This window comes from Pyrus communis, chromosome 15 (genome assembly GCF_041283825.1).
Source record: "Pyrus communis isolate YQ-2024b chromosome 15, ASM4128382v1, whole genome shotgun sequence".
Lineage (NCBI taxonomy): Eukaryota > Viridiplantae > Streptophyta > Magnoliopsida > Rosales > Rosaceae > Pyrus > Pyrus communis.
Genome location: NC_142579.1, coordinates 17,421,098 through 17,482,045, shown reverse-complemented (window position 1 = coordinate 17,482,045; position 60,948 = coordinate 17,421,098). Strand labels below are relative to the sequence as shown.

The following is a 60,948-nucleotide window of genomic DNA, read 5'->3' as shown; positions in this document are numbered from 1 at the left end:
ATACTTTAGTCCTCTAATGTCTTTCATCTGAAACTCCGAAACCAAGTATCCCTAGAATCTCTTGATTTCTTCTGTATCATCACTTGTAATAGCCATATTATCTACATATATAATTAGCAAGGTATGATCAGAGTTACCTTGATGATAGCCATACTTCTTCATGGCTTGAGAAAACCTCCTAAATCCATGCTCTTGGAGAGTCATTCAGATAATAAAGTTATTCACAAAATCAACACACCTTAATTTCCATGCAAAAAAGTATTTTCAGCATCAAACTGTTTCAACGACCAATCGAAATTAGCTTCCAAAGAAAACAAACTCTGATAGTACTTATTTTTGTAACCAGTCCGAACATTTCCTACTAATCAACACCACATGTTTGTGCATACCCCTTAGCAACAAACCTCTCTTTGTATCAATCAATGGTCTTACTTGCGCTGTGTTTGATAGTACACAACCACTTGCATCCTATTGGCTTTTTTTTTTTTTTTTTTTTTTTCCGGTAGTGGTGCAACGTTCCAAAGTCCCTTTTTTTCTACAGTGCTTCCATCTCTATCTGTATAGCCTCTGTCCACTTCGGATCCTTTAAAGCTTCTTCAACTTTTGTCGGCATTTTTTATTCTTTCCATAGGTTGGTACTTTGGCGAAAGTCTATGGGTAGATACATTTTGAGCAATGGCATACCTTGTCTTTCCTTCTGAGGAGCAGGAGGCTTCCCACAATTTTTTCATTGAGGGAGACGATAAAACTGTTCAACACCAACATGATTAGATAAAGTACTAGTTTCCGAATTACTTGCCTCAAGGATATATCCACAAGAGAGAGAGTGGTACTAGTGAATTGAGAGGGGAGGTTCATCTTGATCATGATCTTTGTTTACAACCGGAGTGGCAGCTTCAGGGAATTGTTCCTCCTCGGCGGCAGATGGCTCGGGAGTGTGTGACTCGATGGCAGGGAGATCACTGGCAGACTCGGTAGCAGGCAAATTGCTAGCAGGTGACTCGGTGTCCTCACAAGTTTTACTGGCAACCATCCCACCACCAACTGTATTCGGCACCAACTGTATTCAGAATTACAAACCAATTAAGACCATCATTACTACTCACCCCTGAGGGGCATAATTGCGTTTTTAGTAGAGAGAAAATTTTCGGACTCAGAGAAAGTGACATCCATAGTGCCATAAAGACGGTGAGTTAACAGAGGATTACATCAATATCCTTTATGTTGGGAAGCAAAGCCCAGAAACACACATCTGACTGCACGGGGATCAGGCTTATTTTGTTGGTTCTTATGGAGATGCACACTGACTAACAAAAATATGCGGAGTAAGATTGAGTGAAGAAAGCAATGACACATGATTTGCTAATACCGCCAGAGGAGTACGGGAGTCGAGGACCCTTGTAGGCATTCGGCTGATCATATAAATGATATATGTGACTGCATCAGCCCAATAAGTTTGAAGAGCTGATGCACAAATAAGAAAAGCTCGTGCAGCTTCTAAAATGTGTATATTTTTTTGCTCAACTACTACATTCTGATGTAGGCTCTGAGGACAGGTAGTCCATGGTGAATGCCATTTTCTTGAAAAAATTGTGAAAGCTTTGAGTTCACATATACACCATCGTTATCTAATCGGAGAACCTTGATAGGATGAGAAAATTGAGTGCGGATAATATAACCGATCCAACATCACTTTTATTTTTCGTTGTGTTCAACCAGGTCATCCTGGTACAGTCATCCATAAAAGTAATAAACCACAATATGCCATGTTGAGTAGAGACAAGGGAAGGATCACATACATTTGGATGAACTAAATCAAATGAAATTGTTCTTCTAGTAAAACTCACGGGTATGAGACAAACCCATAGTTTTTTAATCTTTGCATTGCCACAACTGCGAACTTGATTCACTCAACTGGATGCTACGTCATCATTATAATATAACCGCCTTCTTTAAGTACTATGCCCATTTATTTCCCGAGTCTTGATATCCTAAAGTAAACAAAAAATTGAAAACATTTGTACAATGCGGTCCAATAGTTCGGTAACTTGACCAACTATAAAAGATGGTTCGGTAATGTGGGAATAAGCAAGGTATTATGTGGGGATAAAGATGAGGCAATATTCAATTAGATTTGTGGTGGGACCCAATTATGCATCACATTAGCACACAACATAATTTTTGATAGATTTGTGATGGAAGGACCACATTAATTTGTGACATTAATTTTTAGGGACTACGATCGATTTTCAATTTGAGGGACCATCTTGATGGAGTGGGTCTAGGAGTGAATTTTTTTTGCGAAATTACCGTGCTAACCGAATTACCAACCGTACTGTACTGATTTTGTGCCAATCAGTAATGGCACGCTATTGTACCAAACTGAAATTTTTTTTAATAGAGTATTGGTGTTCGATACTATTGCTACAATATTTCTGTACCACTCCAAGGCCATCTTCACAATCCCACATTTCTGATCATAGACTGGGAGAGTAGTACATGAACCCAAAAAAGTGAAAAAAAGAAGGAAACTTTCATAAAAAAGGCTTGAGGTAAGTTTATTTCAACAAAAAACCATACTATAACTTTATTTACTGAAAAAAAATTAAATTTTAATGAAAACCCCTTATATTTTAATAAAAAGGACAATTTTTTTATATTTTTATAATGAAAACCCCTTATATTTTAATAAAAAGAAAAAAAAAACTTAAATTTTAATGAAAAGGACACAATTAAAAAAAAAAAAACCCCTAAAGCGCAAGGTCATTACATTGTCTATGAAATTGAACATTATTTATGAAACTAAACACTATTTTTGAAACTGAACGGTACTATACTATTTATTGGTTCAATTTCATAAATAGAGCCTTGTTTTTTGTCCACTTTCATAAATAGTCTCTAGTTATTGGTCGTGTTTCATAAATAGTGCATAGTTATTAGATTTAGTTTCATAAATAATGTATAGTAATTGATACAGTTTTATAAATAGTGTCTTTTCTTGGCCCGATTTCATAAATAGTGTCTAGTTATTGGTTCAGTTTCATAAATAATGTCTATTTATTGGTCCACTTTCATAAATAGTGTCTAATTTTTTGTTATGTTATAAATATTGTCTAGTTCTTACTCCAGTTTCATAAATAGTTTGCACCTATTGATTTAGTTTTAGAAATAATACCTAATTCTTGTTTTTGTTTCATAAATAGTGTTTACTTATTGGTCTAATGTCATAAATAGTGTCTACTTATTGGTCCAATGCCATAAATAGTGTCTACTTATTGGTTTAGTTTCATGAATAATGTTTACTTTTGGTGAAGTTTTATAAATAGTGTTTAATTTTTGGTTTAGTTTCATAAGGTTTGAAACGTATACCCTTTTTGGTCTTGTAAAAGCACCCAATGCGCTGAAAACGATAAACTCAGAAGTGACTATTTAGACCAAAACCTTCTCAGTAATACCAAAATTCGATATACCAAAAATTTAGCATGGTAATGGTTATTAATTTTGCCATACCAAAAGTTTGGTATGATAATTGGTACGGTAACCGTACATAAACCACCCTTAAATGGGTCAATTTCAGAGATAATTTGTGATGAAAATTTGTTTTACTTTGAAACCCACACCAAAGAAAAATATCTAACCCACTCTTTACACACCAGCCACCCTTTGCAAGTGGGTGAGATACTTTCTTGCAATTACATAAAGTTTTGACACTTTTGTGTATTTGCACTTCGACTCAAAAATTTATGTTTTTACATAAATGTCCAAAATAAGCAAGGACAAATTATTTTGTTCTTTTAATGAAGTTTTTGTAATTGTTGAAATTTTTGGGTTGTAATTCTAATAAGATGAATTTGTGGACTTTTGTGTATTAACAAAGTGAGCGCAAAAATTTGTGTTTTATGCATAATGACCCAAAGGTTGAGGTTATTGCATTTTGACTCAAATTAGCTTGAACACAAGATAGTTTTGTCCCTTTAAATGAGAATGTGATTTTCATTTTGTTTAGCTCCAAGAAAATCAATTATATGGATCCAAAAACCAATTGTTTGTTCAATTCTAGTTTAATTAGTGTTGTTATTAGTTAAGTTATAAGAACTCGGCTGGGCTATTGTTGTTTTGGATTGGAGCACCTTGAACATACGTAAACTGATGTTGCTCTTGGCCCAAATATTGCACTTTCGCCTTTGAGCAGCCGAACCTTTGTGGCGTGACCAGCCAAACCTTCATGTCCATGCCATGTTTAGACAGTTGCAATGGCTTTTCCAATTTGGCCGCTCACGCATCCCAATTTTCCGGACAAATTGATCATTACACGTTCATGTGGAGAAATTTTTAGTTGTGACGGAAATACGGATGATACATCACTTGTTTTTATGTAAGTGGTAGGAAATTTTATTTTTTAAGTTATTAACATTTTAACACTCATATCTAACTATTTATTTAATAACATGTGATATTGTTGACCCTAATAATTACAAGACCTACGTGGCGCGCAGGCCGAGCAACTAGTAAGCTAACTACGTCCTTCGGTTGAATGCGGGGCGTGCCAACTCGTCGGCCGAGCTCGGCCGAGGAGTACAATTTGTTGATGTCGCTTGGAGCGCGTCGTTGACTTCTGTATCTTGCGATTGCGACCGAGGAAGGAACGCTCTCGGTCTCTGAGTTCTACAGCCTGAAGACAAGGCTGCCAATTCTGCGGAGTTCAATAATCGTCGGAGCCCGATTCGGTCACCGTGATTATATTCGTGAGAGTATAAGCACGTCGAATCGAGACCAAGGTGTATGGGCACAGGTACTCGAACGTGATGTATGTCTTGATGGTAAACGTAGTTCGGCCGTCGGAATGCCGAACCCTGAAACCTACTTGCGAGTATCCAATCATAAAACCACTCGGCGTCCTGTACGCCGAGCAATGCGATTCGTAACACCTAACTATGCCGAGAAAGCTTAGCAAGGTGACCTCTGCCAACAAAGGTTCGAAAACCTTTCTCGACCGAGACTTGGATAGATAATCGGTCGACCTCGACGCAGTGCTGTTTATCCAAACTGAAGGTGCTTCTCGGTCGGCTGATTCTGCGGCAGCAGTGCTGTTTATCCAAACTGAAGGTGCTCGCCGGGCGCTTCCACAGTGCTGTTTATCCAAACTGAAGGTGTGTCGGCAGGAAAAGAAAAGGAAAAAAAACTAAAGGTGTTTGAGAGGTTTTGCGCAGGGCAATTGTATGCTGATCCTGAAGCTCCTTTTCTGTTGCATGATTTCTTGTATTTATAGTCCCCCATTCCTTGAATCTGACTCCGATTTGGATCGGGAGTCCTTTTCCCAATTCGCCTCTTCCTCGAACAATCCTACTCCTACTGGGATTCTGAATTTTCCTTCTTTTCGGGACTTCATTCCTTGCTGGTCGAGAATCCTAAATGCATCAGGATTTCCTCGACCTTTCTATTTATCCGGATTACCTCTGATGGGATTTGGCCGACCCTGCCAGCTGGCCCGGGCCTTATTATTCGGCCCATAGTATTTATCATCTCCTTGGGCCGAGCCCATCCTGCTGCTCGGCCCAGCAATAATATTTCGGGCCCAAACATTGCCCCCTCGCTTCTGAGGTCGCCGACTGTTAGCTCTTGGTCGGGCCTCGACCTTGAAGAAGCGAAAACGTTTATTGCTTTTTTGAACTTAATGACCGTTATTCCTGCGCATTTATGAAGCATGATTGCACTTTTCTTGCTGCCCCCAAAGCGTGGCCACGTGTCGATTCTCCGCCGCTCTTAAAACTTTCAATCGTGGGCCTCGAAACCGTGCGCTAACTGAAACGTCTCATCCTTATTAATGCCTTAAAACTGGCGTCGCACGCAATCGTGCGTCCTGGATTTTCGACTCCTCGATCCCCTCTTCGCAGTTTCCCAAAATATCCGAAATGATTGAGCCTTTCCCGGTTAAATTTCCCCCCAATTTGAACCAGTGCCTTTTGAATCCCAGACGTTTGATATTCATCCTGAAAGGCCTATAAATACCCATATTTCTGCCATTTGCCTTTTACGCTTTCAGAAATTCTAAAATCTCAAATTCCTCATCCTTGTTCGTTCAAATCAAACCTTCCAGTTCTTCTGCAATACCTTCTTTTTCCAGAAACATCACTTCTCCACAAATGGCCTCCTTCATTTCAAAGTTCTCTGATGAGATCAACAAGTGCAAGGATTTCGTCGACCGGAACGCCGTCAAGACGCTACGATTTGAAGAAGACATGGCCACGACCCACCAAATTCTGGGTCCCCTTTTCAGAGACACAGTGCCGTCGTCTGTCACTAACCTGCTCAAGGAACAGTGCCTAACACCCCTGCTGCAGGGGTTCGACTGGTCGAAATGGACTCTGGCGCGGCCTCAGGGAGCCTGGCCGTCGACTACTGCGGCTTGGGCTGCCTGGGTCGACCGGATGAGCACATTCTTCTCCAAGGAATGGAAGGCTTTGGGTATTTATGATGCCATCATCCTGTCGACCATGGAGGTCGCCATGGATAAGGAGCTGCTTATGGCGGCCCTGAGTCTATGGTGTTCGGCCACCAACACCATGATCCTGCCTTTCGGCCCACTCGGCCCCACAATCCTTGACGTCTCGGCCATCCTTGGGACTTCCCCGACCGGCCTTCCTATTGACGCTGCCCTTTCCGGATACCCTTCTCCTCTCGACCTGAAGGCACTATTCGACGAAAGGGCCGTCGAGACGCTAAGCCGGGACGACCGGGAGCCCTCAAGGGAAGAAGTTCAGAAGCTGCACAAGAATTTCTTCAACTATAACACGCTCATTCTTCACTTCGCCGGCCGAGGCGAAGAAGGTCTTAGGAAGGGAGAGCACGAGGCCTTCCTCTTCTACTGGTACAACAAATTCATCTGTTGTACCAGGTCAAATAAATGCCTGGTGGAGAATATGCCGGTGGCCCAGGCACCGGCTAATGGTCGCTTGCTGGCGCTCAGTCCAGCCATCCTTGCCAACCTCTACCGCTGCCTGGCCGAGGCGACCATTGGCAAGATCGACCCGCACCAGAACGGACCCCTCTGGGTGTTCCAACTCTGGTTGCAGGTCTACTTCTCCACCCTTCGACCGGAGGTTCCTGCCTTCCAGCGAACGGCCGCCCTCGGCCTTCAACTGGCCTCTCGACCAGCGCCACCTCACCGGGCAGCCGAGGTTTTCAAACACTTCCTCAGCCTCGACGTCCTCTCGGATGACGAGTTCTTGGTGTGTCGGCGCCAGGAGTACCCATCCTCGCTTAGACTCCCTACGGCAGCATGGGCCGAATCTGAGGATGCGGGCATCCGCCAGCGCTGGGGGTCGTTTGTCTTGGCTCGCGACCTTCCTCTTGGTTGCGATGCTCGCCGAGCCAGCTGGGAGGTTTATCACCCTCATTTTCTCGCCCGGCAGCTCGGCTATCTTCAAGGCTGTCCAGTCCCCCTGCTCGCCTCTCGGTCGCTCCTAAGTCGGGGACGTCTTACTGGTTCCTCTGAAAGGGAATGCAAGACGTCAGACCAGGAGTTCCAGGAGAAGTGCAAGAAATTTCGGCTTCGGCCGACGGTTCCTGAGTCTTTGGGAACTGACACCTTCGGGGATTGGTGGGAGGAATATACCGGAGACTTCTTCGGCGCCCCGGCCGAAGATCTGGTAAAGAAAATCTTCGGCGATCGGCCCAGATCAGCATCCTCGACTCACCCTAAGGAGTCGGCCCAAGGTAGTATTTCCGTTTCTTTCCTCCTTTTGTTTTATTTCTCGTCCCTGTTATTAATTACTTTGCTCCAGGGGGTCGTGGGTCGAAGGCGGTCGAAGTAGTCGCTGCGGTGCCAAAGGCGAAGAAGCTAGTGCCCAAGAAGGCAATCCTTGTCACCGAGCGATCGGTGCCTTCCAAGCGCCCCCACCGAGAGGCCGAGCCTGCGGAGGAGACCCCTCGCCCTTCTAAACGTGTCAAGAAATTGGCGAAGAAGGGCGACCGGGAAATTCATGTCGTTCCCAGTGATACTACTGGGACGCCTGCTCCCGCCGGCTCTCCATCTGTGCCGGCAGCCGCGGCCTCCCCAACCTCGAATCCTCCAGCCGTTTCCCCGGCAGATCCAAACGCCGCACCCGCTCTAGCTTCGGAGTCGGTCGCGGCACCTGAGGCACCCTTGTCTCCACCGGTCGTTTTGGAGGTATAATTCTGTTTTCACTTGCTTCCTTAGGTTTCTGATCGTAATGCTAACTGTTCTCTTTTTGTTCAGGATGTCGAGAGCGAGAGTGACGAAGTCCCGCTGCAACGCCGCCGTCGACCAGTCAACTCTCCTCCCGTCCATCCTTCTCCTGTAGTCGAGGTGACCGCTCGACCACGTCCTACTGCGGCGGAACGTGGCAAGAGACCCATGGTCGATCCTGAGGCCACGGCTGAGTCACCGATCCACCCGCAGGACGAAGACCCTCCCATTCCTCCACAGGAAGTCTCTTCGGCCTTTGTAAGTATTGTTTCTTTTGTGTTTTGAGTTTTTTGTGACATTGTTTTTGAAACGATATTAAATGTCAGGTGCCTGAACATTCATTTCACCGGCAATTTTACGCGCCGAGGGGCGTTGTCTATATTTCCTGGCCGCCGTCGTGGCCATCAAATGTAGATAAACTCCATCGGCCGCGTGAATTGCGTAGCGGTCTAAGGCACTGGGCTCGGCCATTAAGCTCCCTGGGTTCGAGCAATGACCCAGAGGGCATGGCCGAAGTCTCCTCTCAGCAGGTCTAAAACAATCCCCTTTTTCTTTATGCACCATATCACGCCTTACTTTCCCTCACATTTTCCTTTTATGCGCACAGCCATCGTGGGAAGTGGAACTTGACGCTCTGCTTCAAAGCACGACCGGGGAGGTCGGCTCCTCTGCAGCTCCGGCCGAATCGGCAGAAGACACGCCCGCCGAAGTCTTCGTGAAGCTGCACGAAGTCCTATCTCTGACTGCTTCCCAAGCTCTCCGGAGCAAGGGCCTTGACTCTGTTGGGGAGTGTCTTAATGACCTTGCCAGCGGTGGTCACCTGAGCCCGGAGGGCATCTCTTTCCTGACCGACCTCCTGGAGCGGACTCGGCAACACTTTCTTATCTTTGAGCGTGCCCTACAGGCCGAGGACGATTTGAAGGTGGCCAAGGTTGCGCATGAGGCTGGCCGAGTAGAGATGGAGGCTTTCAAAGCAAAGAAAGCAAAGCTGACCGAGTTTGATCTCCAGATCTCTGACCTCCAGCGTCAGATTTCTGACCTTCAACGTCAAAGGTCGGCTGCTGCTTCCGAGCTTGAGAAGGATTTCGAGGCTAACAAGTCTCGGCTGACGGCCTTCGCTGCCGGCGCACGGCGTATCCAGCAACTGCAGTGCAACAAGAAAACGCGGCAGGCTGAGATAATTTTGAGCGAGGCGAAGTGGCTGGAGCTGAAAGCTGCCCTTGAGACTTACCTCCCCTCGACCCCTTAGGAGTTCATCATTGTATTTGTACTTGTAATGATTTTCTGTTATCAATACAATGGTCGTTTTGCTATACAATGGTCGTCTTGCTCTCAATACAATGGTCTTACTCTTGCATTTCCCATGTAATTGGATAGTACTTCTTTAAAAACTTTCCATTAATCGGTAATTTGTGAACTGAACCCGTCCGATCTCTTAGATGATATGCCCCCTTGCCGAGGACTTTGTGAACGATGAATGGCCCTTCCCAATTTGGCGACCACTTGCCAAATCTGGGGTCTTTTATTCCAACAGGCAACACAGTTTGCCAAACCAGTTCTCCCTCGCCGAACGTTTTTTGTCTTACACGCTGATTATATGCTCGCTCGGCAATTTTCTTTTGTGCTATCAACAAGTTACCCGCGTCGATTCGACTTTCTTCCAAGTCTTCTAACTCTTGTCGCATCGCTTGACTATATTCAATACTGCACAAATCATTCTGCTCAATTACTCGCAACGAGCTTATACTCAATTCGACTGGTAACATAGCGTCGTGTCCATAAGTCAACGCGTAGGGAGTGGTTCCAGTAGCCGACCGGGGTGAAGTTCGGTATGCCCATAATGCTTCATTTAACTTCAAATGCCACAACCCTGGTTTCTCTTTTACCATTTTTTCAAGGATACCGATCAACACTTTATTGCTTGCCTCGGCCTGCCCGTTTGCCTGTGGGTAATACGGCGTAGATTGCTCCAGTCGGATATTCAAACTTGCCGCGTATTCCCTAAACCTATCGGCCGTAAATATAGTGCCATTATCAGTTATGATCGTTTCTGGCACGCCGAATCTGGTCACAATATTCTCTTCTACGAAGTTGCATACTTCTTTAGCAGTTAATTCGGCGTATGACCTTGCCTCGACCCACTTGGTGAAATAGTCAGTTGCTACCATTATCCACGCGTGTTTCGCTGCCCCTGATGATGGCGTGATTTTGCCAATTACGTCCATTGCCCAACCCCTGAACGGCCAAGGTTTAGTGACCGAGTGTAGTAATTCGGCCGGGGCTCTCTGTACAGGTCCATGAATTTGGCATGGGACGCATCTCCGTGCATATTCGATACAATCTTTTAATATATTGGGCCAGAAATAACCGTGTCGTCGGAGCAACCAACGCATCTTTCGTCCGGACTGATGTGCCCCACAAATTCCTTCATGTACCTCGGCCATTACTTGGGTGGCCTCTTGTGGGCCGAGGCACAATAGTAGTAACCCGTCCTCGCCCTTGCGGTATAACTCATTTTGGTACGACACGTAATTCGTGGCGTGGACCTTCGTTCTTCGGTCATGTTTCCCATTGGGGTTATCGAGGTATCGTAACATCGTCCTTCTCCAATCATCTGGTTCTACTTCGACAGCACATATTTCCACGGGATCTCCTCGTTCTAGTAAGGATGGGAGAGACATTACCCTTGTGCGTATTACGTGTGCGCGCTGGAGAGTTTGCCGATTAATCAAGGCTGGGTATGAGCGCAGACTTGTGACTGCAATTCGGCCTAGCTTGCCCCCCTTGAGTTGTGCTCCGGAGGCGATCTGGGCGAGTTCGTCGGCGTCTGTGTTGTGGATGCGTGAAATGTGTTCAAATGTGATCCGTTCGAACGACTCGGCCAGGTAGGTGGCGACCATGTGATAGGGCGCTAAAGTACAACTCATGCAACGAAACAGGCCGTTTATCTGGTTAATCACCAGTTCGGAATCACCGAGGACGAGAACGCGGGAGGCCCGTAGATCGTGTAAAACGTGGAGGCCGATAATGAGGGCTTCATATTCGGCCTGATTATTGGTGCAGCTGAAATCCAACTTGAGGGAAAAATACCATCGGCAGTGGTCAGGCGATTGAATTGCAATTCCCACACCCGCCGAGGTCGAAGTGCTGGAACCATCAAAATGCATAGTCCAATGACTATCGCGCGTGGTGATGAAACCGATATCGACGTTGTCTCCCTCAGAACCATAAGGAGAAGGGTGTTGGGCCAAGAAATCGGCGAGAGCTTGCCCCTTGACGGCCTTTTGGGGTACATACTGAAGACTGAACTCGGATAACGCGAGCGTCCATTTCCCGATTCGGCCTTTGACAATAGGCCGAGTGAGCATGTATCGAATTACGTCTGTTTGGGCGATGACCTGCGTTACTGATGGGAGCATGTAATGCCGAAGCTTGGACGCAGCAAAAAACAAAGCTAAGCACAGTTTTTCGACAGGGGAGTAATTGAGCTCTGGTGAATTCAGATTTCGGCTAAGATAAAAGATCGCTTGTTCACGCCCTCCATTGTTGTCTTGAGCGAGGAGACAACCAATGGATTCAGTAGCTGCCGAAATGTATAATTTCAAGGGTTTGTTGCGACATGGTGGAACGAGCACGGGTGGGGTTGAAAGAGCCACCTTGATTTGTGTAAATGCCATTTGATGTTCTTCGCGCCATTCAAATTTGTCGGTATCCTTAAGTTTCAAGAGCGTAGAGAATGCCTTCATCTTACCCGCCGAATTGGCGATGAAGCGACGGAGGAAATTTATCTGCCCGAGTAACGACTGGAGCTGCTTCTTTGTCGTTGGTGGTGGGGCGCTAATGATGGCGCGAGCTTTATTTTCGTCGACTTCGATACCGCGGTGGTGCACTAAAAATCCTAGGAAATTACCGGCCGAAACACCGAAAGCACACTTGGCCGGGTTCATCTTGAGCTTGTTCTTGCGCATGCGAAGGAACGCTTGCCTCAGGTCGTCCAGATGTGTTTGACGACGTTTGGATTTCACGACCACATCATCGATATAAACTTCGACGATTGTACCGATTAAGTCGTGGAAGATCATATTCATGGCTCGTTGGTATGTGGCGCCGGCATTCTTGAGGCCGAAAGGCATGACGACCCATTCATAAGTACCAAGTGCCCCCGGGCATCGGAAAGCCGTCTTGTGGACGTCAGCTTCGGCGATGAAAATCTGGTTATAACCCGCATGACCGTCCATAAAAGAGAGCAGTTCATGATTAGCTGCGGCATCAATTAATAAATCTGAAATCGGCATTGTATACTCGTCCTTGGGAGTAGCCAGATTTAGATTACGGAAATCGATGCAAATGCGAAGGGCACCGCTTTTCTTTAACACGGGGACGATATTGGCCAACCATTCGACATACCGTGCGGTCCTAATAAATCCGGCTTTCAGAAGCCGAACTAATTCTTCCTTAATGCCGAGCTGTACTTCGTTCGAAAATCGTCGAGGAGGCTGTCGAAAAGGTTTACACCCCTCCTTGATGCGTAGCTCATGCTCTACAAGGTTTCGGTCGAGGCCGGGCATTTCATGATAGCTCCACGCAAAGCAATCTTTAAATTCGTGGAGTAACTTCCGTAGTTCGACCTTCATGGACGGTGGGAGTAACGCGCTAATAAACAATGTTCGAGGATCCTCGGCCGTGCCTACGTTAACTTCCTCCAACGGGTCCTTGACTTGAGGCCGATGGTCTTCGAGTTCGGCCGGCGCAGCCTGAACTTTATCGAAAGAAAGAACGGGGCCGTTATCTGCTTCGGCCAGAAATTCGATTAAATTGACGCCCGAGTGCGGTTGCTTGGTAATGGCGTACCAATGGGCCAGCAGACGTTCCATTGTAGATGAAACCGCGGCCTGACGCCTTTCTTGCGTGGTGTGCTCAATCATCGGCGTTGGTGACTAAATCTGCCAAGCCAAGTCTCGCGGAATCCTGTTGGACAGTCTCGGCGCCGACCTCAATTACTTTCTGTACCGAAATTCTCGTCGGCCGCCCATCCTCGTTAAGGCCTTGGAGGGTGATGTAGCCGACGTGATCATCGTAATAGCGAGCCTGAATCATGTTGGTTTCAAATGGCTGGTTATCGGCTGGGTGGACCACGACCGATTTGCCATCCCAAAAGATGAGGACTTGGTAGAGTGATGACGGAATGCAACTGGTTTGGTGGATCCAGTCGCGACCAAGTAATGCGTTATAATCGGTCTTGGAATCAATGACAAAGAAAGCTGTCATATGTTGACGACCGGCAATGCTAACTTCCAACGGAAGTACGCCTTTGGTCTGAGACTTGTCACCGACGAAGCTGCTCATAGTAATCCCTGACGGAATGAGTTCACTATCAGAACGGCGTAAAGCCTTCATGACGGAGATTGGCATAATGTTGACTGTGGCGCCGCAGTCGACGAACACCTTAGAAATGGGGAATCCTTCGATATGAGCCGTGACATACAACGGCTTCAGGTGTTGGAGATTAACCGAAGGGGAGCGGGGAAATAGCTCGGCCAAAGCTGCCGTAAGGTTGTCCCCGCTTTGGTTTTCTCTATCGTCGTCGTTTGCGACGAAGTCTACTTGCGTTGCTTCCTCGGTAACTACGTCCCCGTCCAAGAAATTCGACTGGTGGGTACCTGGCTGGAATTCGGCTGGTAGGACGTGGACCATACTGATCTCCATATGTTCGAGGACCGAGGGACCCATTGGCTCGTGGTCATCGTCGTCTGCAGAACTAGCCTCAGTAGTAGTTGGCGGAACATCCTGAATTAAACTTTTGAGTTCCTCGGTAAGAGCCGGTATCTGAGAAGTAGGAACCAAATCGAATGTGGGTGGGCGATTTCCTTCGACAATGTTGACTGCCGAAGATTCATGTTGATCCTTGGTTACACGGGCTCGTTCTTCATAGGCAATACGGGCGTTCCTCGTGTCTAGATACGTATCCAACCGTGCTATCCGTTGTTCCTCGTCGGCCGTGAGGCCGAAAAGCGATACAGCCGAGAAAACTTCGAAATGATAACGTAAATGCTGGAGGTCTTCAAGCGAGAAGGGTAATTCGGCGGTGTCGATATCTGTATAAGGATCGACCTCAAAACCCAGGACCCGAGCCTCCCGTATATGTTGAAACCGAGCTTTAATGGCTGGATCAGAAGTTTTCTGGATAATTTGCTCGGCATCGGGACAAGTCAGCGCTAAGTCGAGGGCTTCCTGACATGCCTTGGGGAGTCCGTACAAATCATTTGCGGAGTATTTCTTATGAAATTCTCGCATGTATTCCATGGATGCACCGAGGAATGGAGGGTGTAAGTTGCGCCGTATTTTGATAAACGGCTCGCGCGGTGGTAACGGAGACAGTTTCCTTTCGGCCTCTTGTGTAAAGTACTCTAGACGAGCTCTCGTTTCCCCAGGCCGGAGAAGGATCTTAATACGTTTCTCAGCCTCCTCAATGGTGGTTTCGAAATTAGCATCCGCTACTTTCTTGCCTTCGGCTAACTCGGTCATGATAGTCGGGGTTGGCCGTTCGCTACTATCTTCCACGGCCTTTTTTGGTTGCCATTTGTTGGCCGGGCTGGCCTGCGCTTCTCGTCGCCGAGCCATGCAATCTATCCGTTGACGACGACGTTTTTGGGATTTGGACAGCGCCGTATACAAACCTGTCGGAGAATTGTAACTGTACCAGCGTTGATCCGATGTCCTTGGTGGTTTGAAAGTTTTGCGATCAACTGGCGAGCCCGAACTGTTGGCATTGCGCGAATAATAATTCTCATTGTAGAAGGGTGCGGCGAAGTCAAGACGCCGCCTGACCGAGGTCTGTTCTTTCGGCTTTACTTGTGGGCCGAGTCGGTCGAACACTTGACGTCGTGGACCTAATCCCTTTAATGACGCCGTAGGGGCCGTTGGTGGGGTTGAAGATTTCTTCCCAGGTTCAACTGTTGTTTTACAATGGTCACATAAAACCTTCGATCCACAAGTTTCGTCGGAATTTGACCTCGTCATCGGCTCATCGGCGGGTCGCACCGATTGTTCCGTTGGTGGTGCATTTGAAAATATATCAAGCTTTAGTCTTGTTTGACCATTCCTTTTACGGATATGCTGCACCGGGACATATTCGGCCTTCCCTTTGTTTCTGGGAAGGTGAGCATCCACCATACCAATCGTTGTGGAAGGGAAAGGATTAACATCGACCGCCATCTTTTCCGGAAATTTCAACTTTCCTTTTTCGATCCAACTTTGAATTGTGTCCCGGAACACAACACAATTATTGGTTGCATGCTTATTAGAATTATGATATTTGCAGTATATCTTTCCTTTTAATTCATCGGCCTTAGGGATAGTATGTCCCGGCCGAAGCTTGATGATTTTTGCTGCCAATAATTGATCGAAAATTGCATCAGCCTTGGTGATATCAAAAGTGTATACTTTTGATGACTTACTCGTTTCCTCGGTGGCCAAACGGGTTTTGGCGTCTTTGGTATTTACTTGCGCCAAGGCCTTGCAAACATAGGGTTTGTCTATTATTATCTCGGCCGCATCCACACTAACATACTGAGGGTCTTCACTTTCGGCCGATGCATAGCTCACCGTGGGGTTCTTATACAACGTCCCCCGGGATGGTGACTTGGATATCTTTTCTTCTCGGAGCAGATACTCATATTGTTCGACGTGTTGAGCAAGTTCGTACATATCTCGAATATTTGCCCCCAGAAACTTCTTTTTGTACTCCACGTCTAATCCGTTAAGGGCGATCCTGACGAACTCCACCTCCGGGAGTGGTACTCGGCACCAATTCCTGGCCGACTTAAACCTTGTTAGGTATTCCATTGGAGATTCGTCAGATGCTTGAGCCATCCTGGCCAACGACGATACGGACATCTCCATCCCTGGCCGATAAAATTGTTCATGGAACTTTTCGACCAACTCTTCCCAACTTTGCACGGAGTTGGGTGGAAGATTAATGTACCAGGCGAAAGCTGAGCCTGTCAGTGAAAAGTTAAACAACCGTAGTTTGTAGAAATCGCTATTGACGTCCCCACACTGCGCTGTGAACCGAGCCACATGTTCTAGTGAGGATAAAGATGATTCTCCGGCGAAGAGGCTGAAATCGGGGATCTTAAATCCTCGTGGGTATTCAAACCTTTCTACATAAGCTGGGTATGGATGGATAAATTTTGGAAACTTCGGCCCTTTCTTCAGGGCCGAGTCAATCATTCTCTGGACTTCGGTGATGTTTACGGAAGCGGCTTCTTCTCCCTGGCTTGGTCCCTCGGCTCTATTTCCTGGTCCTCTTCTTTCCAAGAGGACTGGTTGTGGCCGAGCGGACCCTCTCTCGGCTGGGATGGGCAAATTCGTCGGGAGCTGCCGAGGCTGGCCGACCTGGCCATCTTCGAAGGCTTTACTAACCAGTAGTTCAAGCATTCTGGTCTGTGTATCGCTGTTACTACGTATTGCGTCTAGCAAATCATTCATCTTCTGACCAATCGACTGCTCGACCTGACGATATTGTTCATCTAGTCGTCTCCGAAGGAATGTCCTAGTTGGTGGATCGGAACCTTCCCCACCATCGTCATCACAATCCTCCACAATCCCTTCCATGAACATCCCAGCTGTTTGATTCGGGACTGCGGGGTTGTAAGGTTGCCCGCCGAGACAGACCTCATTCTCTCGGCGTGTTACACTTGTGGCCTCGGGCGGCGCAATTATGATCGGATTTTTTGTAGAGTGCAAATCCTGCCCAAGGCCTTGCACTGGCAAGTCAGTCGTTGACTTTCCCATGGTTGTTTTCTGCTTCGTAGACCGTGTCTCAATGGTCATAAACTCCGAAGGTTTAGCACAAATGGTCCCACCGGGCGTGCCAAAATGTTGACCCTAATAATTACAAGACCTACGTGGCGCGCAGGCCGAGCAACTAGTAAGCTAACTACGTCCTTCGGTTGAATGCGGGGCGTGCCAACTCGTCGGCCGAGCTCGGCCGAGGAGTACAATTTGTTGATGTCGCTTGGAGCGCGTCGTTGACTTCTGTATCTTGCGATTGCGACCGAGGAAGGAACGCTCTCGGTCTCTGAGTTCTACAGCCTGAAGACAAGGCTGCCAATTCTGCGGAGTTCAATAATCGTCGGAGCCCGATTCGGTCACCGTGATTATATTCGTGAGAGTATAAGCACGTCGAATCGAGACCAAGGTGTATGGGCACAGGTACTCGAACGTGATGTATGTCTTGATGGTAAACGTAGTTCGGCCGTCGGAATGCCGAACCCTGAAACCTACTTGCGAGTATCCAATCATAAAACCACTCGGCGTCCTGTACGCCGAGCAATGCGATTCGTAACACCTAACTATGCCGAGAAAGCTTAGCAAGGTGACCTCTGCCAACAAAGGTTCGAAAACCTTTCTCGACCGAGACTTGGATAGATAATCGGTCGACCTCGACGCAGTGCTGTTTATCCAAACTGAAGGTGCTTCTCGGTCGGCTGATTCTGCGGCAGCAGTGCTGTTTATCCAAACTGAAGGTGCTCGCCGGGCGCTTCCACAGTGCTGTTTATCCAAACTGAAGGTGTGTCGGCAGGAAAAGAAAAGGAAAAAAAACTAAAGGTGTTTGAGAGGTTTTGCGCAGGGCAATTGTATGCTGATCCTGAAGCTCCTTTTCTGTTGCATGATTTCTTGTATTTATAGTCCCCCATTCCTTGAATCTGACTCCGATTTGGATCGGGAGTCCTTTTCCCAATTCGCCTCTTCCTCGAACAATCCTACTCCTACTGGGATTCTGAATTTTCCTTCTTTTCGGGACTTCATTCCTTGCTGGTCGAGAATCCTAAATGCATCAGGATTTCCTCGACCTTTCTATTTATCCGGATTACCTCTGATGGGATTTGGCCGACCCTGCCAGCTGGCCCGGGCCTTATTATTCGGCCCATAGTATTTATCATCTCCTTGGGCCGAGCCCATCCTGCTGCTCGGCCCAGCAATAATATTTCGGGTCCAAACAGATATATCATTTCATGTGACAATCATACTGAAAAATCTTTCGTTCATGTAAATTCTCTATTCGAATCGAGCTGCGTGAAAGTGTAACACACTTGTTGCGTAGATTTCAATCACAGTTTTATGATGATGTTTCGAATGTATTCGTTATTCTCGTTCCAATTATTTCCCAATCATAGATCGATAGACAACTAGCACAACATGTTCCACGAGCCAACCTTTTTCTTAAAAACATATTCTTTCTTCTTCCCCATCTTTCACCTTCTTTTTTATTTGGACGAACTATATAGTTGTCGTCATCTGTGTGTACCATGAGTAACTCCTCTCACAAGATGAGGACACGTACATTCATGTATGTGTCAAAGTGTCCCTTTCTCTTTTGTCTCATTCAAGTTGGTGAGCTATATAATTCCTGGGAATAGACACTTTCTTTGCCACGGATTATTTTAAATTTTTTATATTGTCATAGGACAAAACTGCCCTTTGCATTTTGAAATTTAAAAATTTAAAAGGGAGAAGTAATGACATACAAAATTAGAAATAAAATACAGGAAAGTCTTTCAAACTAAAAAAATAATTTTTATTTTTATTTTTTAAATTACTCAATCGATATAATATTATTTGAGCAACTAAAACAGTACAAAAAATGAGCAACAGAAAACTGATAAAAATGAAGAAGCTGAAGAATTAAGCGAGTCAAACTTCTGATAGGGTTTGAGCCATCGGGCTACTAAGTAGCACCTTACTCTCTAGCACACCTAAGGGGTTTACAAAGAACAGTCATCAATTACACAATTAGGCTCTCGTGTCGCTTCGGTCTTTGCCATTAAGCTAGACTCATAAAGCACGCCGCCTTTGCCACAAAGCCTGCAAAATCTCATGCCACCCATCCAAAACCACCTTGTCTTGACTCCTTGATCCAAGCTCCATCACAATGGTTTGTATTGATAAGGACTTTGAGGTTGTTCAGGTTGAGTCAGACTCCAAATGTCTCCTGGACATGCTCAATGGGAAAATGCACCTAATGTTGTGATTGAAGGGATCCTCTTCGGTATTCAACTTTTGAAGCAACAATTGAGGTCAGTAAAATTTATCTTCGCTCCTTGGGCTTGTAACAAGGCAGCACATTAGTGGCTTCATTTGTGGTAAGAGAAGGGGGCTTTCATAGTTGGAATGGTCATGAGCCTGAATGATTGTTTAATAAGTTGGCTTTTGATGTAAGTATCTCTATTCGAATTTAATAGAATTCTTACCTTTGGAAAAAAAAAAAAATACACAATTGGGCTACTTCCTTCTCACTTAAAACGATTAAAAATGACTAACTACCTGATAGAACGACCCCTGACACCTCAAATCCTTTTCTAATTTAAGCTAAATACATCATTCTTCCAACAATAATTCATAAATCTTAAAAAGATTTGTTTTGGCAATTCCTCGATTATGACATTATATGATACTAGGATAGTACATGCATTATTCTTTTGGGGATGAACTCATTCCCACTTTACGAATCACATATCTTGACGATATAAATTTTACATTCGGAACTGTTTAATTTCTTAATCTTCAATTCAAGATCAATCTTACAAAAAAAAAAAAAAAAAATTTCCAATGTAGGTACCAAATAATATAATCATGATGAACCGTCAATTTATTTAATACTTTTGGATAATTAAACGATCTCAAATTCAAGTGATTTTTTATTCATCTTCAAATGAAGATTAATAAATTGAACGACTAATCGATAATTTATTCGATCAAAATACATTATTCACAAATAAAAAAATATATGCATCCCTGCAAGCAAGTATTATCGCAACAACATATGATCTTCAATGCTGCCAAGAAATGGGGTGTAAGCAACAAATTATATGTTTGTCACTAGTATTTGGCCTCTGACAATAATAGAGAAGCTATCTTCACTGTCGGTCTTCCCCACTTGACGTTTGTTAATATCCTGACAATAATAGAGAAGCTAATTTCACTGTTGGTCTTCCCCCACATGAAGTTTGTTAATTTCGTGATAAATTTCTTGCCATAGTTGCTGACTACTTTTTGCCACATTGTGGCCATGCATTAAGCCAATCACACTGCTTTGAATGCTTCCTTCTTTTCTTTTCCTCTTGGGGGAGAGAGAGACTCAGAGAGCAGCAAATAAAAACAAGTCTTCTCCTTCACTGCTGCTCCAATTCGCATCACCATTAACCCAACTCTCTCTCTCTCTCTCTCTCTCTCTCTCTCTCTCTCTCCCTCTCTCTCTAACATTAATTCCCTTGTTCTTGCCCTCCATGTTTTCTAGAAAGCAAAGTCCTCCGAGTCCTCCATGGACTGATGACGAGAAAGAGAAACACTACTATTACTCCAAAAACAAAGACACCCACTTTAACAATCCCCACCTCCGATTTGGTGCCTTGGTTTTTGTCTTTCTCTCCCTTTGGTTTCTTGTCCTCCTCCTTTGGTTCCCTCCCAAAACCACACCCATTGTTGAGGTTGAGGTTGATCTTGTCCAAAAATCACAGCAGCAACAAAATGTCCACCACCACCTCATCCGCACAACCCAAAATCCCAACAACATCAATACTAATACTACTGGCTCCGCCGACACCACCACCACCTCAAAATCCCCATTCAAAGTTCCTACGTGCGACCCAAGCCTGTCCGTTTACGTACACCCTTTGCCGGCCAAGTTCAACCTTGGATTGCTGGACCATTGTCACGCTCTAAACGTGTACACCAACATGTGTCCTCATGTGGCGAACCGCGGCCTTGGCCAGCCGCATCCCAAATTAGGCTCCGCCGCCTCGTGGTTCGCCACCCATCAGTTCATTGCCGAGATGATCTTCCACGCACGAGTGGAGAACCACCCCTGCCGCACTCTTGATCCAACACGTGCCTCTCTCTTCTATGTCCCTTTCTACGGCGGCCTCCACGCCTCCAGCAAGTTTAAGGAAGCCAACCTCACCGCTCGCGACGAGCTCGCCGTTGACTTGGTCGACTACGTTCAGTCCCAGCCTTGGTGGAAGAAGCACAACGGTAGGGACCACTTTATCGCACTGGGGAGGACCGCGTGGGATTTCATGAGGGTCACCAATGGTCCTGATTTCGGAGCCAACTCCCTCCTCAACCTACCAGCCATTAAAAACATGTCGGTGCTGACAGTGGAGAGGCATCCTTGGCAAGGGTCAAACCAACACGGCTTACCCTACCCTTCCTATTTCCACCCGTCCGCTTGGCAGGAGATGGTGGCCTGGCAGAACAGAGTGAGGGGAATGGACCGACCCCACTTGTTTTCTTTCATCGGTGGGCCCAGAAAGGGGTTAGAAAAAGCGGCCGTCCGGGACGATTTCATAAGGCAATGCGGTGAGTCGACCCGGTGCATGCTTTTAAAATGTGGGTCTCGGGCCGGCAAGTGCCACGAGCCCAGCGAGGTGCTAAAGGTGATGTCCAAGTCGCACTTCTGCTTGCAAGCGCCCGGTGACTCGTTCACCCGGCGGTCGACATTTGACTCGGTGCTCGCCGGCTGCATACCGGTTTTCTCGTCGCCGCACACGGCGTACACACAGTACAAGTGGTTTTTACCTGGTGACGTGAGCACGTACTCGGTTTACATTGACGAGAAGAGCGACGTGAGTAAAAGGATCGAAGAGGAGCTGCTGAAGTTTCCGAACGAAAAGGTAACGGCGATGCGGGAAAAGCTCATAGAATTGATCCCAAGTCTGACTTACGCGCATCCGAATGCGACTAATCTTGGGTTTGGGGACGCCGTGGACGTTGCACTTGCATCGTTGGCCAAGCACATGCAGAAAATGACATGATAAATAAATAAATTGATTGATTAATTAGATATTGGATGATGAGAGGTGGATTTTATGTGTATTACCATTGAGAGAAAACTAACTAAGGTGCGTAGAAGGTGGAGTTGGACAAACACCACAGCTTTCTCAAACAAACCCTGCCGACAGTCGTAGGTGTCTATTGAGTGCTTTTTTATTATTATTATTATTTATTATTATTATTATTATTATGATTATTATTATTATTTTTTGTTATTGTAAAGAAATATTTTATTTAATTCTTCAATAAAAGGGAAAAAAATACAATATTTGGTCAGCTATGTAGTAGAAAAGTGGCATGTTATGTTGACTGATGAAGGTAATGCTTTCTTGTCTTAATACTTACGTTGAGCTGTTTTAAATTTACCAGTTTGAGTCTTCGTTAATGAATTCGAACTTCATTTTTTTTAATGAAGTAAAATCGGAGACTAGTTACGGCATATGCATTTGCTTAACATTTATTATTTAACGGCGAAATATAATCATATATGATATTTTATCTTTTTAATTAACAGTTAGAAGGTGAACGTTGAGGTAAATAAATATACATTAACTAAGTCTGTACATTCGAAATTTTATTTTGTAGAATAAACTTGTATATCGATGTATTATAGTAAGAGCATTACTGATCGGTATTGATGTGTAAGACATAGAAGCTCTTTAGCGGACATTTTAAATGGATGTAAACATGCAATTTTCTTTTAGGGTTAACGGACGTCAAACATACATGTTTAACTGAAAAATTGTAATAAACTTATGTACATTTACATTTTTTGTACATATTTAAAATTTACATCTCTTTCACTAAAAAAAAAAACATATTTATATTTGTTAGAAATATAATTAGAATCCAAATGTTATCTGTGCAGCTGAAATATTTGGAGATGCTCAATATCATGTGAAATAATGCGTTGATTACCATTTTGTTTCGTGCTGCTATAGAAAATTTTGACTTTCTGGACATTGTTGAACAATGATTTGAGTTTTCATAAGGGGATCTATTGATATGGCTGTCTTAGTTTTGAATTTTTTATATCAAACATCCATGCCTTTTAGTAATTTGATTAAACTTTTTTTTTTATATCATAATTTTGGTGCTACATGCACATTATATTGTAACAAATTTCCTATATAAAAAAAAAGTTGGTTAGATTCAATTTATTTTCACAATAATGCTACAATTTAGCAATAATTATCTACGATTGAGATATTTTCTTTTCAAAATAGTTTAAAATATTTTTAAATACCCAAAATCAAACGTACTGAAATAAGTTTTTATTTTTATTTTTTAGTACATTAAGTAAAAATAGGATTGAGAATAATATAAACGTACTAATACACAATGTGTAGAAAATAAAACATACCAAAATAAAAATAATGTACCAATATTAACAATATGTATCAAATCAAACGTACCAAAATTGCAAATAAGCATACCAATTAATGATTTTTGTAAATTCAAACATACCCGCAGATAATATATACGTAATATATTGTACCTATTAAATGTTTACATAAAAAAAAAAAAAGACTATGATCAAAACAATATATTTGGAAGAGAAAATATAGTTTAATTACTAATATCTCTACTAAATAAGGAAAAGTGCATCATGTAGATAAAATGATAAATTCGAATATTATTTTAATTTTAGAAAATAAAGATGATTATTGGTCAAACCACTTTAATCAAATTTTAAAAAAGCACAAATGCTTAATTTAAATAATATAAAAAAACTGTACGAGATTTTAATTTTCTCTTTCATAAGAGCAAGTCCACCCCAATGGGGTAGGCCGGCTCACTGCACCAAAAATGGCCCGGCACAGTTCCAATGTCCTCCAGCCCAGCCTAATAGGCTGGCACTCATCCCAAGCTGTCTCCTAATCCGGCCCAGAAAATAGCATGCCCAACGTGTTGGACAACTGGTATGGGGAGTTAAAATATCAGTGCAGTATTCAAATTAAAGTGTATTTTGCAGACGACAAATTAATTAAGGTGTTATAATATAACAAAAATTCTACAACAAGAAGAATTGGGCAGCTGCTAGTGTCTCTATTTTATTACAAGGTATTGGGACGTGGTCTTTCGTCGTATAATAAAAAAAAAAAAAAAAATACTATTTTTATTATCTATTTATCCTGTAATTTGTATCATCTCTTTAAAACAGATGAGATCCACACGTATTAGAGGGGCTTATTTCTATTGAAGAAATAATACAAAAAGTGGTACAAATAGATAGTAAGTGTAACATTACTCAAAATAAAAACGTGTATAAAATAGGGGTATACAAATGAATAAAGAGAATATAAGATGATCGAGCTGGATTCAATTATTCAAGAAGGGTTTTTATCACCAATGATCCTTAAGATTGATCAAATTCATCATTTTGGTCATTCACTTTCAAAATCAATCAATGTCATCTCTAACATTCACTATTGTATATCAATTTGGTCATTCTGTTTAGATTCCGTCAATTATTCTGTTAATTTGTATGTGAGACCTACAAAAATGGTGACACGTGGATTACACAAAAGAAGAGTTTTTATCACAAATGGTCACTGACATGATTAAATTTCTCATTTCGGTCTCTGAGTTTCAAAAATCAATAAATTTAGTTCTTGACTTTCACTATTGCACATCAATTTAGTCATTTCAAATTTTGTCGATATTTTTTTGCTAGTGTGATAATATGATCCCACTAATCCACTCATATAGCGCCACATGGATTAACTATAAAAAAACTATTTTTTAAGATTTAAAACTAAAAGTAAAATAAGAAATTAAAAGCCAAAACTAAGAGGAAAAAAAAAAAAGAAGACATCATTGTCTTCATCTTGGTATGCTCAAAAAGAAAAGGAAGGCACCATGACACCACTGAAGCTCTTGGTCCTCTTGAATTCACTCCTCATTCTCTCTAGTTAGTTATAATCCTATCAAATTTGAATTGAACGGACTTTGATTTTATCGAATTTAGATTGAATTTTTTTTTTCCCAATTGGGATTGTGGGATGTGAGAGAAATGCCAACGTGGAATACTCGTCAGTTGGTTTACCCTAAAAAAAATGTTTCTTATAGTTGAACCACTTGGTGCCATATGATTGAACTAGTGGGACTACATTAACACACTAACAAAAAATATTGACGAAATTTTAATGGGATGACTCAATTGATGTGCGATAGTGAAAGTCAAGGACCAAATTTATTGATTTTTTAAAGTCATGGACCAAAATGAGGAGTTTGGTCAATGTGAGGAACCATTTGCGATAAAAACCTTTCTTTTGTGTAATTCACGTGCCACCATTTTATTGGATTTGTGGGTTCCACATACAAACTAACAGAATAATTGACGAATTTAAACTGAAGGACCAAATTGATATGTGGTAGTGAATGTCAGAGAGGATATTGATTGATTTTGAAAGTGAAGAACCAAAATAATGAGTTTGGTCAATCTCAGAGATCATTTGTGATAAAAACCTATTCAAGAATATAGAATCTCCTGGATGATGTATACATATAGATCATATATGTGACTTCAGAAACAAACATCCAAGAGGCAAGAGCAACACAAGGCAGCACAGCATCCCTTCCAGAAGTCATCACCCCTTGGACTTGGTTTCTACAGGTCCCTGATAATCGTGAGCATACGAAGGTCCTTCTCTTAGGGGATAACCGGCAGGCGGCGGTGCCTGCACATAATAAGGACCCGGTGCAGTTGAATAAGCTGGGGGAGGGCTTGCCATTGCCACGGCGGAATTACTACTTGAACTAGACGAATATTTGCTAACAAAAATCGACGGAGCTAGAATAAATTAGTACTTGGCTAAGTTTGGGATATTGGTTTATTGATGATAGAAGAAGCGCAATTTATAGATGAAGAAATGAATTGTTGTTAGAACTGGTTGTTTCTTAGAAGGTCGATAACTCATAATTGTAGTACTTCTTTTAAATTACGAGGGAGCCTGCAACCACACTGCGTACATTTCTTTTATGCGGCGAAGAAAAATCACTGGACAATTGCTACAAGGCAAAGTCCTACGAAGGCTACCATAACTTGTTCTCATAACTTTTGGATGTATGTAGGAAAGAGGAATCACATTACAGCCAACCTACCAACTCCTCGAATCAATTAAGAACAAAAGATAGGGAACAAAAGTATTCTTGTTAAATATTGATACTTGTAGAAATGAAATGCTCATCATGTGTATTCATATGCAACGAAACAAATTTTTTTAATGTGAAATGTATATAAGTTAAGGGGTCATTTGATAAATTTTTAGTTTTCAGTTTTAGTTTTCATCTTTTTAAATAGGGGTCATTTGCTGGCAGAGTTCTTCTGTTAGTTTCGACACAATAATTCACATTACTTGAATGGGAAACATTATGTGTAACATATATAGCACTAACAGGGACTCTTACACTATGTTTAAATAAGGAAAATAAACTTAGGATTTGAACAAATGTGAGAATTTATAAATTGATGTGCACTAATTAATCGTTTGGAGTTACAAACATAGGAGTTAAAATTCTCATGCGGGAAAAAAAAAATTGAAATTTGGGACCCTCCAATTCCCAAGTTTAAATTTCATGTAAATAGTTGTCATTTTCAAATTTAAATTAGTGAGTTTAAAAGAAAAAAAAATTTCAAAAAACTGAAACATAAGTGGTCACTGACACCGATATGCCACATGTCACCACCATATACCCTTGTCACCGTCACCACCATCACCATCACCACCAACACCAACACCAACACTATCATCACGCTCACCACATACCGTTGTCGCCGCCATTGTTACTACCACCACAACCCATTGTCATCACCGCTACCACCACAACCCATTGCCTTGATTAACTTAGGCATTCTACTTAATCGTATTACTTAATTAATCTAATTAATTAATTCCATCATCTTTTAATTTAATAATCTAATTAATTAATTCTGTCATCCTTTACTTATCTCACCACACGAGTGCATCGGTGTCCAATCGTTTTACGATTGGCATCAATCCAATTGATTAGTTCTTATACAATCACATAGGGAATTAAAACTTACCTTTAGATCTCCCTCTACTTTGATGATTACTTATTTTATCAAGGACCCACAATTCATAAGTGACATCTAACCATATATATCGTGGCTACCCAAGCTAATGTAGAATTTGGTTGGAGAACCTATCCAGTTGGAATTACATTTTACTTCAATCCTTTACTAATTCAATACTCTTAATCACAACATCAAGGTATGGATACTTTACGTTAAACTTCTAATGTGATTATACTAACTTATATGATTCAATTGTGTCGTATAGAAATGTGTTTTAGTATAATGTTTGATACTTCGGCTGAAGATTCCTGAATAGTATAGAGTATTCTTCCTCTCATACTAAAGATAATAAATTCCTTGTTATACATTCACATGTCTCTAAGAATAAATTAATGACCCCATCAATGCATAGAACACATCCAAAATGAGATGTGGTCATGTCTCATTGTCAAATGATTAGCAATGTATTTCTAAGACAACTATGATGTCTCAAGTCAAGGGACTAGTTATATTATTCCTATCGGTTGGGTTACTTGCTTGGCACGTATGTAAAACTCCATGAAAGTACTCTCGTTTGATTGTGTTCAGTAGACCCATTCTCTTAACGAGCACCTAAATACTTGTCTTAGTGTCCCTACACGAATGGTTTGAGACTTTCCATCCTTCCCATTGAAGCAGACATAGTATGTATTAGTCTATTCGGATTAATTGTCAGCGTCCCTTTAACAATCCGATGAACATAAACCTTTTTGGATAGTGTGGTTGAAGAAGAACCTTTTTGGAAATTACAGTTATGTAAAGAAAGTCTCAATTGTCTAATTTATTTATATTACTTCTACCATCAATCCATTTCCCATGGATTCCCTATTTGTACATATATCGTTTAATTGAGATATCTGAGTGACTTTGCCCATTTGTTGTATTAGACATAACTGTACATTCAAACATTATCTTGAAGATTTCTTCTCAAGATTGACTTTCAGGGCATATCTCCAACAATCTCCAAAGTCAATTGCTTCTGCATCTTGAAGATGTTAAACAAGTGAACTTCAGCTAGTAGATTAACTAGGTTATGTATTAATCCTTTTAGCTTAGAAAAAGATTTACTATTAAATGTTTCCGAAGCATATAATGTTGTCTCTTTTTGTGTCAAATGCTTTGATGAGACCTTGATTCCATGACTTGAACTATCACCTCATTACATTGCAGTATACTACTAACGACCTTACACTACTAAATTAAATAGCTTGCGCGACGAGGAAGATTTTGTTGCACAAATCATTATTAGGTCGCACAAAAACTATGGTGACCAGAAAAATCGTTGCGCGTATTTTGTCACGCAAAGGTTGTGAAAAAAGACATTGCGCGATGAACAATTTCAAACTTGTCGCGCAAAAAAAAAAAATGGCGCGACGCTTTACTACTCGTCGCGCTAAAGTTATATGGACGAAGGTTTTCATCGTATGATATAAAAGGGTACAAGTGCACTTTGTGACTAGTTCGTCTTGAAAAGTTTGCATGAGGAAGTTATAAGACGCGCTTAATTTTGCAGTCGTCGCGCAAGTGTAATTTTTATTAAAAAAAATAAATAGAGTAAAAGGAAAATTAAAAAATAAAATTCATTCTAATGACAAAAAAAAAAAAGAAAGCAAATTAATGAATAAAAAAACAATTTTTATTTATAATATAAGTAAAAATGTACGTACAATTATAAAGTTTTAAAAGAAAGTAGGAACAAAACTATGAAAAAAAAGGGAAAAATCTATAGGAATGTTGTTCAAAGGATCTTGCTGCTGGTTGGGGACAGGGTCGGAGGTCGGCGGGCCTGATTGTTGTGCTTGCTCGGTGTGGAAGGGCTGTGAGGGCGATGATGCAGAAAAACTGGGGGAGATGTATTCCGGAGGAATTGAGGGCTTGTACAAGTATCAACATTTGAGACTTGTACGATGCCAGCTCACTCTTTAGGCCAGCGACTTCTTGCGTCAAAGAAGTAACCTGGCCATTTGACTGTGAGGATGACGAAGCTCTACGCTCCTGCTGCCTGGCATTTCCCATCCCCCGACGATAAGTCCCTCGCCTCCGATCGAAAGTTTGGTCCAACGTCTCTGTTATGATGTGAAACCCTGCATCCTCAGGGGGATCCATAGACTCAATCGGCGTGTCCGAGGGAAGCTGGGAGGCGGACTCTTGAAGCACCGACTGACTCTTATCCACCATAGTCGCCTGTGAAAAAAAAAAACATGGATTATTAATAGAAAACAATTTGATATAATTAGTATAAATGTTGAATGCATAAGAAATTACTTACATGAAGGGACTCAGTCAACTCATCCCTAGGCTGAACATAAACGTCAGCAAAGACGTCAATCTCCGGAAATTTTGAAAAGATAAGGAAACCGTTAGTAAGAAAACAAAAATTATTAGAGACATATTAAAATTGGAAATGAAAGATGTAATATATACCTTCCGCCATGCCTCCATCCTATAGCAGAAAGGCCTCGAACCCGAATGGTGGAGAAGAGTCTTCTTCTTTCGATTGATCTTGTTCGCCTTCGCCTTCTTCTCTTATAAAAAAAATAAACGTATTAATTGTAATACTCAAAGAAAATTAAAAATAATAATAATAAACATTAGTAAAAATTAAAAAAAGTAAATTGAAATAGTCGTAATTAAAAACGCACCATATAACCCGTCTCTTGAAAATGACCGCAAAGACAAATCCAACTATCTTGTCGGTCCTCCAACTCCTTCAGACAACCTTCCTCAAGAGCGACCTACGGATCATCAAATTGCTGGAAACATTGGTGCAGGTCACTATTCCACTGCTTGTAGCATTTGGAGAAGAGCCGATTGAGGTACGCGAACATGTCCTTGTCCATGTCCTCCAAATTGTAGTTTGTCTGCAGTGTAACAAATATTTTGAAAGTATTAGTAATAAAAACAGTAATAAATATAAATATATAAATTTTACATGAAAAGCATTAAAAAGGTAACACTACTTACGGACAATTGATTGCGCATCGAGTTCTTCGTCTCCTCTGGCATTGCTTTCCAAGACTTCCACAGCATAGGGCAAAAGATCTGCACGACATGCCCAATGTCGTGGGCCAATGCACTATGCTGCTCTGCTGTTTGTGCTGCCCGATGTCGCTCATCGTATTTGATTGGGATACGACTGTTGGTCACCCGGGTGACCTTCGCCGTCTTCAATTGCCAACAAGGTCCCCAGGTGTTTTTCTTCGCTACAAAGAGATGAAAAAAAAATCATTAACCTAAAACTAATAACAAATCCTACTAAAATTTCGGCATAACCTCCCCTATAATTAAAACATTTCCCAAAACCCTGAAAATAACATAAACAATATATGCATCTAACATAATGATCACAACAGTTTAATAAAAGGTTTGGAACGACGACAACTTTTTAATCCTTACATGACATAACTTAACAAATTGAACCTAAAATAACAAAATTGATCAGTTAACATTAGCATACATTTTCTTCCTTTATTTTTCCTGAAAGTTACTTATTGAGCATCACAAGTACTTCTCTGTTTGAGGCCATTATTTCCTTTCTCCTAATTAGAACATATTTCCAATTCTAGCGTTTTCAAATACCACAACAAACTTCTAAAAATGGCGACAACTGCCATCCAAGAAAGCCAATTTTCGAGCTTGTATACATAGGCTCTCGACATTGCTGGCAACAGGCTTGGCAAAGAATTCTAAGCTGCTGTAGCAAACAATTCCATATAACGTCATCCACATTGACATTTGTAGGACTTTGACAGTCATAACTGAAACTTCTACGACTCTAAATACTTTCCTTCATGATAATTACCAAGGTTTTCATTTCCCAGTTAAACATTTTTGCCATTCCCTCATCATCAAATCTCTTCCATAGCACTATCGTTTCAATTCCATGAGAAACCCATTTCAGTAACTAAGAAATGACACAATTTCGATTTCATGACATACAATTTCGATTTCATGACAAAACCCATTTCTGAAAGTGAAGAAATTACGAACAAAAAAAGAGAAAACAATGGAATTTTTTTAATCCTTACATGACATGACATAACAAATTGAACTTAAAATAACAAAATTAAGTTAACATGGGAATGAGGGAGTGAACTAGGATTGTATACCTGGCCGTGTACCCGAGGCATCGATTGTGGATCCTGATGATGACATATGGTCCGTAATGCGGGGCATCGGTGAGTACGTCGGGCGCTAACAGGCAACGCCACCAAAGAAGTCGACGATGCCTACGCTTGTGAGACTGGATGACCAACTGGGTTAACCGGATTGACCGGCCTATGGTCCTTCTCTGCCGGAGCAGTGGCAACAGTAATAGGTGTAGTCGTCGGACTAGATGTAGCCATCGGACTAGGTGTAGAAGTCATCGCCTTTCGGGTTCTAATGAGGTGTGACATCTACAAAATTGGAAATCAATTTGTTTCGTACACAAAGATTTAACTTACCGTATACATGCTAATAATTTCAACTTAAATTTAAAACCAAATTTAAAAACCTAAATTTAAAAACCCTAATTCTAAACCCAATGCAAGTTTGGCAGAAAGAAAACTTAAAACTAATATACTATACACAAATGAATCAATTCAGATAGGATATAGACCTAGCAATTATAACTTATAAGAAGAAACTAGCATAAAGGAGTAGTTGGAGGCAAAATCTGTATGTACGTGCTCTGTCTGTGTCAGGGAATTCAAGTGACAAATAAGCCACAAGCTAGCAATTTGGCTCCTTGAGGGTAGGCAGAAACCAAGAACATGCACCCAAGTTAATGGATGGAAAGAAAAAAGTATGGCACATATTCAACAATAACTAGGGATACAAGCATCATAGCTAGAAAAACAAAGTATTAGACATCTTAGGAGTTACAAAGTCCAATATATCACACCAATAAACACAACAGGTGCTATAACACAATTAAAACAAAGGGAAGCAGAGGATAACTGATAACCTTCTTTGCATCTCCCTAGAAGCAGAGATGATAACCTTCTATTTTCAAAAATCGAAGCACAGTATTGGTCAATGAATACAATCAGAAAACCAATGAAAAGAGAGTAACCAAAACATCTAATTCTGATATGTAAGCTCTCATCAAATGAACCTTAAAAAAGCAAGTCAACCACAACAATATCAAAATCCATGGGACTACTTTCGAGCAGACCACTTGAACTTGAAGTTAAGCAACAATACTAGAAAGCAATGGAAGGTAACAAAATTATGGAAATAGTAATTAAAATTACCATAAAGTAATGCAAGTGACCAAAGTGTACGTCCAAATGCTATTGGATTTTTCTCTTGAAAATTGATAAAAATCAAGAATGACAATCTTATCATATGAAAGTATTTTCGTTAAAGAATGACAGTATTAGCAATGAAAGTATTTGTTGACAAAAAACCTCACCCGGTATGCAAAAAAATTAAACAAATTTCTTCAAGAGAGCAAATAAATAGTCATCTAGAATATAAGAACTTATAACACAATATCATTCTCCATGAAGCACAAATTTGGATGAAAAAAAAAATCCCAAATTGTTGAACCCTTTCTCCAGAAAATGAAATTTTGAAATATGAAAAATGCCAACTCACTCATCCCATGTTCTAGATGTGTTTATGTCTGCATATTTTATGAAGAGAGCAACGTGCAATCAGTGAGAAAACAAAAACAAAGGGAAGCACATGGAAGTTTACAGAACTAATCTTCGCATGTGCACTTTCCATTCTCAAACCTATGAAACCTATTGTTATCCCTCACTATGATAACCCTTCCTGAGCATTTGGACATAAACTTGATTGCAGTTTGACAATCGCCACCAATTTAAGAACCCCTAATTTAAGAACCCTAAATCTAACCCCCAATTTAAGAAAACCTAATCTAACCTCACTGCCCAAAATCGTTCCCCTAATCTAAGACCTAAATCTAACCCCAATTAAGAACACTAAAAACTCTAATTTAAGAACCTAAATGTAACCCCTAATTTACGAACCCTAATCTAACCCGACTGCCCTAATTCTAACCCCCAATTTGAAAAAGAAAAAAAGCCAAAAAAGCCCTAATTCTAATCCCCAATTTGTAAATAAAGAAAACTGAAAATAAAAACTAAAGAGGAAATTACCTCTTGGAGACGAAGTCGTGACGGCCAGAGTGAGGGATAGAGAGAAAGATGAAGATACAGAGGAATGAGAAGGAGAGTATCACGCAGGGAAAAAGGAAGAAGAGGGAAGTGAGGGGAAGAAGGAGAGAGGGGGTTAAAATATAGAATCTTGCGCGACAAAGTCTTTATCTCGCAAGGCTAAACAATCATTGCGGAAGGTTAAAATATAGAATCTTGTGCGACAAAGTCGTTGTCTCGCAAGGCTAAACAATCGTTGTGGAAGTTTTTTAAATTTTCGCGAAAAAAAAAAACACCTTAATTGAAATTTCAGATACTTGCACGACGAATACATATATTTCGTCGTGCAAATACACTTTGTGCGACGAAATATATGTATTCGTCGTGCAATATTCCCACACAAATTTAAAATAATCGTTAAATCGTGATTTTTTGTTTATAACCGTCGAAAAGTTTTGTCCTGTTACTTGATCTCTGAATGTTTGTTTTCTGCGATTTTTGGCTTATACGATCTTGACCCATATACAAACAAATTTGACGGTTGGATCATTGAAATTAGTTTCGTACAATGCATATCCCATCAAAAAGATAGATTCACTAACACTTAGAGTTTTTTTACACTTTCATTAAGTATAACATAAGATTTTGTGCTATCCACTAATGTAAATAGTTTAAATTGAAGATTGAATTCATTCATTGTATTCTTATAGGGTCAAGGAGTGTAGCTGTAAAAAATAATCAAAATCAGAGTTAAAATAACCGTTAAATCGTGATTTTTCGTTTCTAACCGTCGAAAAGTTTTGTACCGTTACTTGATTTCTGAATGTTTGTTTTCTGTGATTTTTGGTGTATGCGATCTCGAGCCATATACAAATAAGTTTGACAGTTGGATCTTTGAAATTAGTTTCGTGCAATGCGTATCCCATAAAAAAGATAGATTCACTAACTCTTCAGAGTTTTATTATACTTTCATTAAGTATAACATAAGATTTTGTGGTATCCACTCGTGTAAATAGTTTAAATTGAAGATCAAATTCATTCATTGTATTCATATAGGGTCAAAGAGTGTAGCTGTAAAAAAAATCATCAAAATCGGAGTTAAAATAACCGTTAAATCATGATTTTTCGTTTCTAACCATTGAAAAGTTTTGTACCGTTACTTGATCTCTGAATGTTTGTTTGCGATTTTTGGCGTATGTGATCTCGAACCATATACTTACAAGTTTGACGGTTGGATCGTTGAAATTAGTTTAGTAGATTTAAATTTATTTATTTTGTGCGTATAACACTTAAGAAGTTGAATGGTATATATATTTAAGCCGATACAATGGTCACCAATTTTTTAAATTTAATATATATATATATATATATATATATATATAATTTTTATGGTTTTTAGGGGTATAAAATTGTTAAATTAATATATATATATATAATTATTATAGTAATTTCTTTTAGGGTTATAAAGTTATAAAATTAATATTTGACTTGTCGTGTCAGGAATTGCCAGGCCTAGCTTGCGCGACCAAAAATTGTTATGCTTCACGCAATTATGTTTCAAAATGGTTTTTTAATTTTTTTTATTTATTTTGTTTACAATTTATTATAAAATACAAACATACCAAATTTATTTACAAAGTAATTCACATATAAAATGGGAATCATTCATACCATTTTTTCCATCACTTTATATAATGCATTAACCATTTCATGTGTTTTACAAATAAATTTCCTTACTCTTCATCTGAACTATAATAACTTTCACTTTCGTCGCTATCATCATTTTTAGTGTCCTATTCCTCATCATCGATTGGTATGTCACCATCGTCGTTTGTGCACACTGGACCATCGTATCGTGGAATATTACCGAGGTCAATTGTGATCGACTGAATCAGTATTTCGATTGAAGATAGTCCTTCTATCTGAAATGGTTTTTGGATAAGATTAGTATCTCGAAGTGTTTTCGCACCACTTTCCATCAAAGATTCAAGACGTTGGTCAACAACATTGTCGATGTCGTCGTCAGTATGGTCTTGTTCTGGTATAGCATACACATTTCTATGATCCATCATCTGAACAACTTTCCAACCCTCCCAAGTTTAGGGTCATCTATATACAAAATTTGTTTTGCCATGGTTGCTAAGATGTAAGGGTTGTCATCGTACCAAGTTTTGGTAGTGTTCACTAATAGTAATCCATGATCTCTTTTCACACTTCCATGCCTATTTGGGTTTGTATCAAACCATCGACACTTAAATAGGATCACTTGGCACCGGTCTTTGTAAAGCAATTGCATGACACTTGTTAGTTTACTATAGAATTCAATGTTTGTACTTTCGCCTCCCCCAAGGACATGAACACCGCTGTTTTACATACACAACTTGTCATCTCATGCACCCACTAAGAACTTGACACTGTTGACATGGCAACCCGAGTACAATTCAACGCGAATTGGTCCGAACGGCAAGTTATATAACTCTTCATTATACACAGGGGAATTCGATGCTTTCAGTTGATTCACCTAATATTAGACAAAAATTTAAATTTTTTAGTTCGAGCAAATTAATTGGTACAATATATATGTCCAATACAAAATACTTCAAACTTACATATTCGACAAACCACTACGGAAATAATTCACGGTGTTTCTTGGCATACAAATGTGAAGGATGTGCCTGCTTCATCATATTTTCATGCATGTCTAGGTATGACAGTGTCTTGTCACAATTGTTGAGTACGAACCAATGTGCTACCTCCATGTCCTTCTTGGAAAAGTACTAGCCACAAATCCGATCTCCGAATAGTCGAGCGATTTGGGCAAAAACTAAAAGTTTCTCCTTTCTCACACCCCCGTCATTATTGCGAGGAGGACGATTGAAAGTTGTCTCAACATCCTTTAAATACATTCCAAAAAATGAAAGAGTCTCATATGCCACCCAAGTTTGTATAATGGATCATTCGGGCTTCACTTTGTTTTTGTACACTTTTCTTCAAGTCTCCGAGAAGCCTGCCAAAAGAAAACGATATGATACACATATTACTAATCGTAATATATTTAATATTGATTAATAACAATGACGAGGAATATATACCTTTTTATTGGATACATTTATGGTCCAGCAAGCAATGCCTCATCTGGTAAGTGAACCATCATGTGTATTATACTTGGGAAGAAAGCTGGAGGAAATATCATCTCAAACATGCATAAAACTTTCACAATGTCATGGTGTAACTGATTAACGTTCGTTTTTCGCTACGTTCTTGACGTCAATTGCAAAAAAAAAACTGGACAACAACATGATTGGTTTCACTACATCGGCTGGCAAGAGATGTCGAATACCCACATGAAGTAGGCATTGTAGAACCACATGCTATTCATGACTCTTTAGGCTAGCTAATTTACCCCTGTCAATGCTCACGCAACCTGCGATATTTGAGGCATACCTAACGGGAAACTTTACAGACGATAAAAACTTTAAAAATTCTTTCTTGTCATTCGGTTTCATTGAAAAAAAATGCAAGATCCCTTATGGCTTTATCATTGTCCTTATTCATCCATAAACCCTGTCGTATTCCTATTCGTTACAAATCAAGATGAGCTTTGATCGTGTCCTTTGTCTTGCCCTCAATATCTAGAATTGTGCCGACCAATGTGTCAAATACATTTTTCTTAACGCGCATAACATCGAGGTTGTGTCTCAATTTTAGTTTGGACCAATACGAGAGCTAAAAAACATAGACTTGTGTGTCCAATTCATATGTGTAAAAGGTCTTGTCCTACTGACATTGGTCCCAAAAGGAGCAAAATCCAAATGGTTAAGCTGTTCCAAAATTTGAGCACCTGACCATTCTATGAGTTTGAGGCGATGCTCTTTCTCCTCATCAAACTCTTTATCTTTCTCTCGCCACTCGTGGTCCCAAGGTAACCATCTTCGATGACCAAGGTAACAAACCTTTCTGGCGTGCCAAATAGATGTTACGTCTTCCTTGCATACAGGGCATGCCATATAACCCCTAGTGCTTCACCAGTAAACCATTGCATATGCAGGGAAATCGTTCACAATCCACATCACTGCAGCCTGCAAAGTGAACACCATGCCAGTACATTTATTGTACGTGCGCACATTGTGTGTCCATAAATCTTTTAGCTCATCAACCAACGGCCATAAATATACATCGATTGACCTACCAGGATCCTCAATTATCAATAGAGTTATCATCATGTATTATTTTTTCATACATTTCCATGGTGGTAAATTATACGGAAATACGAAAATCGGCCAAGTACTGTGGTGTTGGTTTAAAACCCCAAACAGATTAAATCTGTCAGTGGAAAGTCCCAATCTAACTTTACAAGAATCAGTAGCAAACTCGGGGAACAGTCAATCGAACTCTTTCCATGCCTCCCCATCTGTAAGATGCCGCATTACATCGTCGTCTACCTGTTTTTCCCTATGCCATCTCATGTCTGTGGCAGTATACGTCAACATATACAATCGCTGCAACCTAGGTTTCAAGGGCAGATAACGCATAACTTTTTGTGGGATCTTAGTCGTTCTATTCTGAGATGTCATTTTGAACCTCGACTCATTGCATACAGGGCATTTATCCAATGCTTTATTCTCTTTGTAGAATAAAATACAATTGTTTTTGCAAGCGTGAATTTTTTCATAACCCAATCCAAGACCATTCAACACCTTTTGCGCATGTCTATGGTCTTTTGGCAAACAATTGTCTTTCAGAAGCATTCTCTTGAAAACCCCCAAAAAGTAACCGAAACACTAGTTCGACATACGATAATATATTTTTCCATGTATTAGTTCCATAATGGCCGTGAGAGCGGAAAAGCTCTCGCACCCCGGGTATAACTCTTGGTTGGCATTTTTTAATAGTTTTTCACATTGTTCGAACTTTGCACTGTCCATTGGTGTAGGCACTTCATCTTCCCCTTCCTGATTTGTGTTTGTCGATGCAAATGGAAAAACATTATTTATAATATCCATGACTTGTTCATTAGGATCCACAATAGGTTTAAGATTATCCACTCTTGTGGCGTTTGAAGACAAAGCATTGTCCAATTGTTCCCTATGATGGTTCCAAGTATTATATGTCTCAATCATTCCATTCCTTACCAAATGAAATCGAACATTTTCAATTGTCTCTCTTAATGTGTTGTTACACCTCCTATAAGGACACCGGATTCTAATTGCACTCGGTTTGTGTGTACGTGCAAAGTCAATAAAATCCTTGATTCCATCCAAGTATTCGACCGCGCATCTATTCGAGTTTTGTATCCACGTCCTGTCCATAATTTCTGGAACCACAATAATAATACAACAATCACAACAACTTCATACAAAATGATAATGTCACCTTATGCCTCCAGTAAGGGCCCTATCCCATTCGGGAATGCATATTCATGTCACGTAATTTACGACTACATCAGATTAGATTTCTACGTGGATAAATTTTGGCAGCATCTCGATATAGTTCTTCAGGTGTACAACCCGAAGAATGTATAGATATGACATTGAAATCTCCACAATCAAAACCTAATCCTTCAACCATAAACTACGTGTCATAACTGTGCATTCACAAACTGTCCAAATAATGGGACAATTTAAGAATTAATTGGACCGCAATCATGCTTTCGCATCCATGTGCGAAATCCAACTAATCCTCAAACGGGAAACTAAGTTTTACTAAAAATAAAAAACAAGTACGAAGTTAATTTCAATTAACTCCGTACATCACAACACATATTTGTACGTCACGTATAAATTTAACAACATAATATAAATATAATTTCACAACACAATATTAACAGAACAAACTAAGTTCAACATAATTTAATTAGTTTTATATGTTTAAAAAATAAAACGAAGAAAATACCTTCTCAATCGTTCTCCACCAATTGATGGCGTTAGTATGAATGTACATTAATACTTTTACCGTAACGACAAAAAATGTTTACCAGACACACTGAGATAGCTCGATCAACCTATAGAGAAGATGAAGGGAGTATTAGATGATGAAATTGAGAGAAAATGGAAATGATAGATGACGGATTGAGCAAAATTGAAGGGATGAGTGCAGAGGCACAAATTGCAATTTTTTTTTTTTTTTTTTTTTTTTTTGCAGTTTGCCTCTGCACATGGTTGAATCTAGATTAAAAAGTTCACTTTTGGATAAACGATTTTGCGTACAAAAAATGTCTTTGTCGTACAAACACCCATTGAGTGACGAATATGGTATTTGTCGTGCAAATGTCATTTGCGTGACGAAAAAAGAAGCATTCATCACACAAGTTTACCATTTTTTTTATTTTATGTCTTTTGCTTTACAATTTATTCTTTTCAACGCATGAATGTATCATTGCGCAATGCATATTTTTTTAATTTTTTTTCTATTTTTGTTATTTATTTGTATGTATTGTAAATTTTTATCTCAAACCTAATTAAACATTAAATTAATTAACAAAACTAATTTACTATCCCAAATAGAAATTATAATTAATGCAAATATTAATACTCATCCACATAACATATATTTATTCATTAAATTAAATATAAAGTCCACAAAAAAACAACCCTCATCAACTTTAATCCTCCGCCCGCAAGACATCAAACTTCCACTACCGAAAACTTTGCTTGAAAAGCCCATCCACATAAATCCATTGCTTCTCATCGATTTCATCAACATCCCAATGAACCTACATTAATGCTAGTAACAACAAATTAGTAATTTAAAAAAATGTTACGTTTTAACAAAAATAATTGTTCATTATTTACCACAAACTTACTGATAACTCTCCCAATATGGACTTCTTCAACTCCTCAGGGACCTTTTTCCAAGACTCAAACTCGGTAGAACAATCCCTCCGCACCAAACTCCCAATGTCATACTTAAATTCGGCATATGCCTCAGCCAAATTTTTGCCTTCAAAGTACGGCACTTGCTTCTATCGATACCTCTCTATTTGCACTACAAGTTTTTTTTTTGCTAGAACCTTATCTAGAATCGGCCATTCTTTTTGAAACAAATTTTTTTTGAAAACTAGGGCTCTGAAATTGTGTTTATGTAGCATTAGGACACCTTTGTGCGATGAACATATTCGTCGCGAAAAATGCGTCATCAATGAGCAATTAATTGGAAGGTTTGAACGCATGCTGACCCTGCTTTACGTGACAAACACATGTATTCATCGTGCAAAGATTCCTTACGCCACAAATTTATTGTCGCTCAATATATTGTGTAACGAATAAAATATTAATTATTTATTCTATAAATAATTAATACCTGAAATATTATTCTATAAATAATTAATGCATTAAATATTAGCCCATATATAATTAATTACTTACTCCATACAATTATTTTCAGCATAAGTACGATATTCATTGAAGATTGTAAACACATATAAACTGAGGATAGGGTGCTTACATTAGTTTCAATAAAAAAACCAACACGAATTGAAACCTAATTAAGTTTAAATACATAATTGAAACATAATTAAGTCCGAATACATAACATATTAAAAAACACCTTAAATTTAAATATTGTCATACAAAACATCAATTTAAAACTACTATTTGGATGATCCTGGTCCATTCCGTAAGACTTCTTAACGCCATCGATTGTAACCTCCCTCCAACGCATTATCCATGTGACATCCCACATCGCCCAGGGGAGTGATCCTTAAATGTATATTCCCATCCCTACCTAGCACGATGCCTTTTGGGAGCTCACTGGCTTCGGGTTCCGTAGGAACTCCGAAGTTAAGCGAGAAGGGGGCTAGAGCAATCCCATGATGGGTGACCCACTGGGAAGTTGCTCGTGAGTTCCCAAAAACAAAACCGTGAGGGAATGGTAAGCCCAAAGCGGACAATATCGTGCTACGGTGGTGGAGCGGGCCCGGGAAGTGGTCCCGCCCGGGCTGGGATGCGACAATCCATCAACTTCATCAACTGTTCGTCGTCAAGAGTATACTTACACTGTTACACATATATGCAAATAATTAATTTCAACATATAACTAAAAATTTCACAACCTTAATTATTAATCCATCAAGAATAATATACTTACTAATACTTCATCTATCATAGCCTTCTTCACATTCGTCGTGCAAAATTTGTTTTCTCCTCTCTTTTCTATTTTGCGGGAGGAAGTGTATTTTTTGTCGCGCAAGTATGTCTTGCGTGGCGAAATATTATTCGTCGTGCAAGCTGTTTTTTCTACTAGTGTTATGAGTTGGATTCAATCATTGGTTCAAGATGAACCCTTTCTATTTGTAACACCTTCTGAAGCAATTTCCAAAACCTTAATGCAAATATCAATATCTATTTCATTTGTATACTTTATACAAACTTTGTTTCAACCTTGAGACCATTGTAATACCATACTAACAATAAATTCATATGATTAATACTTCATCTAACATGAAGTTCCATTTGTAAATAGGTTATTGTCACTTTGGTTTAGGACCTAAGTGAATGCATGCTTCTAGAGTCTCACTCCGACATTCCTTTCTCGAAGGTAATACTGTATTAGTTACTGTGGTTTTGATCCTGGGCTTCATTAATATCCTAAAGTGATTTCCATGATTGTCATTCATTTTTGGATATCGCATCACAAGTCCATACATGTGTACTTTTGTGATTTTATGATATATTCTTTCTAAGGATCATGGGCGTAGTTTTCTATCATACATAGAAATACTTTCACAAATCTTCAGCATTTGAGATTTTGGTACCTTATACAACATATTTGACACAGACAACTATATCACTTAGTCCCCTCTCAATTGACTTCATTTATTTTAAGTCTAATTTTAAGTTTATGCTTCAAAATTAACCATGTCACCTTTTGCCATTTTGAGTTACAATTGTTTTCACTACGTCTACCAAATAGACTTCATTTGAAAACTTTGTTGCTCAAAAGTTTAACATTACTCCCACTGATCTTGTTGTAACTAAGCATTCACTCGAAACTTCAAGAAAACCTTAACACTTAAATTTTCTTGATTTAAGTGCACATAGCTCCCACTAACTTGTCCTGGATCTATTGACAATCTTCAAGATTCATTAGTTTATTGTTTAGATGAACATACACAAAAGGATTTCTTCTCTAGCAATCCATCAGCATTAAATGTACATCCAATACTAAATTGTGACTTGTTTTATCAAGTCCTTTAATTTAAAACATATGGTGTCAAATACCATACTTCAAGTTTTAGTCATACTAAGACTTTTCATGTAAAACCCTGAATTTGTACTAGTATTTTCCAGCCAATAGGAGACTTTATATTGTTTGTCCATTTATATTTTATTTTCTATTATTCATTTATTCATTTTTGCATGGCGGTCGACTCATTATGTCCTGAAGTCACTACACCACGTCTAATGACTAAAGTATATGTTTTCATAATTTGCACGTGGTTAGGCGTCTTTCACCCACCCAGTTCCTTTAAGCTTGACACACATAAGCCATCTTTATATCATATTTATCAAGTTTCCTACCTAGCCATATGAAATGTACGACACATAATGATGTGTCACTTACCTTATCATGAACTGCCACTTGGCCTTGCATTCCATGAGTCATCAGCCACGTCTTCCTTTGAGAATTGCACCAAAGTTTCTTCTCAGCCCATCTAGATGCCTATTTCTTCCTTTACAGCCGACCCTTGCCTACTATATATAGCTTCCTACCTTTCTTTGCCATTTGTCCATAATATGTTGTGCGTGAAATGTAGCTTGCAGGCAAAGTATTAGTTTTAATATTTGTGCTTATGTATATATGTATATAATTTATATAAAGAGGGAGTCAGAAGATATATGAGTGGAAATATATATGGCATTAGGAGTGATCAAGGAATTTGTTCAAGTATGTGGAGTCTAGTTATTGCGGTAGTAGCATATCTTCACTTTAGCTTTGGAATTGAGATAAGGGTTTCTTGAGAAACTTATCATTATTGGGGTATCTATTTTGTTTAAACTTTGTGAAATATGTGTTACACTTGATGTATCTTTATAATTGATAATATGTGTATTTAGAATATGATATTCATATTACTGTTATTGCTGATAATATGGATATCGAAATAATGTTGATTATATGCATATCATTTCATACTGGAGCAGATGGATTTTATTGGTTTATTCGAGAATGGAATATGGAAATGGAAATATTCTTTTGTGTAGTTGTTCGACTCTCGTAGGTACCAACAAGGGTAACAAAAGTGAAATTATAGGAATGGTATGAAGTAGTGGGGACTATGGCGACTGAGAGAAGAACACGATGACTAACAAAATGGGTACTTGGGATGATTGAGTTATGGGGTTTAATTTTTATAATAGAGTATCCATACCACTGCTACAGTGGCAAAAATGCATGGTATGAGATGTGCAGCTCCACGTGCTTTACTATATAGATTAATGGGTTGGGTAATTGAAGTTAAGCTACATTCATGGTTTATTAGTTAAATGTTGATGAATGAGAATTTGTTATAATTGATTCATGTTGCCTAACACTTAATTTAGCCTTGACAATTATTCTTGATAAGACTTATGTCACTACTGAGCTGTGGTTTCGCTCACCCTATACGTTGTAAACCTTGTAGGCTCCTACAAGATTAACGAAAGGTAGACGAGCTGAGGTTTTGTTAGACGAGAAATTTAGAGGTTTCATTTTATTATTTATACACTCTGTAAAGATTTTGGAGTTATTTTATAGGAGAAGGTTTTTTTTTTTTTTTTTTTTTTTTTTTTTTTGTACTTTTACTCGCGCTTTGAGCGCATGGTTGATTTTTTTCCACTGACTCCGTGTCCAGGGTGCGACATTTCAAGTAGTCTAAGAGTTATCCTAGTCATTAGTGGAAGCACGGTTCCTACTAATGATATAGGAATTCAACCATATCTTCTAGTGGTTGATTTAATTCTTCATCAAGCTACATAGTACGTATTAGTCGAGTTGTCTAGTTGTTAAATAGTATGTTGTGAGTCCTTTTGAAGTTATTCCCTTTTGTTTCATCAATTTGTCCATTTGTATTGATCTTAGCATGTTCTTGTAAGAGACAATGATGGACATTTCCCTACATATAACCATTTTATGTTAGGTTGGTGAAACCAACATCCATAGGTTATCCTTAGGATGTTACATAACATACATTCTTTAACAATTGAAGAGTTAGAGATTTTAACAATTAAAATTTCAAGCTCATAAAGTTTGGTGTTTTACCTTTAATTTTAGACAACTATAAACTAATCATATTTAAGCTTATATCCTTTCCTTCTGTTTCTCATGACTCTAATGAGAAAGTGCATTATACATTCAAAGGGTATTATTATTTTATGGAGTACACGAGTAGAGGACATTGTGGAGAAGTTTCAAACCTTTTAAGCTTATCATTTAATTCCACAATATGGATGTCTTGTTATTAAGTGACTTATAAGGTCTTTAAACTCTTTGTAGATTTTAGACGCTTATTCTTGGTTTGATTACTACTTACACACTTTAAATATCTTAAAACAATTGAAGAGTGTCCAATTAGTTGTTCAAAACAACTAGTTGAACCAAGAGCGATCTTGGTGATTGTGTTCAAGTGAGTTACAACCATATAAGAAACTCTTCCTTACTTACTACTGTACACTTATTATAATTTGATCTTCCTTTCCTACAAGAAATGAATCTCTAGACTTTCTCAATTCTTACAAAACTTATATGTAGGCAATTGGAACCAAATCCAAAGATTCATTGTATCCATCTATGGACAACATGTGTCAGATCTATCTTTAATTGATAAATTCAAAGTTGGTTTATCACATTATCAAAGTGATAGATTACTTTGTATTCCATTTGGAATACCTAGACAACATTCAATTCTCAACACTACTTTAAGGAACAAATGTAATAGAAGACATTTATCACATTACACTAATATGATTAGTGAAGCATCAATAAGTTTATACAAAATAATTAGCTCTAACATTAGAGACTAATTATATGCCTTCACATAGATACCAAAATGGGTCTTCCATCATATGAAGCCACATAATAAGTTCTTAACAAAATTAAGAAAGTTTAAAGTTTGTTTTAAATGCCTACAGACTAGACTTGGCATTCGTGTCGTGTTTTCCGTATTTGTGTTGTTTTCATGACATACCCGATATCTTAATGAGTTGTATTGTGTAACATCCGTTAAAGTAAATGGGTACTACGACCCGATCCAAAATCGACTCGTTAATATTATCAGATAATATGATCCGACTCACTATCTGTTAAAGAAAAAATATTTTAAATCAATAAACAAAATGAAAAACATAATTTGACAAAAAAAAAAGAAGGAAAATATAATACTAAATTAGTATATGCATACTACATTGTCACATAAATATTACTTCAAAACACAAAATATATATATATATATATATATATATATATATATATATATATATATTTGTCTTTCAAGTATTACATACTCCAAAATAAGAGCCTAATGAAAAAACATTAGTACATTACTACAAAATACCAAATGTTCAAGGACATGCAAAATGAAGAGAGTTGTGTTTCAAGGTTGAAGAACCTTGCACATTTATATATGCTTTCATATTTTTTCAGACTTATGCATCAACTATTATGAATTTTATTTGTTTTGAACTCACTTAAAAATACTATTTATGAGGATTTGAATGGTTTTAAAAATTTAAACGACAATGTACCCATGCTCAAAGCGTAGAGAATGTGATCACGAGCGTTTGCATATTTTGTCACATTTTTCGCAGTTGTGAATTCATTATTAGAATTTTTTTAATGTGTTTATATATTTTATACTTTATATAAAATAATAATACAGTAATACCCATTTATTATAAAATATATACATACACACTATGGATATTGTATTTTATAGTAAGTTTTTTTTTTTTGGGTAGTTTAAAAAATTAAAATTATCAAATTATGGCCGGTGTATATTGTAGTAAGTTTCTTTACTAGTTAAAAAAAATATTAAATTATCAAAAGAACTTTTTTCTTAACGTGTCGAAACAGATTACCTACATGTTATCTTCGTGTAAACTTATCAAGGATCCGTTATTAACGGGTTCTTATAGCCTGACCCGATTAATCATCGTGTTGACTCGAAATCGGTTATTTTCGTGTCATGTTAACAGGTCATGTAAGAAATTACCAAGTCTGCTACAAACTTCCTAAGTAGCTAGCAAAATAAGAAGTGGGCTGAACTCTTCCACTTCATTTTCCTTCTTGCTTGTTCATCTTCTACTTGGCTTCTTCACCTACAGACAATTCCATAAGTGATTAGCATTTTATATCTCATATAGAAACTATAAGATCTAACAATTAGAATTTACATAAGAACAAACTTGTACCTGCAGGTTTGCCCTTAAGAGATGCGATGTAAGACGTGCAATTCCTCTTCCAATGCTCGTCCTTTCCACAGTGGAACCAAGGTCCCTTGGGTTTCTTTTCCTTTTTCTTTTTCTTCACTTCTCCTTGGGCTTTGGCAGTTGATGACTTCTTCGCCTTACCTTTTCTAGTACCTTTTGGCTTGGCCTTGGAAGATGATGGCTTGTTGTGGACTACAGATGAAGTCACTACAATGCTTTCTTTCTTTGTAGTGTTTTTAGCGGCTAACATATTTAGTAACTCAGAGAGAGTACTATCCATCTTGTTCATGTTGTGGTTCATGATGAACTGTGAGAACAAATCAGATTGAGAAGCCAAGAGGAAGTCCTGGGCCAATTCCTTGTCATGAGGAGTACCTAAGTTCTCCAATTGCTCAATGAATTCAATCATCTTCAGTACATGCTGATGCACTAGGACTCCCTTAACCATTTCAGTCTTGATAAGTTCACGGGCAATGTTGAAGTGACGGTTGTGCATCCTTTCACCATATTACTTCATAAGATGGAGTATGAGGGAGCTTGCATAGTCCACCTCCTCATGATGTCCTTGTAACTAACATTCATGGAAGCTAGCAGATAGCACTTGACCTATATGTCATCCTCAACATTCTTGTCAAACTTAGCACACTCATTCTCAATGGCATCAGTGCCATGAGCTATATGAGGTAGAGCCTTTTCTAGTACGTAAGCAATCTTCTCCAGTCTAAAGAGAATATTGATGTTACGGTACCAAAATGGGAAATGCTGCCCCTCAAGGCAATGCTTGTTGAGTATCTTTGATTGTGTGCTTCCAACCATATCTAAATAGATAACAAAATAAATTAGCTTGATTGTCGTTAAAATTGAGTTATTGGGTACACAATCTATCTATTCATTTTTTGGTTTGCTTTAGAGTGAGAGCCAAGTTAGAGGAGAATCATTTGTTAAGGCCTAAAGCTATTAAAGATTTGGTATTGGGTACAAAACATGTTATTGTTCATCTCTCTATTCATTGTTTGGTTTGTTCTAGAGTGAGAGCTAAGTTGGAGAAGAATGATTTGTTAAGGCTTAAAGTTACTAGAGATTTGGAATAAGGTACAAAACCTGTTATTTTTCATTTTTCTATTCATGTTTGGTTTGCTTTGGAGTGAGAGCCAAGTTGAAGGAGAATGATTTGTTAAGGGCTTAAAGCTTTTAGAGATTTGAAAATGGGTACAAAACCTATTATTGTTCATCTTTCTATTCATTGTTTGTCTGCTTTGGAGTGAGGGCCAAAAATGGAGGATGATGATTTGTTAAAAATTAAGCTATTAAAGATTTGGAAATGGGTATAAAACTTGTTATTGTTCATCTTTCTATTCATTGTTTGGTTTGCTCTGGAGTCAGAGCCAAAAATGGAGGAGGATGATTTGTTAAGGATTAAGCTATTAGAGATTTGGAATTGGATGGAAAACCTGTTATTGTTCATCTCTCTATTCATTGTTTGGTTAATTTATTTTGGAGTGAGAGCCAAGTTGGAGGAGAATGATTTAAGCTTAGAGCTATCAGAGATTTGGAGAAAGAGGGCACCAAATCAAACCAAGTCTTCTCTGTCACTGCTTCAATTCACACCACCATTAAACCAATTCTCTCTCTCTCTCTTCTAACATTAATTCCAAGTCGTCGTCTTCTTGTTCTTGTTCTCCATGTATCCTAGAAAGCAAAGTCCTCCGAGTCCTCCATGGACTGATGACGAGAAAGAAAAACACTACGATTACTCCAAAAACAAAGACACCCACTATAACAATCCCTACCTCCGATTTGGTGCCTTGATTTTTGTCTCTCTCTCTCTTTGGCTTCTTGTCCTCCTCCTTTGGTTCCCTCCCAAAACCAGACCCACTGCTGAGGTTGGTGTTGATCTTGTCCAAAAACCACAGCAGCAACAAAATGTCCACCATCATCTCATCCGTACAACCCGAAATCCCAATAACATCAAAACTAGTACTGCCGCCACCGTCGACACCACCAGCACCTCAAAATCCCCATTCAAAGTTCCCACGTGCGACCCAAGCCTGTCCGTCTATGTATACCCTTTGCCGGCCAAGTTCAACCTTGGATTGCTGAACCATTGTCACGCTCTAAACCTTTATACCAACATGTGTCCCTATGTGGCTAACAGCGGCCTCGGCCAGCCGCATCCCAAATTAGGCTCCGCCGCCTTGTGGTTCGCCACCCATCAGTTCATTGCCGAGGTGATCTTCCACGCACGAGTGGAGAATCACCCCTGCCGCACTCTTGATCCAACACGTGCCGCTATCTTCTACGTTCCTTTCTACGGCGGCCTCCACGCCTCCAGCAAGTTCAAGGAAGCCAACCTCACCGCTCGCGACGAGCTCGCCTTTGACTTGGTCGACTACGTTCAGTCCCAGCCTTGGTGGAAGAAGCACAAAGGTAGAGACCACTTTATCACCCTTGGGAGGACCGCGTGGGATTTCATGAGGGTCACCGATGGTCCTAATTTCGGAGCCAACTCCCTCCTCAACCTACCAGCCGTTAAAAACATGTCGGTGCTGACCGTGGAGAGGCATCCTTGGAAAGGGTCAAACCAACACGGCTTGCCCTACCCTTCCTATTTCCACCCGTCCACTTGGCAGGAGATGGTGGCGTGGCAGAACAGAGTGAGGGGAATGGACCGACCCCACTTGTTTTCTTTCATCGGTGGGCCCAGAAAGGGGTTAGAAAAAGCGGCCGTTCGGGACAAGTTCATAAGGCAATGCGGTGAGTCGACCCGCTGCATGCTTTTAAAATGTGGGTCTGGGGCCAGCAAATGCCACGTGCCCAGCGAGGTGCTAAAGGTGATGACGGAGTCGCAGTTCTGCTTACAAGCGCCCGGCGACTCGTTCACCCGGCGGTCAACCTTCGACTCGGTGCTTGCCGGCTGCATACCGGTTTTCTCGTCGCCGCACACGGCGTACACTCAGTACAAGTGGTTTTTACCTGGTGACGAGAGCACGTATTCGGTTTACATTGACGAGAAGAGCGACGCGAGTAAGAGAATCGAAGAGGAGCTGCTGAAGATTCCGAAAGAAAAGGTGACGGCGATGCGAGAAAAGCTCATAGAATTGATCCCAAGTCTGACTTACGCGCATCCGAATGCGACTAATCTTGGGTTTGGGGACGCCGTGGACGTTGCACTTACATCGTTGGCCAAGCACGTCCAGAAAATTATATGATTAATTAAGAGATTCATGGATTAATTGGATATTGGATGATGAGAGAGGTGGATTTTATGTGTATTACCATATTGAGAAAAGTAGCTGAGGTGCGTAGAAAAGTCGTGTGTGTGTATATATTATTAAACTTTTTTACTATTACAATAATTTAGGACGAGAGTTTCGAACATGTGATGTATGAATAGAAACTCAACATTTTATTCACTAAAATGTTGGACCACATGCATATATATATATATGTTGATTGATATGAAGAATGCTTTCTTGTCTTAATACGTCTGTTGCGTTGTTTTAAATTACCAGTTTGAGTCTTTGTTAAGCGAATTCAAATTCAGTTTTTCTCTTTGAATGAGGTGAATTCCGGAACTGGTTATGGTACATATATTTGCTTAGCATTCATCATCTAACGGCCGAATATAGTCATATATGATATTCCCTATTTTTATTACATATTTGACTGTTAGAAGGTGAGCGTGTGAAGTAAATACATGTACCTTAACTAAGTATATAAATTCAAACGTTTAGGATTAAGTACCTAAAACTCCCCAACATTTTAGTGTCATTCCAAATTAGTCTCAACCTTTTTAAACGTTCCAAACAAGTATTCAACCTATTAAAAATGTCATATCCGTTAAGCCTCATTTAAAAATCTGTTAAATTAACTAGGGCTTGCTTTGTCTCCAAAATCAATAGAAGGTCATGGAAGCATACCACCCTACAACTCGAGCCGTCAACTTCGAGAAGAAGGTCAGGGAAGCATAGCCTCCACCCTACAACATCGAGCTGTCAACTTGTATATATGAACTGTCATGAGGTGACCATACAATGGTTATAATCTATCAGAGCTGTCGTGGATTCCTTGCAAGCCACCAAAAAGCACTCTTAACTAGAACCTGGAGGGGCACAAAAGAGAAAGTGTGACTGTGTGAGTGGGCAAAAACAAAGCTTTTCAAAATCATTTCAATTATCAAATCTAGTAACCTATCGCCGTAAAACTTGTATAATTTCTCAGAAAATAGAATATATTCATATCTCAAAACCATGCTCAACAAGCTTTAATCATGAATATGCCATGCCAAATATCTCAATACGAAATATGTAATCCAAGTGATATAAATCAATGCAAATAATATATCAGCCGGAGTCACCTAACGTGAGTTGCACGGCTGAATCTAGAGCTCAAATCTACATCTCAGCAACGATATATATATATATATATATATATATATATATAAAATAGCATGTATATATATATACCAAATGGGGCGGAACTAACAACAGGCGGCAAAGCCGGCCATAGAATGTAAAGTGCGGAAGTAAAATATAAAATAGCAGCAGGAGGCATAGCCGTCCATAGAATTTAAAGTGCAGAAATAAAACATATAATAACAGAGTAGCATATCAAAATAATGAATTAAACGTAATGATGCAAATATATATTTGGAAAATAAGTTTTATTGAAAACTTACTGCAATGCAGATAACAAACAGGTATTGCCTAATGGCAGATGAAACAAGTAAACAAAGAGATGGAGCTCGCAGGCATCCTGAATAATATGTATGTATTACAAGTGTTTGAATAATCTCAGAGAGATATGGTTGAACTGAGTTCTTGAAGTTAAAAAAACTTATTCTTCTTCTGAAGATGAATCCTCGTTATATAGAGCGAGGAGGTTGAATGAGACGTGGCCAAATGATCCGGGAATCCCGCTGTCTGCTAAAGCTGGGTGAAAGAATAGTGAAGATGCTTTGATTCTTTTACAAAAGTTAAATGAATAGTGACCTTTTTGTTTTTCACTATTTGTGAATAGTGACCTTTTTGTTTTTCACTATTGAAGAATAATGCTTTGTCTTTTGCGGAAGAGATGAAAACAGCTACTGCTGATGATGTTGCTGGGCTGACACAATCACATGGGCAAATATTGCTTCTCAGATATCAAATGGGTCCTGGGCATCTTGAAAATCTGCTTGATCAGCCCATTTGGCGGGAAGCTGAGACGAGGCATCAGAATTATCTGAATCTGAGTCCGAACCTTTTTTCTTTTGCAGCAATGCTGCTTCCGCCATTAGCAGCTGAGCCATATCCAGCAGTTGGGTAGTTTTTTCTTTCTTTGAACTGGAGGACTTGGCTGACTTGGAAATTCCTTTGAGAGAGGAAGATGGACTAATGTCTAATAAAGACTGAACTGGTTCCTGAGTTTTTGGTAATTCAGGAAATTGCTGATGAATTGGCAAAGCTTGTGAGGACGAAGATGAAACTTTGATTGGCAGTGCCTGAAAAGATGCCTGGGGAAATTCCACTTTTACAAGATCAATAATTTTTTGGTGGTTGAATTTATCCCACCATTTTACCCATCTGGTTCTGTAAATACCACCGGTGTCCACTTCAAAGTTCCATTTGAGAATCCATGGGATCTTGTACTTGGCCATGAGCAGTGAAAAAATAGTAACTCTGTTGTCGAAACGACTTCTGTCAAAACTGGGCTGGAAGTTGTTTGTGAGTACATGACGAAGGTCATCTGGAATGATGGAAGAGCTTGGGCCATGGGAAGCCCACCAATCTGGAAACCAAGCAGGAAACCGCAATCTGAAATTTTTATCAAAAGTTATGAACCATGAATGACTAAAGTCTTCTGTCTGGTGGAGAAAAATGTTGGTCCATGCTTGGATATAATCATAGTAATTGTAATGATTGTTTGGGATGAGAACATGCTGGGTATGAAGGGGTTTTGTGTGAAAAAGGGGAATTCCCCATTCGAGTTCGGTAAGGAATTTTCCAATATGGAGTGAATGATACAATATTTTGTTTTGGTGAGTGGTACTGTAAATTGGCTTAATAGCAATGCTTTCTGTTTCTGAAAGGATAGCCTGGTAATATTTTAAGCTTTTATAGGATTCAGTTGGTAAGAAATGAAAATTTGGTGGAAGGAGTAATTTGGCAATGCGCTCTGGGGGTTGGTTTTTGTCAATATGAAGAGGAATGCTAAAAAGCTTTTCAGAATGAGGGTTCTGGACATATGGTGATGTTTTAGCATAGCTAGGTGTTTTTGGTTGTGAGGGAGCTGGAGAACGAACTGATGAGTAAGGATCATAAGGGGTGGCTAAGGCCGTTTGGTAATTTGGTCGGATATTTCCTACTGTTGATCCTAAGGGAGTAAATCTGTTTGTAATGGCGAGGGCCGATGAAGAGTCGGGAATAAACTCTTGTTTTACTGGTGCTGGGGTTTGGGTAAGGGTGGCTGGGAGCCTTCGTTGCTGAGTAGGATTAGTACCCATTCTTCCCCTGCAAAAATTCTCTGGTTAGAAAATCTGGGATGCAATTCTGGCTGCCTTTAATGTATTCAATATCAAAATCAAAAATACTTAATATGGCTTGCCAGCGTGCAAAAATCTGTTTTGATGCAATATTTTGAACATCTTTTTGTAGAACATGTTTTGCAGATTTGCAATCAACACGAACTAAAAATTTTTGATTTAATAAATCATCTTGGAATTTGCTAATACATAATACAATAGATAAAATCTCTTTTTTAATAGTACTATAATTAGCTTGAGCAGAATTCCAAACTCCTGAATGGAAACGAACAATTTGTTCAGGAACTTCGGAAGAAATTTTTTGTTTAAGGATACCTCCATAACCGATTTCAGATGCGTCGGTTTCGACTATTTTGAGAGAGCCGGGAGTTGGAATGCCAAGGCAAGGCAAAGTCTTGACATGATTTTTGATCTGTTTGACAATGGAAGTATGATTTTGTGACCATGATGGAGGATTTTCCTTGAGACGATCAAACAAGGGCTTACATTGTTGACGCAGATGAGGATAAAATTCTGAAACATAATTGAGGGATCCAAGGAATCTTTGAAGCTGGGTTTTATCAATAATTTGATCTGGAAATTTATCAGCAAACTGGATGACTCGATCAATTGGTTGGATGGTAGACCTGTAAATATGGTAACCTAAAAATCTAACTTTGGTTTGAAATAACTTAATCTTAGATGCCGATACAACTAACCCATTGGACCTAATGATCCTAACAAATGCATGCAAATGCTTCCAATGTTCTTCTATTGATTTTGAGAAAATTAATATATCATCAATATAAACAATTGAAAAATGGCTGTATTGATTAAAAATTTCATTCATGATATTTTGAAATTCACTTGGTGCATTTTTCAAGCCGAAAGGCATTACATTCCACTCGTAATGTCCGAAAGGAGTTACAAAAGCAGTTTTGTATTTATCAGATTCATGAATTTGAATTTGCCAAAAGCCTGAGTTCATATCAAATTTAGAAAAAACAGTTGCCTGAGAAAGTCTCTTTATCAAGTCTCTTTTGTTAGGAATTGGATATCGGATCCATTCTAAAACATCATTCAAAGGTTTGTAGTTAATAACCAGTCGTGGAGCACCGCGTTCTAATTCTGCGTTTTTCTGGACATAAAAAGCAGGGCATGACCATGGAGATTTGCTTTTACGGATAATTCCTTTTTCTAAAAGTTGATTAATTTCAGTTTTACAAAACTCTAAAACTTCTTGATTCATTTGAATTGGTCGTGCTTTTGTGGGGATTTTTGACTCAATAAAATCTTTAACATAAGGTAGTTTAACAATATGTTGTTTTCTGTGCCAAAAAGCATTTGGAAGATCGGAACAAATTTCTTTAGTAAGCTTATCAGAAAATTGACGGATAGAATCTAATAAAGATTTGTTTGTTAATTGTTCTTCAATTCTTTTGTGAAGAATTTCTTCCTGTAAAAAAGCAATTTGTTGGGATTTTGCAGTAATCTGTTTGAGAGTTTTTGAAACATTATCTTTTTGAAGTTGTTTTAACTTTTTAAGATCTGTTTCCATGCAAAATTCAAAAGTAATTTTTTGGCCAAAAACCTTGGTAGAAATACAGTTATGATGAACTTTGAAAGGATAAATTAATGCAATGAAAGGGAGTCCCAAAATAACTGGATCAGAAATATTTTTGATTAAAACAAATGGAGTTTTAAAACAAATATTTTGTTGACAAACATGGGCTTTGGGAATTTCATATTTTAATTTCATCGGGGATTGATTTGCAGCGCTAAGTGTTTCCGTAGACTTGTGAAAATATTTAGTAGGTATTAATCCTTCTTGAATGCAATTTAAATCTGCACCTGAATCAATTAAAGCGATGGTTTCTAAATGAAAATCTTCGATTACTATTGTAACTTTAGAATACCATTTTCGAATTCTTATTTTATCTAAAAGACTTAAAACAAGTTCTTTTGAAGAAGAAGATTTAGCTGAGTGATCGTCGGAATCGGAATTTGAGGAAGAACCATTTTGTTCTTGGACGAGTTCTTGCGTACGTACTCTACTGAGTTGTGAACGAATTTCGGTATTTTCGGATTTTAAAAACTTAATTTCCGATTTGATTTGATTAACTTCTTTTTGCAAATCTTTGAGGGTGATCTCCTTTTTGTGTTTATTAAAACGTTCCAAAGTGGTACTGAGAGAAATCTTTTGAGAAGATATTTGACTAGTGCTAGGTTCATGAGAAGAAATCAAATTTTTGAGTTTTTTCAAATAAAAAGATTTTAAATCAGGATCATCGACTTTACTAATTAATTCCATTAAAAACTCTTCTTGTTCTTCTTGCTTATTAAGCACTGAAATTTTGTTACAACAAGTGTCCGTGCACCCAAACTTAATGTTTGGCGAGGAGACGTCGCTAGAACTGCTAGAGTCGGAAAAATCGGGATTTTTATCAGATTGACTAGAGTCGGTATCTCTAATTTCTAAAGCCTGGATAAGTTGAACTTTCTCTTCTTCAGAGATTTTCAGTTGGTTAATAACCTTTTTAGCATTGCATTCATTTGCATAATGACCAAATTTGCTACACTTGTAACATTTTCCCTTTTTATTTTGAAAATCCTTTTTAGACTTTCGAAAAGGTTTTTTGTTTGAAGATGGTTTTTCATAAAATTTATTTGTCTGAAAAGGTTTGTTGGAAGATCTTTTGTTTTTATAAAATCTGGATTGATGTTTAGAAAACTTGCTGGTTTGTTGGGCTTTTTTCTTTTTACTCGAAGGAGCGATTGGAGGTAAACCATATTGTTCACAAAATGTTCCAAGTTCGTATTTAGCAATAGATTTATCTTTATGAACTTGTTTTGAAATCTTCATGTCGATACACATTTTCAATCCTTCATTTTGAATAACATTAACTATGTTACCATAAGTAAGGGTATGATAAGGTATGACACCTTCTTCATTTACTAAAACATTTCGAATTTTGTGAGCAAAAAGATTTGGTAAACCATTGATAAATTTTTCTTTCCAAAAAGGTTGATTACTATCTTCCCGAAGCATAACTCTGGATATGAAAACATCTTTATACCATCTGAAATCACTTAAGGTTGGACACCTTAAATTACTCAGTTGGTCGTGAATACGCGTAGTAACGTTGCTGGGTGTTCCTATAAAGTGTTCTATAATCGTATAAAGTAAAGTATTTACTCCGTCGGGTATTCCCTGTCCTATCGTTTCGTCAAAAATGGGAAATCCTTCCTCATCTTTTTTGACCGCAAAGCGTATTTCATCTCTGGACTGAGAAGTTAAGTGCTTCTCCCACCAAGAATGAAGCATCCCGGTGAAACCAGTGACGAGAAGATCAACTATTTGTGTTTGTGTAAAATTGTGATTTGAAATGTAGCTATTAGCAACCATGGACATGTGTTGAAGTTTATTCAAAAGTTCTTGTTCGGATAAGCCATCTATGTTCCACTCATAAAGTTTGTCGGCTGAAACTGAAAATTGATTTTGAATATTTCGTTCTTCAAATTGAAGGTCAGGAGGAGTTGGCCTGGGATACCAGTTTTTTGTGAGAGAAGTAGGGTTGACCGGATGAGTACGAATACGTTTTAAATCAAGAGTTGGTTGAAGATCAATGTTGTGAAAAGCATTTTCAATATTTTGAATAGCAGAACTAGTTTCCGTGTCCTGAGAAGAATCCGGATCAGATGTGTTTTCTTCTTCGACAGAAACATCATTATTTTGCAAAACATTAACAACTTTTTCTTTTTTGAGCTCAGTGAGCATATGATCAATTTTTTGTAAAGTAGTCATGGATTTTAAAGCAGTGGAACTTGAAGCAATATCAGTAAAATTTACTAAGGGTTTTTCTTTTGGAGAAGATTTTGGTTGAGACAATTTGTCGATTTTGGTTTCAATTTTGTCTAATTGTTTTCCAATAGTATGAAGACTTTGGTTTGTAAAATTATTCTGTTCAATGACAGGTTTAAAACCAGAATCTTCTTTTGGAATTTTAAAAGGGGTTGCGGGGATGTTGGTATTACCAGTGGAAATCAAAATAGTTTCTTTGGGAGGATGACTGGAAGAAATCAAAGTTTTGTCTTCCTTAACCCAATTTTCTTTGGTAACAACCGTAACTTTATTTTTTGTTTCAAAATGTTTTTCAATAAAATCAAAGAAAGATATTTCAAATTGGTATTGTTCTACAAAAGCTTTCCATTCGGCATATATGGCTAGCTTTTCTTCATCACAATACTTTTTTCTAAAAATATTTCTTCTGGGAATATTTTCCTCAGAAGCGATGTCAGCTTTAAGCTTCCTCCATCGGATTTTTTGTGGTTTATTTAAAACAAGTAATTGGTGATTCACCGATGTTGTTTCAAAATCAGAAGGAGTTGGAGAAGTGGGTTCTTCATGGTTTGGAGGATGATAAACAGGATGTGCAACTTGTGAAGAAGTGTCGACAGACTTTAATTTGAGTAAATCATTGACTAGATCTTGTTGTGCAGCTTCCTGCTCTTTTAACTTTTTGTTTACTAAAGATTTGATCAAATCTTGATCTCGACCCAGTCTATCGGTTGACGTGGATCCAGAAAAAGACTGTCTGTTAGGAGTAAAAGATTTGTGTGACAAAACTGATTCACAAGATTTTCTTGCTGGACGATCAAAATTGATTTTAACTGTGCCATCAAAATATTGTTCAATGTTGTCAAGATTAACGAGGCTGTTTTGGACGGAAACCGGCTTACTTTCATTAATTAAACACCAATCTGAGGGGAGACTGATGTCTGACCACCTAATGGTTCTTGGTACTCTAATGTTTGCGCTTTCTTGGGTTGTTTGGATTAAAAGAGTGTGGTCGCGAGGACTTTTGTTCAAAGCTTGAAAATTCATGTTTGTGCCAGTGACTTTGTAATAAACTCTAAAAATAAGTGCCAAAGGTTGTGTTCCTTCCAGGACTTGGTACCCGGAGGTTTTGATATTAAGAGTAAGAGCTTTTAAAACATGTGGGTCTGAAAGACTTATTGTGAGATCTGGAAAACAATCAAAATGGATAGGTCCGTTATAAAGACTTGATTCAATCATTCCAAGAATACTATCGTTAAAATCAGTAAATCGGGCGTCACGAAGATATATATATATATATATATATATATGTATATCTCATCAACAATATGCATGCACACGAGTCGGAACCATTTAAAGTGGTCTGTACGACAAGCTGGGTGTAAATAAATACGATATAGTGCTACAATCACGTGAAGGCTGTGCGAAGTATCGCAAGTCACCTATAAGTTGGAACAACCTAAAGTGGTATGTACAACAGGCTGACACCTACCTTGGATCCAAGTTGAGCGTGTGTGGTGCGAGAGGTGAACGATTACATGAAGGCTAGGCCCTTAACTCTAGTGGAGCACTAACATCGGGGTGCAGATTAATGAGCTCTCTAAACATCTCACATAATCCTCAACTTACATAAACATTCGATAACTCATGTGGTACTTACCTGTGCCTCCACAACGTCAACCATAAATATATGCAACTATTAATGCATGTATAAAACATATGAATACTTGGCATGGTACTTCAAAACATACTTTCATTTAAAATGAATTTCTGGGAAAAATCAAGTATATAGATATATACTGAAAACCAAAAGCTCACTCACTGGTATGTGGAAGTGTCATAGCCCCTGAGCCTCAAGTGACTGCGCTCGTCCTCAGGATAGGTCTCACCTATATGCGAAACAACTATATAAACGTCAATTTAAAGCACATAAACAAAACAAGGTAATAACTTCTCATACATTGCTCAAATGGGGTGTTTGAATATACCAACGTGATCTACTCGACGCCACGAACATCCCTGTATTTTAAAAAAAACTTTCCGACCACCTACGCGCCGGCCAAGGCATGGCTAGAGGCACCCTCATGCGTGGCCACGTGCTTGGCACGCCTAACGGTAACCGTTAACGCCGTAAGGAATATTTCATTAAAACCTTAATAGAAGTTAACGGCAGTTACCTGATGCCGTTAGAATATTCCATCAACTCTGACAGAATATTCGTCTCCTTCTCCGGCGAGCCTCGCCAGTTGCCGCCGTCTGCTGCCGTCAGCGCCGCCGTCTGCAACTTGAAATTTCGCTAGTTTCTAGAAAAACTTCAATGAGTAGAACAAAATGAAGCTTACAACGAGTAAAACAAAACCTTACCACTTTTAGGACTTAAATCCAACGAAAACTCACCAGAAAAACCCACGATAATCTGGCCACCATTGCAATTCTTCAAACCTAAGCTTCCCGACGTCCAAAACACTTCGTTTTTCTTCTTCAAGCTTCGTGAAGACATTCTAAAGCTCCATAGAAGCTTAAAAACTTCTAAAAACTTCACGATCACAATTGCATGAACAATACCCAAATCGGAGCTCGCGAGAAACAATGGTTTTCGAAAGTTTCACGTCCAACCAAAGGTATAGATCAACTCCTAGGCTTGCAAGGAGTTCAAAAACACCAACAACGATCTCGATCTGCAACTTGAAGGGTTGATTTAAGGTTTGTCCATACAATTGTACGAAAATGGAAGAAAATCCGAGAGAGGAGAGATAAAGTATATGGGAAAGGGTATGGGTGTGTGTGTGTGTGTGTGTGTGTGTGTGTGTGTGTGTGTCTGTGTGATGTCCAGCTGAATCACCAACCAAAAACAAATCACCCATGACACCAACTAGCGTCCAAGGGCAAAATCATCATTCCACACCATCGATACAAATATTTTGGGCTGGGCTATCATATACATACCATATTGTCACATCCAAAGCATAAAAACACAATTTTCTTTTAAGTCTATTTTCGCTTACCTAAATTGATCAAATGGTAAAATTGGAAAATATTGGAATAGAGAAGGTTTTTTTTTTGGTCCAAAAAAGTTCTAATAATATAAGTGAAATAGAATCCAACGGTACAGATTTACTCTCATTTATCTTACAACTGTTGTTTTTTAAGATTTTTTTTTTTTTTTTTGTTTGTTGAAAACATGATCAATTAGAGGATGCAGGAAGATGAACAGTTTGGATTGTTGTTATTATATTCAAAGTTTTACAGTTAGTGAAAATATTGCATGATGTTTATAAAATTTCTACAAACTATATGACATCAACTCATATTTTAGTTAACCGTAAATATCGAAACGTGATATCAAAGATTTGAACCGTTCATCTTCTTACATCTGCCAGATGATCATGTTTTCAAGAAAGAAAATTTAAAAAATGAAATTTAGTAAGAAGAATAAAGCGTAAATGACAATTGACCATTAAATATAAATTTAAGGTTTATGGATTATAGTGTTGGATTTCGAAGTTGACCCCTTCACGAAAGCTTGTCACTATGAGTGATTGTATATTTTTTTTACATTTTTTATACTTCTACAATAATTATTATTAATTTTATTAATTTTTCCCTCAAATAAAAAACATTATTCATGAGGGTTTGGAGGATTTTAAAAATCTAAACGATAATGTAAGTGTAACCATTATCTACTCGTGGATGAATAATGATGAATCACTAGTGTCTATATATTCTTTCACATTTTTCATACTTGTATGTATGTCTTCTTAGTTCTTGCCTATACATATATTATACTAGTTTATTTTAATTTTGGACAACAACATGCTAAGTAAACTTTATCTTAGTAATGATAACAAGGAACTCTCATAATAAAAATAAATAATGTCAAAAAGTTTTTTTTTTTAAACTTATATAGAATAATAATACAAAACTGTATATATATATATATAAAATATAGAATATATTGTATATATTAATATGA

The 60,948-nt window shown here is 39.0% G+C and overlaps 4 protein-coding genes and 3 pseudogenes across 6 annotated transcripts; 4 read left to right on the top strand and 3 right to left on the bottom strand.

Moving 5' to 3' along the window:
- The first annotated feature begins 6,143 nt into the window (after window positions 1-6,143).
- Window positions 6,144-8,324, top strand: LOC148690606 (uncharacterized). Its single transcript, XM_088684963.1, has 4 exons — window positions 6,144-6,487; window positions 6,896-7,716; window positions 7,785-8,148; window positions 8,240-8,324. The coding sequence occupies exons 1-4, from the start codon at window positions 6,144-6,146 to the stop codon at window positions 8,322-8,324; spliced, it is 1,614 nt and encodes a 537-aa protein (XP_088541089.1).
- On the top strand, window positions 8,091-9,550 carry LOC148690605 (uncharacterized). Of its 2 annotated transcripts, none has more exons than XM_088685341.1 (2): window positions 8,091-8,467; window positions 8,817-9,550. In XM_088685341.1, the coding sequence occupies exons 1-2, from the start codon at window positions 8,378-8,380 to the stop codon at window positions 9,456-9,458; spliced, it is 732 nt and encodes a 243-aa protein (XP_088541467.1). In that variant the 5' UTR covers window positions 8,091-8,377; the 3' UTR covers window positions 9,459-9,550. The 2 variants fall into 2 exon arrangements, with proteins under 2 accessions (XP_088541467.1, XP_088541468.1); XM_088685342.1 differs by lacking the exon at window positions 8,091-8,467 and adding an exon at window positions 8,546-8,739.
- A 10,649-nt stretch (window positions 9,551-20,199) lies between these two features.
- LOC137725165 (putative xyloglucan galactosyltransferase GT17 pseudogene) lies at window positions 20,200-22,321 on the top strand (annotated as a pseudogene).
- Window positions 22,322-25,443: 3,122 nt separating this feature from the next.
- LOC148690604 (uncharacterized) lies at window positions 25,444-26,832 on the bottom strand (annotated as a pseudogene).
- A 1,912-nt stretch (window positions 26,833-28,744) lies between these two features.
- Window positions 28,745-29,640, bottom strand: LOC148690603 (uncharacterized). Its single transcript, XM_088686934.1, has 3 exons — window positions 29,550-29,640; window positions 29,395-29,454; window positions 28,745-29,309 (listed from the first exon to the last, which is right to left on the bottom strand). The coding sequence occupies exons 1-3, from the start codon at window positions 29,565-29,567 to the stop codon at window positions 28,827-28,829; spliced, it is 561 nt and encodes a 186-aa protein (XP_088543060.1). The 5' UTR covers window positions 29,568-29,640; the 3' UTR covers window positions 28,745-28,826.
- An 18,106-nt stretch (window positions 29,641-47,746) lies between these two features.
- LOC137724394 (putative xyloglucan galactosyltransferase GT17 pseudogene) lies at window positions 47,747-50,114 on the top strand (annotated as a pseudogene). Its single transcript, XR_015956424.1, has one exon. The product of XR_015956424.1 is annotated as a putative xyloglucan galactosyltransferase GT17 pseudogene (transcript).
- Window positions 50,115-51,499: 1,385 nt separating this feature from the next.
- On the bottom strand, window positions 51,500-53,200 carry LOC148690602 (uncharacterized). The gene is made up of 2 exons (XM_088686845.1): window positions 51,659-53,200; window positions 51,500-51,626 (listed from the first exon to the last, which is right to left on the bottom strand). The coding sequence occupies exon 1, from the start codon at window positions 53,117-53,119 to the stop codon at window positions 51,773-51,775; it is 1,347 nt and encodes a 448-aa protein (XP_088542971.1). The 5' UTR covers window positions 53,120-53,200; the 3' UTR covers window positions 51,500-51,626; window positions 51,659-51,772.
- Window positions 53,201-60,948: the final 7,748 nt, after the last annotated feature.

Coding starts and splice junctions, on each gene's coding strand:
- LOC148690606 (XM_088684963.1), top strand. CDS start 6,144: ATGGCCTCCTTCATTTCAAAGTTCTCTGATGAGATCAACAAGTGCAAG. Junction 6,488..6,895: donor ATTTATGATGCCATCATCCT/GTCGACCATGGA, acceptor CTGTTGTACCAG/GTCAAATAAATGCCTGGTGG. Junction 8,149..8,239: donor GCGGCACCTGAGGCACCCTT/GTCTCCACCGGT, acceptor CTTTTTGTTCAG/GATGTCGAGAGCGAGAGTGA.
- LOC148690605 (XM_088685341.1), top strand. CDS start 8,378: ATGGTCGATCCTGAGGCCACGGCTGAGTCACCGATCCACCCGCAGGAC. Junction 8,468..8,816: donor AGGAAGTCTCTTCGGCCTTT/GTAAGTATTGTT, acceptor TTATGCGCACAG/CCATCGTGGGAAGTGGAACT.
- LOC148690603 (XM_088686934.1), bottom strand. Junction 29,310..29,394: donor AGTTGACTGAGTCCCTTCAT/GTAAGTAATTTC, acceptor TTTTTTTCACAG/GCGACTATGGTGGATAAGAG.
- LOC148690602 (XM_088686845.1), bottom strand. CDS start 53,119: ATGGGTACTAATCCTACTCAGCAACGAAGGCTCCCAGCCACCCTTACC.